Raw genomic sequence first — 72,089 nt, 5'->3', positions numbered from 1 at the left:
ACAAATAAATTGTACCTAAAGAAGCAGTTATACTCCACACATGGGTGAAGTTACGAATTTTTTGTCGCATTTAAATGTGTTTAACGGACTAATCACACAGCTTGCCAACCTCGGAGTGAAAATCGAGGACGAAGATAAAGCCATCTTGTTGTTGAACTTGTTGTCATCTTTGTACAATAATTTGGCAACAACCATCCTGCACGGTAAGACTACCATTGAGTTGAAAGACGTCACATCGGCTCTTCTACTCAATGAGAAGATGAGAAAGAAACCTAAAAATCAAGGACAGACTCTCATTATAGAAGGTAGAGGCAGGATTTATCAAAGGAGTTCAAGCAATTATGGTAAATCTGGAGCTCGTGGGAAGTCCAGGAACTGATCCAAGTCAAAAGCTAGAAATTGTTACAATTGTGATCAACCAGGTCACTTCAAAAGAGACTGCCCAAATCTAAGGGAGGGCAAAGGTGAAAGCAGTGGCCAGAAGAATGAAGACAACACAACCGCCATGGTGTAAAATAATAATAATGTTGTTCTTTTCATAAATGATGAAGAGGAATGCATGCACTTAGCAGGTCCAGAGTCGGAATGGATGGTTGACACAGCGGCATCTTACCATGCCACACCGGTAAGAGATCTTTTTGTAGATATGTAGCAGGTGATTTTGGCATTGTGAGAATGACTAACACAAGTTACTCAAAGATTGCGGGGATTTGTGACATTTGTATCAAGACAAATGTCGGATGTACATTGGTTCTAAAGGACGTACGGCATGTACCTGATTTGCGGATGAACTTGATCTCAGGAATTACTTTGGACCGAGATGGGTACGAGAACTATTTTGAAAATCAAAAGTGGAGACTCACCAAGGGATCATTGGTGATTGCAAAGGGAGTTGCTCATGGCACGTTGTACAAGACAAATGCAAAAATATGCCGAGGTGAATTGAACGCGGCACAAGATGAGATTTTTGCAGATTTGTGGCACAAAAGAATGGGTCATATGAGCGAGAAGGGATTACAGATTCTTGCCATAAAATCACTCATCTCTTTTGCCAAAGGTACAACAGTAAAACCTTGTGACTATTGTTTATTTGGTAAGCATCATAGAGTCTTATTTTAGACATCGTCTGAAAGAAAATTGAATATGCTTGATTTAGTATATTCTGATATTTGTGATCCAATGGAAATTGAATCGATGGGTGGTAATAAATATTTTATTACTTTTATTTATGATACTTCACGTAAATTGTGGGTTTATATCTTGAAAAACAAAGATCAAGCGTTTCAAGTTTTTCAGAAGTTTTGTGCTCTGTGGAAAGGGAGACGGGTCGAAAGCTAAAACGTCTCCGAAGTGACAATGGAGGTGAGTATACTTCAAGGGAATTTGAAGAGTATTGTTCAAGTCATGGGATCAGACATGAAAAGACAGTACCTAGAACCCCATAGTGGTGTCGCCGAGAGGATGAATCGCACCATTGTTGAGAAGGTGAGAAGCATGCTCAGAATGGCTAAGCTGCCTAAGACATTCTGGGGTGAAGCAGTTCAGATAGCCTGTTACCTGTAGGGTTGTGCACGGATCGGATTGGATCGGATTTAGCCTATTTCGGATTCGGATTTCGGATTTCGGATTCTGAAAACGGCAATCCGAATCCGAATCCTATCCGAATTAACATTGGATTGGATCGGATTTTAAACTTTGGATCAGATAATTTTTCGGATTGTCGGATCGGATTGTCACAAAATTTTTCAATAATTTAAAGTTCATTCGATGTCTCTATCTCATCTTCCATCAACCAAAACAAACAAAAAAATCAAAATAAAATCAAAAGTTGAAGAATAGAACATGAAATAGACATAAAAGACAGAAGAGAAAAGAAGAGAGGCGGAAGAAAGAGACATAAAATCAAAGTAAAATCGGAAGTTTGAGTCATTGAGACTCTTTTAGTCTTCACTGAAGAGAAGAGAGGTGCAAGAAAGGCGGAAAAATCTAAGTGAGTGAGAGGGTGTGTGAAAAATGAATAAGCATAACCCTAAAATTTTAGTGTGTATTTATATAGGTACATATAATTTTGGATATCGGATCGGATCGGATTAAAATCATACCAATCCGAATCCAATCCGAAAATCCAAAATTTCATAAAACACAATCTGTATCCAATCCGAAAATCCAAAATTTGAAATCCGAAAATCCGAAATAGAGTGGATCGGATCGGATTTCGGATATCATATCCAAATGCACAGCCCTAGTTACCTGATCAATAGGAGTCCATCAGTTCCACTGGAGTTTGACATCCTAGAGAGAGTTTGGACTAACAAGGAAGTATCCTACTCACATCTAAAGGTGTTCGGTTGCAGAGCTTTTGCACATGTACCAAAGGAGCAGAGAACAAAGCTAGATGATAGATCTATTCCATGAATATTCATTAGATGCGGAGATGAAGAGTTCGGGTACAGATTGTGGGATCTTGTAAAGAAGAAGGTCATTAGAAGCAGAGATGTAATCTTCCGAGAAAATGAAGTTGGAGTTGTAGATTATCAGTTAGAGAAGACAAAGAATGGTATAATCCCTAACCTTGTTACCATTCCTTATTCTTCTAACTATCCCACAAGGGCAGAAAGTACGACCGACGAGGTTACCGAGCAGAGAGAGCAACCTGGTGAGGTTACTGAGCAGGGGGAGCAACTTGATGATGATGTCGAGCAAGTAGAGTATCCCACACAGGAAGAAGAACAACCTCAACCTCTGAGGAGATCAGAGAGGCCAAGGGTAGAGTCATGCAGGTACCCTTCCACGGAGTATGTCCTTATCAGTGATGAGGGGGAGCCAGAAAGTCTTAAGAAGGTGTTGTCCCATCCAGAAAAGAACCAGTGGATGAAAGCTATGCAAGAAGAGATGGAATCTCTATAGAAAAATGGCATGTACAAGCTGGTTGAACTTCCAAAGGGTAAAAGACCACTCAAATGTAAATGGGTCTTTAAACTCAAGAAAGATGGAAATGGCAAGCTGATTAGATACAAAACTCGATTGGTGGTTAAAGGCTTCGAAAAAAAAGAAAGGTATTGATTTTGATGAAATTTTCTCACCTGTTGTCAAAATGACTTCTATTCGTACAATATTGAGATTAGCAGCTAGCCTAGATCTTGAAGTGGAGTAGTTGGATGTGAAAACTACATTTCTTCACGGAGATTTGGAAGAGAAGATCTATATGGAGCAACCAGAAGGATTTGAAGTAGCTGAAAGGAAACACATGGTGTACAAACTGAATAAGGGTCTTTATAGGTTGAAACAGGCACCAAGGCAGTGGTACAAGAAGTTTGACTCATTCATGAAAAGTCAAACTTACATAAAGACATATTCTGATCTATGTGTATACTTCAAAAGATTTTTTTATAACAACTTTATTATATTATTGTTGTATGTGGATGACATATTGATTGTAGGACAAGACAAGGAGCTGATTGCAAAGTTAAAGAAAGATTTATCCCAGTCATTTGACATAAAGGACTTGGGCCCAACATAACAAATTTTGGGGATGAAGATAGTTCTAGAGCGAACAAGCAAAAAGTTGTGGCTATCTCAGGAGAAGTACATTGAATGTGTATTGGAACGCTTCAACATGAAAAATGCTAAACCAGTCAGCACACCTCTTGCTGGTCATCTGAAGTTGAACAAGAAGATGTGTCATACAACAGTGGAGGAGAAAGGGAACATGGCTAGAGTTCTTTATGCTTCAGCAGTCGGAAGCTTGATGTATGCAATGGTATGCACCAGACTTGATATTGCTCATGCCATTGGTATTGTTAGCAGGTTCCTTGAAAATCTTGGAAAAGAACATTGGGAAGCAGTCAAGTGGATACTCAGGTGCCTAAGAGTTACGGCAGGAGATTGTTTGTGCTTTGGAGGATATGATCCAATCTTGAAGGGCTACATGGATGCTAATATGGCAGGTGATCTTGATAATCGTAAATCTACTACTGGATACATGTTCACTTTTTCAGGGGGAGCTATATCCTGGCAGTCGAAATTGCAGAAGTGTGTCGCACTCTCTACAACTGAAGCAGAGTATATTGCCGCTACTGAAGCTGGCAAGGAGATGGTATGGATAAAACAGTTTCTTCAAGAACTTGGATTGCACCAGAAGGTATATACAGTCTATTGCGACAGTCAAAGTGCAATAGACTTGAGCAAAAACACCATGTATCATGCAAGGACGAAGCATATCGACGTGAGATATCACTGGATTCGAGAAAAGATAGAGGATGGATCTATGCAGGTCAAGAAGATCCATACAAGTGAGAATCCTTCGGATATGCTGACCAAGGTGGTACCAAGAATGGGTCTGGAGGGGGAGATTGTGGGGTCCAACCCATTGTTAAAATAAATAAAGAACAAGTGAAATAGGCATGTGCCTATAGATAGGTTGGCAGAGAGACTTGGAGCCAAAGGCTAAATTTGTGGAGGAGAATTAACAATTCTCCTGTAGCCTTCTTGGAGGCTACGTATTTTCTCTATAAAAGGAGAGCTCTTTCACTACTTTCAACACACCAATAAAGAGAGAAAGAAAGAGTGAGGCATCACAGACAAGGTATAAGAAAATAGTCTGTGAAGAAAATAGAGAGTGTGAGGTGGAATATCAAAAGAGGGTTATTTCTTGAGTGTTGTAGTCGTCTTTATAGTATTTTACTCGGGCCTACAAAGTGTAAAATTCCTTACTATAGTGATATCAGTTGCTCCTTTTGGGGTCGTGGTTTTTTCCCTTATTCAGAAGGGTTTTCCACGTAAAAATCTTGGTGTCATTGTCACTCTTTTTTATTCTTGTTGATTACCGTATCTCACTGCTACATTATTATTCCGCTTTTATTATCGTGAATATTATTACTGCGGGGATTTATTCCCAGCATTTTCTCTAGCTAATACTTTCTGATTGTGAGGCTGGTTTATCTCTTCCTCTCCCGTCCATGGACATGTATTATGTATAGTTCCTATTTTTATTTTGTTTTTCTGTTTAGGCAAGAAAGAAATGCCGTTGAAGCATGTTCTATGTCCTTTGTCTCTTTGCTTCTGAAATTTTGTGTACTTCATCTATCCATTTCTTAAATGAGTTACTTTTTTCAAGCTTTTTTTAACTCTTTCTTTTCAAGCTTTTCTCAATTTATATTATGGGTGATTGATGGAATTTTTAAATTGCAGGAAGCTGACTTTTTAGAAATTTACCAGATAATTGGGAGAAGAAAATTAAAGGGCATATGTAGGCATGAAAATGAAAGTAAAATTTATAATTTTATGGAGTAATTGTAGGAGGGAGAGCATAAAGGGGATGAAATAATAGCTGAAGTAAGAGGGGGGAGGAACAACAAGAGGGAAAAGAAAAATACGTAGGAAATTGATGTGAAGTAAAAGATTGTTCGTAATAGGAGATTATTTGGATATCAGACTGATGTACATGGATCGGGTTGGTTCGATTTTTATATCAGTTTCGATTGGTTCGGTTTTATCGGGTTTTTTGGGTTTCTCGGATTTTTTTATTATATGAGTATTACTTCAATCTTACTTTGTTAAATTTTTTATAAGTAAATATATTTAGTAAAAATTGAAAAAATTGACAAACATATGATCTATTAAAATATTTTTTGGGAGAATTTTCTTAGTAACACATAATAGTTATTTTTTTAGTTGTTTGATAATAATAATCCGTCAATGTACACTTTCAAGGTTAACCGGATTTAATAATTAAACATAAAAATCAATATACTACATATATAATGATATATTCTATTTAATTTTAAATTATCGAAATACCATTTCAAATTCAAAAAAAAACTATATAAGAATTTAATATATCTTGACATATGAATACGAAAGAACAAAGGGATTGACGCATTTTACTAACACTTGATAAGAAAGTGATCATACAACCCATTATTTAAAGTTAATCAAAATAGAGCACTTTATATTTAACTAAATATTATATCTCGTAAGAGGATCGCAAAATTTCTAGATATTTTTTAAAGAAAATTCTAAAAAAAATCTTAAAAGTATATATAAAAATTATATATTTATATGTCGGTTTGGTTCGGTTTTTTTAGTCAATACCAAACCAAATCAAACCAAACCTAGTCGGGTTTTTTAATCGGTTTGGTTTGACTTTTCGAATTGGTGCGATTTTTCGATTCGATTTGTACACCCCTATATCAGAGGATGGGAAACTGACGGAGGGATTAAGGGAAAAAAGAATTAAGAGAAGTAAAGAAAGAAAAAACTGGAAAAAAAAATGATATCTTATGGGCAGAACAGAGATCTGTGTTGCCACTTTTTTCCCTTTGCATTTTGTTCCTTTGACTTTTATTATTTTTAAATTTGAAACATAAAAATTTTAGAAAAATAATATTCTTATACTATCTAATGAAATAAATAAATCAAATACTTCTATTAAACATATACTCAACTACAAGATTTATGTATTAAAATCACATATGCACATTATATCAAATAATAAAAATCTTCAAACATTTTTTTCATTTTCAAATGTAAGATATTTGTATCAATATTTAACATTGAGATTTCGCATGCACACTAATAGTAATGTTAGTTTACAGTTGCAACTTCATAAATATTTAAATTAATATTTTTATGCATATACAAGGAATTCTTTTATCTCACATGAGATGACAAAATCTATACAAAAGAATTTCTAAATTGAGTAATACATCGCACGAAGCGCGGATAAATTAACTAGTAAGATATAATTTTATGTTACCTTGACAATGTTAGTTTTGAAAGAAAATGCACGCCTTATGCTTCTTAGAAATTTAGACGCTTCAAATGGGTTATGAAATGGTACAAGAATAATTTGTAGAGTATTTGAGAATAATATCATATAGAAATTACAACACAACTGTGTTGATCCCAAGAATTCAACTTTATCCCTCTTAAAATGAAGGATTTCCTCTCAAATTCGTTGAATATAATTTCCAATACATTTATATTTAAGAAAAAAGTGTACTGTATGACTCGACATTTCCAAAAAACTGTTACTCCTAAAAGTTATCTTCTTTCTACACTAAATAGACATTCAGGTTTCATTTTTATACTCATCATTTATCCTTTCATTTTTCGACTTAAAGAGCGAAGTGCATATTTGATTCTTCGATTTCAAAGTTTGATATTAGCTAAGAAACCAATCGAATTGTTCCTACTTGGGTAATGCTACCTGGGCTGCCGATTCAATATTGGGCAACTGTGAATTTGGGCAGAATTGTGAGTTACCTAGGAAAACCAATATGCACTGATAAATTGACAGCACAAGGGGATAGAATCTCATATGCTAGAGTACTGGTGGACATAGACATCTCTCAGCCACTCCCTAAGCATATACTGATTGAGAATGAGAAAGGGGGATTCAAAGAGCAGAAACTGGAACATGAATGGAAGCCCTCCTATTGTCAGGACTGTCTACAAATAGGACATACTGCTGGAAATTGCAACAAGGAACAAGAGAATGAATTTATACATGAGAAGGGTGAAGAGCAGAATCGGAGAAAAAGAAGACAAAGACAGAAAAAACAGCAAATGACCCAATGGAAAGTGAAAGATAATAAGACTCAACCACCAAAACAAGAACAACAGAAAGAAGAAGTCCTTATGCAGGTTGAGAACAATATGAACAATGATGATCAGGGCAGAATAGTGAAAGGGAAGATGAGAATGGTGGCTCAAGGAGATGAATTGAAGGAAGGTGTCATGACTGATAAAGAAGTAGAGAGGCTGCTAAGCAAAAACAGATTCAGCTCGTTGAGAATTCAACCAAAAGAGATTACCAAAAGTTTGGAAAGGGACACTAGAACCTCTGATAAGTTTCCCCCATGATAGTTTGTTCATGGAACATCAGAGGGCTAAATAAGCTCTTTAAGCAGAAGGAACTCAATGCCTTCCTGCTTAAGAATAAAGTGTCCATAATGGGGTGCCTTGAGACAAAAGTGAAAGATAAAAAAGTAGCTAAAGTGAAAAGGAAATTTGAAGGAGAATGGACAATTTATGACAATTATACTGTAGCTCCTAAAGGGAGAATTTGGGTACTGTGAAAAGATCATTTAGTGGAAGTCCAAGTGGTTATGGCAAGTTACCAGATGGTCCATTGTATAGTAAAAGATAGAGGTTCGGATTTCTCTTGTGAATTGACCTTTGTCTATAGCTACAATACAAATGCAGAGAGGAAAGAAATGTTGAACCAGTTGAGAAGCCTTCATAATAACATAAATGATCCATGGTTAGTGATGGGAGATTTTAACACAATTCTATCAGTCAATGATAGAATGAATGGAAATCTTGTAAACCAAACAGAAGTTCAGGACTTTCAAAACTGTATAACTGATTTGGGTTTGGGACAGCTGAACAAGAAGGGTTGGCAATGGTCATGGTGCAATAAACGAGATGAAATAGATAGAATCTATAGTAACATTGATTGGCTGTTTGGGAATCCTCAATGGTTTATGCTTTACAGTGAGATTGAAGCTATCTATGATTGACTTGGAGTATCAGACCACTCACCAATTATCATTAGCACTGACAGAACCAAGCAGAGGCTGCCCAGGCCATTTAGATTATTCAATGCTATCCTGCAACAGGAAGAATTCAAGGAAGTGGTACAACAGGTATGGGGACAGAAGATAGAGGGGTATGCCATGTACTCAGTATGGAGAAAGTTGAAGATGATTGAGCAGAATGCAAGACACATGAATAGAGAATTATCATCTTTGGATAGGAAACTGAATCTTATGAGAGTTGAACTGGAAGAGATACAGATGTAGATGAGCACTGACTTATTCTATGGTCAGTTGATCACCAAGGAAAAAGATTTGCTACAACAGATAGAAAAATGGGAAGGTATTCATGAGCAAATCTTAAGACAAAAGTCTAGGGCCACTTGGATCCAAGCTGGGGATTCAAATTCAAAGTTCCTTCATGCTCAGATAAAAGCAAGCCAAGCTAGAAACAGAATAGGGTCTATATGCAATGAACAAGGTATTAGGTTGACTGAACCAAAGCTGGTGGAAAAGGAATTTGTTCAATTTTTTCAGAAGCTATTGGGAACCTGTGCAGATGAACTGCCTTGTCTTGATATCAATATTGTTAAGCTTGGCCCTTGCTTAACTAAAGAACAACAACTGATGATGCTAGAATAGATTACAAGGGAAGATATAACTCAGGTAATTAAAGAACTACCAAATGATAAAGCCCCGGGTATTGATGGCTATTCAGCTGAATTGTTTAAGCACTATTGGGAGGAAATTGGTACAGAGATTATAGAGGCAGTACTGGAATTCTTTGCAAGTGGGAAACTATTAAGGAGTATCAACTGTACAACTGTTACTTTGGTGCCTAAAGTAGCAAGTCCTACTTATGTAAAAGAGTACAGACCAATTGCATGTTGCACTACTTTGTACAAGGTGATAGCTAAAATTCTAACAGAGAAGCTGAAAATAGTGGTAGATTATGTGGTAGGACCTGCACAGTCTGCATTTATTGAAGGGAGGAACATATTGGATAATGTAATACTGGCACATGAATTAGTCAAAGGTTACACACAAAAAGGTGTATCCCCCAGATGCTTAATCAAGATAGACATAAGGAAGACATATGATTCAGTAGAATGGCCATTCCTAAGAATGATTCTGTTAGAATATGGTATGCCAGTAAAGATAGTAGAATTGATAATGGAATGTGTCACGGCTGTGAATTATTCCTTGCTTCTTAATGGGAGTTTGACAGCTAAATTCCAAGCAAGAAAGGGATTGAGACAGGGGGATCCTATGTTCCCTTAATTGTTTGTATTGGTTATGGAATACCTTAATAGAAGCTTGAAGACTCTTGATCAGATTCCAGACTTTAACTACCATCCAAGATGTGCCAAACTTAAAATAACACATATTTGTTTTGCAGATGACTTGATTATGTGTTGCAGAGCTGATAGAGTATCAATACAGTTACTGCTTAAGGCATTTCATCACTTCTCTGGAGTATCTAGACTACATGCTAATATGGAAAAAAGTTCTTTTTATGTTGCAGGAGTAACTGATGAGTTCAAGAACTTGATTCTTTCTGAAATGCAATTTACATTAGGAGAATTCCCATTCAAGTATTTGGGAGTGACACTGTCAACAAAAAAGTTATCAATAGCTCAATGCATGCCACTGGTAGAAAGAATCACAACAAGAATCAAGTGCTGGACCACCAAGTTTCTATCATATAGTGGCAGGCTACAATTGATCAGAAGTGTCCTATTCGAAATGCAAACATATTGGGCACAGATATTTCTATTGCCAAAGAAGATAATTCACATGGTTACTACTACTTGTAGGACATTCCTTTGGACAAGTAGCACTGATATATCAAAAAGATCCTTAGTGTCATGGGAGAAACTTTGTATGCCAGGTTCAGCTAGAGGGTTAGGGATTCTGGACTTCTACTCATGGAACAAGGCTGCCTTGTGCAAGATACTATGGGCCATCAGTACAAACAAGGACATACTTTGGGTGAAATGGATTCATAATTTTTATGTTAAGAGTAGGAATATCAGCACAATGGCAACACCAAAGTAAGCCTGCTGGATTATCAGGAAAGTGTTTGATACAAAAGAATGGTTTGAGGCTATAAGTGCAACAGGAGACATCAATGAATTCTGCAAGCAAAGAAAGTTTAGCATCAAGACAATGTATATAGCAGCAAGGCCTCAATTTTAGAAAGTCGCATGGAAGAATCTTGTGTTGGGAGATATCACTATATCAAGGCATCGATTTATTCTGTGGCTAGCTCTCAACCAAAGGTTAGCAACAGTGGATAGACTGACAAAATGGAAGATTGATGTGCCGAAGGAATGTGTGTTATGCACTAGCCAGAAGGAAGAGACGATGGGTCATGTTTTCTTTGAATGTGATTATGCTAAATCCATATGGGCAATATTGTTAGGCTGGTTGAAAGAAAAACATAATGTTGGAAGCTGGGAATAGGAATTAAAATGGCTGATCAAGCGGACAAACAACAGCAGACCACGAGCTCAAGTCCTCACATTTTTATTTGCAGCAACAGTTTACTACACACAGATGGAGAGGAACAAAAGAAGATTTTAGAATCAGTGTATTACATATGCAGAAAGAATTCGAGAAATAGCCTTGCAGCTGCATATCAAAGGCCAGAACATGAGCAACTGGAAGTCAATGTTAGAACAGTTGAATAGATATCCTAGCGGAAACAATGTATAAATTAGGAAGAGATTAGGAAAAGTACATAACTATAGTTATGAGAATAGAAAAGACTATAAAGGATCTAGCTCTAGAGTCCCATGGGTTAGCGGATGTAAATATTTCCATTTTTGACCAAAAAAACAAGTCGAATACCTCTAATTTTTTTATTTTATTTTATTTTTGATAAAACTAACATTTCATTTCATCAAAAAAACTGTCTTTACAAAACCATATTAATGCTAACCATCAATCTCCTAATCACTATTACTATTACAAGAATTTACTAGAGAAGAACACAATCATCAAATACAAGCTACTCCTAAGGATAATTGTTTAAACTTTGCAATGCTTGTTGCCATTTGATCTTTGATCTTACTTGTATGTGCATGTGCATAGCAATCTCTTTGCATATCTCCTCCACCATGTATCTACCCTTGTTGAATCTGATAGAGTTTCTTTCGCGCCAAATAAAATACACTACCATTGCAAATGATGTTGTGGTGATACCTGCTTTACCATTCTTCCTTTTAGCTATGCTACTGATCCATACTAGTTCATCTTGCCAGCTTCCAATTTTCCTTGTAACTCCCAGCCATCTCAATATTCTGTCCCATAATATACTAGTGTTTGGACAGCCAAAGTAAAGATGATCAAATTTTCCATAGTGCGTGCACATAACACACAATCTAGTGGCACTTGGATTCCAAACATGATTAGCATGTCCACAGTTGCTATCCTGTGATGAATAGCCAACCATAGATGAAATTTGAATAGTGGATGAATCTGTATGTGTAGATGAACGCTTTTCCAACTAACTTTGGGAAACTGAGGTAGCATAGGGATAAACTCTTTGTATTTGGAACCTGCCTTGTTTCACCAAGTCTGTCAGAGTTGATATGAGACTGCCTTGTACTGAGTTCATCTGCACCAAGTCTCTCTTTGCCTCTATGATTTTCCTGACCACCCATGTTGTTGTCTTAGGTGTGTCCATTAATGTAATGTCTTTGTTCTTTATGTAATAACTGTGTGTCCATTTGATCCATAAAGCATTTTTCTTCATTGTCAAAGCCCATAAGTGTTTCAGAATTTCAGCTTTATTCCATATCCTCATATTGATGATGTTCAATCCCCCAGCAACTTTTGGTTGACAGATCTTATCCTATGCTATCAATGCTTTCCTTGAAATGGCATTTGATCCAGTCCAAATAAATGTCCTGCATATGGTCTTTATCATCTTCATGATCTTCTTAGGCAATAGGAAAATTTGAGCCCAGTATATTTGTATTCCAAACAACACAGATTTAATAAGTTGTATCCTTCCAGAATAGGATAGCATCCTAGCTGACCAGCAGTTTACTCTTTCAGTAATTTTTCCACCAGTGGTAAGCATTGGTGTATGTTCAGCTTCTTAGCAAACAGTGGAACCCCCGGGTACTTAAAAGGAATATACCCCTCTGTGAATCCTGTAAGATCAAGTAATAGCTCCTTGATATGTTGTGGAACACCAGCTATATACATTGAGTTCTTGTCTGTATTAGCCTGCAGTCCAGATGCAGCAGAAAACCTATTAAAGGCTTCCTGCATTATTTGAACTCCTTTAAGGTGGACAATTGGCTCATCTCGCTTTGTAAGTACTCCATTGCAATAACATATAGATACATTGGATCCCCTTGCATAATCCCTCTCTTGGCTTGAAAAGGCTTGGTAAGGCCACCATTGAGTACGAAAGAGTTGGACACTATTGACACACATTCATTACCCAATGGATGAATTTCTGTGGAAAGCCAAGTTCAGTGAGCATGTATCTAAGAAATTGCCAATCCAATGAGTCATAAGCCTTTCTTATATCAACCTTGCGAACACACCTAGGAGATAAGACCCTTCCTATTATAGCCCTTGAATAGCTCATGACTAAATAGGATATTATCAATAATACTCCTTCCTTCTACAAAAGCAGACTGTTACTTCCCAATAATTACCTCAATTACTCTTTTGATTCTTTTAGTCAGGATCTTGGCAATAATTTTATACAGCGTAGTACATCAAGCAATAGGACTATAATTTTTCACTGTTGTAGGTGTTGGGACTTTAGGTATCAGGGTGATGGCTGTATAGTTCCATGCTGGATTCATTGTACCAGTATGAAAGAAGAATGAAACAGCCTCATAGATGTCTTGCCTCACTGTCATCCAATGCTTAGTAAAGAATTCTATAGGATAGCCATCAACTCCAGGAGCTTTGTCATTTGGCATATCTCTCACTGCTTCATCCACCTCTTCATGTGTTATCTCCTTTATTAGTTCATATTGATGTTGTAGTGTTAGACAATTTCCTGCATTAATAAATCTGGTATTTGGACATGGCTTTAACCTAGTGGCTTTCCACATTAGCTGAGTGAAAAAGTTAGTGAACTCTTTTTCCACAGCTTTTGGATCAATGATCTTCACTCCCATATCATTATACACAGTAGTGATAGTATTCTTGTTGGCTCTAATTTTCAACTGTGCATAGAAGTATTTAGAGTTTGAATCACCATAATCAATCCATGTTACTCTAGACTTCTGCCTCAATATCCACTCCTCTATAGTACTACATTTCTCCAATTCATGCACAGTCTGTTTTCCTGTTCTATCAGCATCTGGTTGAAAGGATCAAGAACTAGGTTAGCTTGAGTACACTCCAATCTATGCCTTATTTGTGTCAACCTTTGCTTATAGCTTGCCATCTCCTTGTTCAGACCTTTAGCCTCATCTTTTAGCTTATGTAACTTCTGCCAAATAATTCCTTTTCCATATTTGATCTATGATTGGAGAATGATCACACACTCCAGGTTCTAAAAAATCTGCTTCCACATAGTCCATAGTCTAGTTGAATTGCCAAAAGCCCAGTCAATCTTACTATACACTCTATCATTTGCATTCTGCTTGTTATACCATGTAAAGAAACAACCCTTTGTTCTCAATGGGGTCAGCTGTATATTGTCAATGCATTATTTGAACTCATGCACCTCACTAGCAGTCACTGGTTGTCCTAACCTATCAGTTGTGGTTAGGACATTATTAAAATCTCCACTTATGAGCCAAGGGACTTGAATCTGCCCCCTACCTGCTGCAAGTCATGCCATAATATTGCCCTTTCCTGCACCTTGTTTCTAGCATAGACAACTGTCAACACTATCTGAGAATTGGCCACTGGAGCATCTACTAAGCACTAAATAAACTGCTCATGAATGTGGACTATCTTTACTGTCAAGGTGGTCTTCTATAATACCTATATTCTTCCATTTACAACCTTAGAATAGTTACAACAATATCCCCAATCCTTAGTGTCACACCCCAACTTTGGGAGGTGTGGCTGGCACCTGATGCCCGAAGGCCCGAGTGAACCAACCATGAGATATGATCTGAAATATAATAACATGCAGGCAGAAGAGCCCAACACGACATATATATATATGTATAACCTAGGCCAACAAGGCTGCAACAACAGTATAACAGCTATCCAGGAGGCCGATAGGGTCACACGAAAATATATATATATATATATATATAGATAGGGCGATACGAAAAATATATATATATACAATGACCGCTAGTCTGCAAGCCTCTAAGAGTGTAAGACAATCTCAACAGGGCGGGACAAAGCCCCCGACATGCCCAAAACCACACATATACATCTGTAATAGTACCTATGGACTCAAAGTCAGCAACTCCGAAGAAGTGGAGTGCGAAACCCAACGCTGATCCTGGGGGTCCTACTGAGGAGGCACGCCGCTCTGTCTATCCGAACCTGTGGGCATGAACACAACGCATAAAAATGCATCAGTACGAAATATGTACTGAATATGTAGGGCGACAAGTGTAACATGAAAAATGTAATTAACAAGAGAAGAGATATATAGACAATTTGAATTCTGAAACTAGCCTCGGTAGGAAACTAAAATTCAACATGGATATAAATGTATGCTCGTGAAATCATCGTTCACTATTGCTACTTATAATATATCACATTATATAATAATAAATCCCTCTGTGGGGCTATAATATCCATAACATACCCGGGCATAATAAAGGCTCGGTAGAATCGTACCCGGCCACGTGAAGCTCGGTAATCCCAACTGATCAGTGGTTACATAATATGTGTCATACCCGGCCGTCTATAGTGCAGCTCGGTAATGAAAGTAAATACATACATATACTAAATCATGAATTATATAGGTGCAATGCGAAACCAACCTTAAAAGACGTATTCTAAGAAGAGTCAAAGTGGCCTACCATCATTATTCCTCGACTATCATGGTTGTTGCTAAAATATTTAATTTTTTTTACTACGAGCCAACAAGTACTAAGAACATGAGAGTTATGTATTATGAATACCTTTGAAGTAAGTGTTACTTATTCATGATTTATATGAACGTCGAAGGGAGAACGAGTAAAAAGGCTCTAGTTCTTTTTAAGCAAGGAATAAGGAAATCCGAGAATTCATAGATATCCTCTAGAGTAAGCAATCTATGAGAAAAGATCAGGTCTAAGCATCTTTATAAGTTGAAGGTGAAATAACTCGAATCCGACGAGACAATTCGATAAACGTTTATTCGAATTCTAGTCATGCCGAAAAGTATAGCGAAAGCCCTACATACCTTGTCGATGGAGTTATATACTGTTTCCGAGACCTCGAAAGCCTTAGGAATGATTTCCTACATAATACGAACCATTCAAAATCAAATTCAAGCTCATAGCTTATATAATTCTTCATTTAGACATTTACGCGAACAACTTGTGGCCATGATTTTGTAGACTCTTTTGTAGATTAATTTCCCCCCAACACACCACCAAATTTTACTTTACTACATCTCCTTATCGACAAGATTCCATCCATGTCTTCACAGATCCAAACAACACAATAAAACCATATAGAACAGCCCCAACAATCAAGCCATACTAAGAGAGGTTTCTTAAAAAAATCAAGAACATTTCTATAGAGGTTTCAACTATTTCTTAGGAATTCTTATGCTAGAAGTTTACAAGGATCAAAGAGGAAGTTAAATCATACCTTATGTGACCATAATTACTCAAAATTCGAAATTATTTCAAGGCGGGGTCTTGCTATGAAAAGTGAAACACCGAAGAATTCACGATTCTGAAGTTACCATGGTGTTCTCCATCTTGAGGATGACTAAATTGTTGTTATCATTGGCTAGATGGATGGGAGGAGTTTGAGAGGAAATCCCTAGGTGTTAGGTTCTGTTTTGGAGAGGATAAAACGCAGGGGTTTCAGTTTTAAAGAATGACTTAAATAATTTTTTTTAACTAAACCCGACTAAGCATATTGTTCCCCTGTACGAAAAGGTTAATATCTCTCTACTCCGAAGTCGTATTAACAAACAGTTTGTTGTGTTAGAAACTAGACTCATAGACCTTCGATTCGGTAGGTAGAACACACCATAACTCCCAGTATATTGAGAGAAAAGGTCATCAACATTTTATCCAAATTCCACTGAAATTTAAACCCGTAACTTGCGGCAATCTTTGTCGAATTTTTAATCACAGCTCAAATGACTTCCAATCTTAACGTATAACTATCGCATCATTTAAATATCTCATAGAAATTATCTTCCTATCGAATTAGCCCATTTACAGCATGATAACGCCGAATACACAAGGTGAAACACTTTGCTACCTTATGCAGTATATATTTTGCCTTCTTTTCTTTAACTCTAGTCTCTAGACATCCTAGAATGTCTACTTTATTCTTTTGCATAAAGAGTCTTAACTCTTTCTGTTTATAGGGCTTATTTAGCCCTCTTATATTCCAAGTAAGGGTGTTAAACGGGCTGGGTTGGACTGGTTCCGGATCGGCCCAGACCGGTATAACCCGGAACCGGCCCAGACCGGTAATAGGGGGTTGGGCTGGGCTGGGCTGGGTAGGGGGTTTGCGCGGTTCATCTGGCCAGAACGGGTAACCGGAACGGGTTGAACCCGGTAGAGTGAACTTACCGGGTTAACCGGCACGGTTCAAACGGCTAGTTTTTTTTTTTTTTAATTTTTCTGACTTGTGGGCCCCACAGACCGTTGGCAATGGTCAGACCATGTTTTGGTCCGTTGGCCAACGGAAAAATTGCACAAATAGACTTTTTTTTTTTAATTTTTAACCTTTTTTCAATTTACAAAACTAACCTTCTCTAAAACTATAAATACCCCCCCCCCCCTCTTCTTCATTTTTTCACTCATTACTCATTTCTCAATTTTAATTTCTCTCATTCTCTCATTCTCCAATTTGCAAGAATTCAAGTCTTCAATCTAATTTTATTTGGCTCTCTTTTCCTGAATTTAATTTATCGTGTTTTGTCATTCGGAATTTGAAGTTTGAACTTTGAACAATTGAAGTTCAAAATTGAAATACTTGCTTGACATTTGTTCGTGGTAACCTCGGGAGTGCCTAATCAAGTGCTCAATTTATTGGCGAATTCGGTGCACTCCCTCCAACTCTTTCTCTTATTTACTATTTTAATTGCATATTTAATTTTAGCTTATACTTTAATTTTTACAATATGTTTAATGCTGCTAAAAGAGCGTGTAAAAGAGTTACTGGTAGGGGAAATAAAAAAAGAGATAGTCCTTCAGCATCTGGTAGTAATAGTAATAACCCATTATCATTTACACATGTTTCCGAATCATCGCCTAATGATAATTTAGATATAGATTATGAACAATTACAAGAAGATTTTGGAATAGAAGATAATGAAATAGGAATGGAAGATGAGATACCAGCTACACCTACTAGTGTTGGAGTTGGTAGTATTGGGGTTGCTACAAGGGGTGGTGGCCGTGGCACTAGAAGTAGACCACATGTGGCTCCGATTACTAATCGTAGAAAAAGAAGTAAGGTTTGGAATTTTTTTGAAATAATAGAAGGTACTACTATAGTTAAATGCAAACTTTGTAAAGGTGATTTTAAACATTTGACTGGAGGAAATTTAGGGGGGACTCGGACGCTTAGTAGACATATGAGAACTGAGCGTCCCATAGAATGGGACGCTGATGGTGATGGAAATCAAACAACTCTTAACCCTACTACTGGAGATCTAGTGAAATATGATAAAATGAAGGATCGTGAGGAGTTAGCAAAAATGATTGCTTTGGATTGTCTACCTTTTTCTTTTGCTTGTTCATCATATCTTATTATGTATATTCAAAGGATTTACAATCCTTTATTTAAAGGTATCCCTAGAAGTACTTGTAGAGCTGATATATTTAGACTTCATGGACAATATCAAACATACATACGTTATTTGTTTAGCCACCTTCCTTGTAGAGTTTCTCTAACTTCTGATATTGGTCATGCTGTTAATGAAAATGATTATTTGACAATTACATGTCATTGGATAGATGATACTACTTGTATACAAAAACGTATTATCGCTTTTAGATATGATAAAGATCAGAGTCATACTGCTACGTTTATAAGTAGTACTATTTGTGAAGTTGTTGAATTTTATAATCTCAAGCAAAAAGTATTGTGTATGTCTTTTGATAATGCTTCTAACAATAATGCCGCAATTTCAATATTAAAACTGCATTTGCAACCACCTCTTGAGGAAATTTTTCATGTTAGGTGTGCATGTCATGTTTATAATTTAATTGTTAAAAGTGGCCTTGATTTATTTTCGACTGAGATTACTCATGTTAGAAGAGCAGTTGGTGTTATTCAAGAAAATAATAGACAATCTAGAATAAAGGAATTTAAGAATAAGTGTGTCCAGTATAACCTTAAACCCAGATTCATGCCATACGAAATTGTTACTAGATGGAATTATACATATATATTTTTTAAATGTTGCTACAAATATAGATTTCCAATAACTGAAGTTGCTAATGCGCATTGTACTGATCCAAACCGTATGCTAACAAGTGGTACTTGGGAGGTCATTAATGATGTTGTTAAATTTTTACATAAATTTTATACAGCTACTGTTAAGTTTTTTGGAGCATATTACCCTATTGTTACTATGGCTTTAGTACATATAGCTGAAATTTCTTTTCTACTCTTTGAATTTAAGAAAAAAGAAAAATATAGGGATGTTGTTGAAAAAATGCAAGCAAAATTCAAAAAATATTTCTTTCCAATTCCTCCGATTTACTTAATTGGTGCTGTTTTAAATCCTTCTATTAAGATGTCTGATTGTCACCAATTAATGAATGCTTTATATACTTATATGGAGATTGGACCAACTGAAACCCCAGATTTATATACTTGTATGAACAAGCTAAATGAATATTTACAACAATTATATAATTATTATGCAAATGTAATTGATGATGCTGCTCTTAATGTAGGCAATGTTAATCCAACTATGCATTGTACCACTTCTGCTACTGTGGATGATGAAGAAGGCCTTGATAGTTTTAATATTTTTTCTACATTTTCTAACACTCAAACCAGTAGCAGGAACATTGATGAACTTCAATTCTACTTGCAGAAGCAAAAAGAGCCTCGCACAAAGGAATTTTCACCGTTGGGATGGTGGCATGAGAATAGAAAGCAATTTCCTGTCTTTTCGCAATGGCTCGGGATGTGCTGAATGTGCCAATTTCTACTGTTGCATCGGAGAGTGCATTTAGCCAAGCAAGACAACAACTTGGAGACACCCGCCACTCATTGGGAAGCAATGCTTTGGAAGTTTTAGTATGTTTCAGAGATTGGATTAGATCAGAACGAAGAAATCAAGGACGTGAAGATGTTGATAGCCCAGAAGACGAGGAACTTGGAGATATATTAACACATGGAAACCCATCCGAATTTAACACTCCAGAAGAAGGTCAATCGGTTCATATTGATTATGATGAACTTACTAAGGCAATGCAAAACCTTTGAATTTACTATTTTACTTGTTGAAAAAAATGTAAACCTTTCAATTTGTAAGTTTGAAACTTTGAAATTTGAATTAGGAAATAAAAGTAGCACTTGCAATAAGTGCATTTTTTTCTCATCTTCCTTGTATTCTTTATGTTAATACTTTGTAATGCACGTATTGCACTTATTACAATATTTATACAAAATTCCAAAAAAAAAATTAAAATTACACTAAACCCGGCCCGGCCCGGCCCTCTCAACCTGTAACCCGTACGGTTTAGTTTTTACCCGGTTGAACCCGAACCCGTTAAATCCGGTAAGAACCAACCCGGAACCGGCCTGGACTGTAACCCATACGGGTCCAAAAAAGGGAGGCTCGGACCGGCCCGGTTAGCCCGTTAAACACCCATAATTCCAAGTGCTAATGATCATGGTGGCTTTTGGATAGGATCAGAATTCATTGCATCTCCCTATGCAGTACTTTGCTCATGCTCTTCCAGAATTGTAAATCTATTAGAGGTGCTAGCTTTTACAGTTTTGGCCTGCTGCATAATTGGATTGTTTTGTATCCTGCTTCCTTCATTTATGCTTGTCATCTGCATACTCTGATCAGAGTCATTTTCAGCTTTATCCTGGTTGCCCTTTTCTACTTCAGTTGGAGGTTGTTCTTCAATTACCTCTCCTTGTTCTTGCTGTTCTTTTGGCTTCCACTCTTGAACTACTTTCTTCCTTATGCCCCTATTTTTTCTTTTAGGAGCCTTAAACTAGTATCTTCATGATTCTGTTGGTTAGTCCTCCATCATTCAAAATTATCATGGCCAAAATGTACACATTCACTACAGAACTTTGGCCTCCACTCATACAATATTTCTTGCTGCCTAGTACCAGTAGGAGTTACAATCTCTACCTTCTCCACCAAAGGCTTAGTAATGTCAACTTTCACTAGTATTCTAGCATAAGAAATTCTATTCAACTCCGATATTGGTAATCCTACAGCATAGCCACCTAGCTCAGTGCATTGGCAGTCCAGTATCTAACAGGTAAACTAGGGAAATGAATCCACAAAGGAATTGTAGTAATACACTTAGAGTCAAAATGGAAATCCCTTTCCCAATTCTGCAAAATAAATGGCTTGTTGTGATACGAATAAGGCCCTGCTTGCATGACAAGATCCCTTTCCTCAATTGTTGTAAATCGAAACACATAGTACTCATCCTTGTGATATAGAATTTGAGGTTTGCTGACAAAATCCCACACAGATTCTATATAGCTTTCCAAAGATTTCTCATACGGAGCTTGTTAACACTAATAGGTGCGTCTGATTACAGAATGCGTACTACCTTGGTTACGTATAAGAATCATGCAGTACCGCCAATCACCAGGGCAGTAAGAACTGATCACCCCATAAAATATGCAACTGGGACTTGAGATCCCTCTGAGGAAATGCCTTGCCGTCTACCCAACACCAACTATACGAAAAATGTCAGCTTACAAAATAAAATGCATTGAAAAGTTCACATTAAAATAAAATAACTATTATACATCTACTCGTCCTACAAATTCCTCCACCTCCCCAAAAAAAAAAACATGGTTCTAAATATTGGAGGATACCATAAGACATCAGTTATGAAGAGATTCAAGTGCAGTCAATTCAACCAGAATCAAGCTAAATTGCTAATAAGAAACTTCCTACTGAATCTTGATACCAGATTGTAGACCAGCTTGAACTTTGTTTGAGAAATGTGACTCAAGCCTGTAAGCGAATAAAAATTGATAGCTGAAACTGTGACATGCATAAAATAATAAAAAAAACAAATTGTGAAAAAGACATCTGGAGCACTAAAGAGCAATATACTTGCCTGGTTGCACATTTGTAGTAAATTGTCTCAGGAGAATTGTAGGTGCGAGCATTAGCAAACATCCTTCTGACATCCGCAACAAACATATCAAATGTCACATAATATAACTCCGACTCAACCCGCTTCGACATTGTTTTTAGATCTGCATTGTACATAACCAGAAGAAAATGTTACAACTTAATGATAAATGAAATTAAAAGAGTCGTCCAGAGGGAAAGAGCAGTTGGATTTAATCTTGACGTGCAAATGATATACATCCTAAAAGTTTCGCAAATAGAAGATTGCATGGCACAATCGGACGCCTATTAGACCAAATGAATGGAACGATTCATGAATCTTCATCCATGTTGTATTTCACAAACCCACAACAACAACCACCACAACAATACAAAAAAAAAAAAAAAAGTGGGATGCTCGCAGACCTGTATGGTAGGGAAAGAATTATTAGAACTCTGTCCACCCCTCTTTACCCTCTGAACTTTCACACTTTTCACTTAAAAGGTTCCAAAATCTGATTTGGCCTTACTTCTCACATGGTAAAGTACAAAGAAAGAAAAGAAATAGCTGAAAATGAAAAGTTGCACTTGAAATATCAACCTCATGACATGCAAGTCTGTGATCAAACAATGAAAAGAAATGTGGCCACAATTGCACGTATAACATTTGTCCCCGAGTGTATGCACAATTGTAAGACCTTTTGAAGTCTCTGGCCATGCTTTAGCAACAACAAAAAAGATGAAAAGGAAGGGCATTCTATATTTGGCTAGAAGAAGTCAATCAAGATCAGGCAGGTGCTAGAATAAGTTTCAATCTGTAAATAATATCCAAATTACACAACGCACAACTATAAACTTCTGTCTATGAAATAAGAATTGGGCGGGCCTCACTCTGATACCATGTTAAAGAAATGGACCTTGGGCTAACCCAACCTCCAAAAACTAGCTCATGGGTTGAGGATTGTCCAAGACCATATAAAGAAACCAAAGACCTCACCCATAACCGATGTGGGACACCAACAATGACAATATAAGCTCTATTTAGGCTGCCAAGTGTGTTCATTTTAAAGTGATGTAGCAGAAATCAAGTTGCGGTTCGGCAAGCTGAGTATGCGGTAGCTTACGGGGACAAAGGGAAGGTCTATGCATAATACAATACCCACAGAGACAGTTACATTCTATAGAGAAATAGGGGTGTGCATTCGAATCGGTTTATCGATAAATCGAATCGATTATTTGTTATCGGTTTATCGATTTATCGATTTCGATTTCGATTTTGAAATTTTCCTTATCGAGTTATCGATTTCAATTTTGTCCTCTTCGGTTATCGGTTTATCGATAAACCGATAAGATATACTAAAAAAAAATATTTTTTTTATAATACCCTTTCCTTTACCCTAAGTCCTAACCTATTATTTCCTCTACCACATTTAAGGAATGATCATATTTAAAGATCAAGGGAATGAAGTTCAAATTAATGGAAAACAGAATTAGCCGTGATGATGTATTTTATTTTATTTTTATACCGTTGGATGTTGGTGGCATACATTTGATCCCTTACTTTAGTTTTGTTGCATGTGCTTGTTGACACAATTTTTATGTTATAAACGGTGTTCGTCTTATTTTAGCTTCTTTTTGTCCATATTAGTTAAGCGTGTTTATAGCGATATACTTTCCGTGGAATCCCGCAAATTTTCTTATTGGTGTACTCGATAACCGAATCAATAAGCCCCCAAAATCGATAAATCGAAAAAATCGAAACTTTATTGAAATGATAACGATAAGCATATGTACAAATCGATAAGCAATTATCGATAAGGGTCAAAATCGAATCGATAAATCGAATGCACACCCCTATACAGAAAACAGAAAGAAGAAGTTACTTCAGTAGTAACAGCACTCATCCAGAATCAACCATGCAGCCTCCAGTGTATCAAAATCCATGCCCATGAGTGTTACAGTAATAAGGACATGGTAAGATATTTTGAAGATAAAAGGGAGATGAAATAAAATAAATTACGTGATAACACATACCATCTTTCAAGATATAACTGACGGAATCAAGGGAAAAAGAAACAATAACCAACTTATTACATAGTAAAGTAGGTAAGGATGAATCGAATATACTTTTGGTACTATTTAAAATGAAGCGGACAACAGTCAGGTCCGTGCCTAAGAACTATTGGCCTGGAAGAATTGCAACAAACACGGAGAGAGAGAGAGAGAGAGAGAGAGAGAGAGAGAGAGAGAGAGAGAGAGAGAGAGAAACTGCAACTGACCCACATTGAACATCATATGGCAAAAAGAAGAGGTTCTAAACGGAAGCCAAACTCGACTACAGATTGGAAACATTTGTTCGTAAAAACTATTTGTGGAAAAAACAAGAAGTAATTCAAGTGGATGACCATCTTGAGAGTTCATTAGAGCTTTAGCTTTTAATTCATGTAGCAACTGCTTGGTGCATTGCAATTGTGAAATACAATTCACTTTTACCAATTAAAAAAAGAAAAGAAAGAGGAAATTGAATAAATTTCAAGCAGATGATTAACAACCATCAGAGAAACAAAAAGCAAAAATCAATTACCTATTGGATCTTTGATGATGTCATAATAATCAGGAACATCCCGTGCATCAACAGGTTCTTTGAACGGCCACGAATCAGGATGGTCATGCATTATCTGCTCAGGACAGAAAAACTCACTAAAGAAGTGCCTATCTAATCAAACACAGAAACAGTGCATTAAACCCAGCGCTAGCTGGCCTTTTTGCACCAAAACCTTTAAATAAACCAAACAATCAATCAATCAACCTGCAATGTTAATACCAAACTAGTTGAGGCTCACAATATGAATCTTCTATATGTTCCGCTACATCCAGTCCCATTGCCTTCCGCAATGGTAAGAATTTCGGATTAAATTATGGTTGTGTAAAGCTAGAGGTTCTCTAAATCTCACACTTCTTCCCCTGGGGACCTAATGTAAATGTAACAGCAACTAAACCTTGATCCTAGCGAGCTAATAACAAGCATAATAGTGTACCCACAAACTAGTGCATCTGAACGTTTAGGTAAGACATAGACAAACCATTTCATACGATCTTATATCATTTTTAACTCTATGTGTTAGTTCTCTGTTACATGTAGTCTCAGTTTATGACAATAAGAACACTTGGGTCTAGATCTTCCAAAACGACCTCCTCCTCGTCTATTCTCCATAGTTTGAGATGCCTGATTATCCACTGTATGGGATGCGAGAACAGAGGAGTCAAGTGTCTGTGATGAGATCACTGGGTGACTTGGTGCTATAGCAAGGCGAAGTAATCGAAAGAATAATTCATTAACTGTAGGGACAGTCGGACTAGCCAAATTCTGGTCACGTACTGAACCAAGGTCATTAGGAAGCCCAATGAGTGTAAGATTTTTCCTTTTCTACCCGAGTCATCATTCTATTCTTAGTTGCTTGCTCCAGTAAGGCTAGGTCTTCAAGCAACTTATTCTTCCGTGCTTCCAATTGGCCAAAGGTTTCCCTATTCCAATTTGAAATGTCCTCCTTCAATCTTCTTAATTTTTGCATTAAAATGAAGTCTGGACTACCCCCAATTGTATAACTTTGCCACCATACTTTGATTTTGTCAATGAAACCATCTACTTTTGGCCACATGTTTTCAAATTTGAAATAGGAGGGGTTGGCTCCCCAATCACCACATTCCAATAGCAAAGGTCTATGATCAAAGACAACTCTTGGGAGGCCTAACTGCTTGATTGTTTTGAAATTGTCATTCAATTCGGTGAATATTAAGAACCTCTCAATTCTGGAAGCTTGCAAAGAGTCTTCCCCTCTGAACCAAGTGTATTGAGACCCTTGGAGTGGTGAATTTGTGATTTCCAGATCTTGTATAATATCAATGAAAGACTTCATAGCCCTAGACCTTCTAATACAATTATACCTCACTTTTAAATCTGCAGACATTGGAATCTCCCCCAATGACCTATTGTTCATCCCAAATACCTCGGATAGCTGCTAGTTCATGCCAACGAATCCCTTTCTAGGTTTGTATGTGGCCCATATTCCCCTGTGAAACACCATCTTAAATCTTCTTGTGTACTTTCCAAATGCAAGAAATAGCGTATGACCCTTGTCGGACTCCCCCGTTGATACACAACCTTTTATCCCAGAGTACCAGGAAACTTCCACTTCTCCCAATTGAATTTAACTCCACCCATTCAACCCATCTATTACCCCAAACTTGTCTAATCCAATACGGGGACCATTCTTCAACGTTTGTTTCTTGTTGACAAACTATATCAGCTTTCCATTTGGGAATTAGCGACTTTATTGTACTTCTTTTTTCTGCCTCATTGAGGCCCCGTACATTCCAGCTTAAATTTATGATCTTCATTCGGAAAAGGCTTTAGAGAACCTGTCCCTATCCCCTGCCTTCTTGCCATCAGAATTCATACTCCACTTTAGTCTTTCTAACTCAAAAGTCTTGCTTCTTCCCATTTTTGTTGCCTTTGATTGAGGATTTCTACTTCTGAATTTGTTTCTCTTTTGTTCCATACACAGGATCATGCCAAGAATCCATGTTCAAACCCCACACATTTATCCCAAATGCCTTCCAAGCCCTCATCATTACTGATTTGGTCCATCTCGAGGTCTCAATAACCGATGGTGAGTTGATTGCATGTGAGCCTGATGAACCTGGATCGTACCATGGAAGACTGAGAGTGTCGCATGAGGAAAATTTTGCTTCTGAAATACTTACAGCTTCAATGGGGTTCATTAAAATTGGTCTTGGGATAATCATAGTCATTGGCTCAGCTTCGTCATCATACAAGGCTTTCTTTAGCCTACACATTTTTCCTTGACTTTATTCAGTGTTAAATTTAAGGCCCGTAAAAGTCCGCCAAGGATTTAAGGTTTTATAGTGCCAAGGCCAAGCTAATATGTTGGGAAGATTGTAAATAAGTTTCGTTGTGCAATGCATCGCGAAGTGGGTAGAAGGATTGGCATGATCGAGCGATTTTGCGGTCAGTTATGCGGAATGCGAAGTTCCGTTGACCACAGAATCATCGGGGCTTGGGGCAGAAGCAAACTAGAATTTGAGGGTCATTTCACGGTGGGTTATGCGGATCGCATAGCTGTTTCGCGGACCGCAGATCCATCCCAAAATTGGTCAGGGCACCTGGGGAGTTTTTGAAGGAGATTTTGCGGTCCAATGTGCGTACCACAAAACCGTTATGTGGACAGCATATATGTCGTAGACCCATCCAGTTCCAATTCAAACCTGGAGGACCATTTTGCGGTCTGATTCCCGATCGTAGACCTGACTCGGAGGGGTATTTTTGGGAAATTTCTAGCTCGATTCTATTTTAATAAAAGGCTTAAGTTTGTTGTTTTAGAAGGAGAATCAAATTGTTTTGAGCAAGAGTAACACTCTAGAGAGAGAAGGAAGAGCTCTACCATTCCTACACTACAATTTTTTGCTCAATCCTTGGGGATTCAAGGAAAGAGACATACAAGGCCTTCTACTAACAAGGTAAGACTTCATCCCTTGCTCACATGCAATGTTAAATAATGAGATTATAGTTAGGAATTAATGTTAGAGCTTATGGGATGGTGATAGAATGCATAAGCTCTCAATCTTGAAATTAGATGCTTGTCAAGAACAAGAAAATATGATTGATGGGTTGGGAGTAAATTGTTGGGCATGCATGCGCTAATGGAGATTGTTGGTTGCCTAAGCATGGTTATAGGATGGATTGTTGGTGTAGAAGTTGGTTGTAGAAGGAATTCCTGTATCGGAGGTTGTAGACGAACGTGCATGTTAGATGTTTGACAATATGCCTAAAAGACCTAAAATATGAAAACTATTGCTAATGTTGGTTCTATTGAACTTTTGTAATGTAGATTGAGCAATTAGGGAAACATAGTAGAGATCGTAAGGAAGTTCAAATGAATTTCTTGATCTCTTCCTATTCATGATTTCATAATTTCATGGTTTCTACTCCTTAGCTTGTAGTTGTGAGAGACAAGCGGCTATATGCTACCCATGTAATCCCTTCACATGTTTGGTTCCACATACCATGGTATTCCCATTATGATAACGTTATAGAGGTTCAAGTTTACAATTAAGCATGACATTGATCCTTGTACATTGTTTTGAGTTATAGTCGGGGCGTTGTTACCGGCACTTCCATATTTTTCTCATGTTAGTTTACAGGCTCCGTAAACACAGTATGGGTCATGTATGTATGTGGGGATTAGAGATATTGTACGTCATTTGCTTCCACTTAAAGAATTATGGATGACTGGTAATGTTTTATCAACTATTCATGAAACTAGTATACATACTCGTGCGGTGCGCGGATCGTTTTAATATAAAAAACAGCTGAGAGAAATAAATTTAGATGTATATTGCATACTAAATTTAGCGCCCACATTCAAAAGAATTAAACCAAAAAAATTAAATTTTATGGAGTTGTCTCTATAAAATTATTGCTTGATAAGAAGAACAAAGATAAATTTTTTCATGCAACGAAAAATCAACCGACTCATTTAGCCTTGCTAGTATCTCCAGCGGCTTGCCACTTCTTTCATAGTTTTATATTTTTCTTTTGTTGATTTTATCTATTATGATTATAGTTGTGTATATAATCCATTGTATGAATTTTCTTTTCATAATTCAAAAAATACTTTCTCATCTCAAATTCAAATCAATCTTATCTCTATATTTTATAACAATTTTTTAAGTTTTTTGTTGAGTAAGCTTATTTACTCGTTATTTAAAATTATTTCATTGTTCAATATTTTTTTATTTTAATTTTATTAACATTTCAGTTATGTGGTATTATCTTTTATATGGCTTTTCTCATCATAATTGGAAAGAACTTCCTTATCTCAAATTTAAATAAGTCTCATCCTTCTATATTCTTTTTATTTCTCTTTTTTGTTTATTATTTCTTTGTCATTATTGCATTATTCGTTATTTAGTATTTTTACATTTTCAAGTGACGTTTTATTAGTTTACTATTTGATGAAATATCTTTGCTTAATATAAAAAAGTATAATACAGATTTTTCTACCTGAAAATTTAATTTATTCACTTTAATTTTATTGCTAAAAATATTCAGGTATTATTTAAATTTGTCAATAATATTTTTGAGTATTACTACAATACTCTCACATTACTTATATAATATGGATATTTTATTTAAGATCTTATTTTGCTACTTGTAATTTTTTAAATTTTTAAAGTCATCAAATCTTTAATATGTTAAGTAAATTAATTTACTTTATTTTATATTTTAACTTGTCCCAATATATAAAAATTATTATTTCCTTAAAAAGAATATAGATATTTAAAAATTCGAGTTTAAATTTTAAAAATAATTAAATAACTTATTATTAACTAAGCTAACTAATTTTGTCCTAAAACTACCACATGTCTTTCTCTAATGCTGCCACTTGTCATAATCTTAGGCTAGACTTTCTTTCTTTTAATAATATATAGAATATAGATAGATTTTAACTCATCCCAAGTACAAATAGTCATAACTTATTTCAATGTACGTCTTTCTATAATTTTTAATTTTTTATATTATAATTTTTCAATTAATATGTCACCTTCATATTTCTAATGAATATAGAAGAAAATTTGATGAGTGGATCTATATATAGATGTAGGTACAAATATAGATATATAATTAAATTTATCACCAATATTTTTAGATTTTGCTCTAAAAGTGCCAAGTGACTTTTTCTCAATATTGTTTTAAAGTTTTTCTATAGATTTCTATCATATATACAAGGCAAAATAGCCTCTCAACCACCTAAACTTGTACTGATTTTTCAAGCCGGTAAACAAACTTACAGGTTTCCTATTTTGACACTTATACTTCACAAAATAGTTATTAATAAACACCTCCGATTGAGCTTGTTCTGCAATCGCCATGACGTGGATAACATGTCATATGCTTAGCTTGTTGTTGTTTGACACATGTAATTTGCTGGTCCCAACCTTTTCAATTTATAAAATTCGTTTTTTCTTTATTTCTTTCTCTTTCTTTTTCATAGGTTAAGACGAGTTCCACCATGACTAATACCATTCCACAGGACTAATCACCAAAAAAAGTTCTTCTGATGCCATATTTCCTCTCCAAAATATCAATTTAATTTTCGTTTCATTATTTTTCTTAAAACCATTTCTAAGAGACTTCCAAAATCCTTATCAAAAAAAAAAAAAAAAAAAAAAAAAACAAAAATTCCAAAATCCATCACTTTCATATCAAATCAAACTCCACCCATTTCCCATCTCCCCCAGCTTCACAAAGAAACCATCCCTTTATCGAAGAGGCATTCTTCACTTGGTTGGAGCCTAATTGATTGATTCGAAGAATTAGACCAATAAATAGGAAAATCAAATTCTTTACTACCGGTTTGACCCAATTTCCAATCTCAGAAAGCCGATTCCTTTTTCTTCGACAACTTCTCCGATGTTTTGCTTCACATAAAGTTTGGGTTATCTTCTATATCTTTTTTCCTCCTCTCTAAATTCTTACACACAATAGAAGAAGAAAAAGCCCTAAATTCGTTTTAAATAGGAAACAATAATGAAAAGAAATAAAGAGGGAAATGGAGAGGGAATATGGGGTTTGGGACGTGAAAAATATAAGGATAAGAAACCAAAAGTAATGGGGAGGAAAGGGGGATGGAGGGCCGGGAAGAACTGAAGAAGTGTTTGGGTTTGCTTTTTCTTTTTTATTCTTCTTTTATATTTTTATAAGGAGATTGGTGGTGGAATGCAGTTGTCCAAGGTAAAGTGGAAGCAAAGAAGGCGGCTTACCTGCGGTTAGTAGGGAGCACTGACGAGGAGGAGAAGAGAGAGAACAGTCAAAGGTATAAGGTAGCTAGGAAGGAGGCGAAGATGGCAGTGACGGAGGCTAAGACGACAGCTTTTGCTCGTCTGTATGAGGAACTAAGGAACAAAGGTGGGGAGAAGAAGTTATTCCGACTCGCTAAGGCGAGAGAGAGGACAACTCGGGATCTGGACCAAGTGAGGTGCATAAAAGATGATGACGACAAAGTTTTAATGGGAGATGACCAGATTAAGAGGAGGTGGCAGACCTACTTTCATAAACTTCTAAGTGAAGAAGGGGATCAGGATATTATACTTGAGGAATCAAGGAATGCCGACAGTCACCATGAATTAAGTAATTGTAGGGACATTGAGATCGTTGAAGTCATGGAGGCAATGCGTAAGATGAGAAGGGGCAGAGCTACCGGGCCAAACGAAATTCCGGTTGAACTGTGGAGGTGTGTGGGTAGAGCAGGCTTGGAATGGCTTACTGCATTGTTTAATGTTATATTCAAGACTAATAGGATGCCTGAAGAGTGGAGGTGGAGTACAATGGTCCCGTTGTATAAGAACAAAGGTGATGTCCAAGCTGTAACAACTATAGGGGCATCAAATTACTAAGTCATACCATGAAAGTTTGGGAGAGAGTGGTAGAAATGAGAGTACGAAGGACGGTGTCTATTTCAGACAACCAGTTCGGGTTCATGCCGGGACGATCTACCACAGAAGCTATCCACCTTATTAGGAGGATGGTGGAACAGTACAGAGATAGGAAGAAGGATCTCCACATGGTGTTTATTGATCTGGAGAAAGCGTACGATAAGGTTCCTAGGAAGGTCTTATGGAGCTGCTTAGAGGATAAAGGGGTCCCGAGTAACTATATTAGGGTGATTAAAGACATGTATGATGGAGCTAAGACTCGGGTTAGGACAGTAGGAGGCGACTCTGAACACTTTCCAGTTATTACGGGGTTGCACCAAGGGTCTGCGCTCAGCCCATTCCTATTTGCCCTGGTGATGGATGCACTGACTCATCATATTCAAGGGGAGGTGCCATGGTGCATGCTATTTGCTGATGACATTATTCTAATTGACGAGACACGAGGCGGCGTCAACGAGAGGCTAGAGATTTGGAGACATGCTCTTGAGTCTAAAGGTTTCAAGTTGAGCAGGACGAAGACGGAATACCTCGAGTGCAAATTTGGAGTTGAGCCGACGGAAGCGGGAGTTGAAGTGAGGCTTGACTCTCAAGTCATTCCCAAGAGAGGTAGTTTCAAGTACCTTGGATCGGTTATTCAGGGGATCGGGGAGATTGACGAGGATGTCACACACCGTATAGGGGTGGGGTGGATGAAGTGGAGGTTAGCGTCGGGAGTCTTGTGTGACAAGAAAGTGCCACCGTTACTAAAAGGTAAGTTTTATAGAGCAGTGGTTAGGCCTGCCATGTTATATGGAACTGAATGTTGGCCGGTAAAGAACTCACACATCCAGAAGATGAAAGTAGCAGAGATGAGGATGTTGAGGTGGATGTGCGGGCATACAAGGATGGATAAGATTAGGAATGAAGATATTCGAGAGAAGGTGGGTGTGGCCCCCATGGAGGACAAGATGCGGGAAGTAAGACTCAGATGGTTCGGGCACATTCAGAGGAGGAGCACTGATGCACCGGTGAGGAGGTGTGAGCGACTGGCTGTAGTGGGCACGCGGAGAGGTAGAGGACGACCTAAGAAGTATTGGGGAGAGGTGATCAGACAGGACATGGCGCGACTTAGGATTACTGAGGACATGGCCCTTGACAGGGAATTATAGAGGTCGAGCATTAAGGTTGTAGGTTAGGGGAGAGTTGGGAATATTTCTACAGCACAATAGAGTGAGACTAGCCAGTTAGGAGTTAGACTAAGAATGTCATTGGTCGTCTATTGATGCAGGGCTTTACCTTCTAGTTTTACTATACCAGTCATCTATTTCGTATTTCGTATTCTGTATTTCATATCTCTTATATATTGCTGTTATTTTATTATGCATTTTTATGGTACTAATATATCGGCTGCTGTTGCTTTTTTGAGCCGAGGGTCTCCTGGAAACAGCCTCTACCCTTCGGGGTAGGGGTAAGGTCTGCGTACATATTACCCTCACCACACCCCACTTGTGGGATTATACTGGGTCGTTGTTGTTGTTGTTGTTGTTAATACATACCCACACGCCTTTTAAGCATGAGTTGCACGTACTTTGGCCATGTCAGTTGTATTGCCTCCACATAGACATGGTCAACGGTCAAAGACACTTATTAGTAATTGTTTTGTAAAGTATAAGTGTCAAAATAGGAAACTGGTAAGTTTGTTAAAATCAGTGCAAGTTTAAGGGGCTGGGAGGCCATTTTGCCTATATATAATATTATATCTTACTATTTAAAAGAGTATTATTGACCATAAATTAAATAAAAAATATGAATTAATAATATTTTTTTACTCCCTCCGTTTCAGTTTATGTCAACCCATTTGACTAGGCACGGAGTTTAAGAAAAGAGAGAAGACTTTTGAACTTGTGGTGTAAAATGAGGCACATATTTTGTGTGGCTATAAATCATTGCATAAAGGTAAATTGTTTCCAAATAAGGAAATGGGTCATTCTTTTTGGCACGGACCAAAAAGGAAATAGGTTCACATAAATTAAAACGGAGGGAGTAAAATTTAAGCAAATAGAATCCAACAAATGAATTCTCCTTTTAATAATATTTAAATACTCTACGTTCATATAATATATATTATAACTCTTTAACAAATGACATATGGCCAAATAATTATATCTTAGGTTTGATATTCTTTACGGCAAACACACGCATGAATGGAGTTATATTACGCGTTGATAACTTCCAATTTAAAACAGAATAGGTTTCAGAATAAGTAATTTCCAATATATAGAAATTACTACTTCTTTAAAAAAATATATATAAAAAGTATAATATATATTTTTCCTACTCCTAGAAAATGTATCTATTCACTTTGATTTTAGTGCTAAAAAATTCAGGTATTATTTAAATTTACAATAATATTTTTGAGTATTACTAAAATCAAAGTGAGTAGACAAATTATCTGGGAGTAGGAAAAATATATATTATACTTAATACAATAATATTTTTGAGTATTACTAAAATACTCTCAATTACTTCTATAATATAAATATTTTATTTAAGATCTTATTTTGTTGCTTGTAATTTTTAAAATTTTTGAAGTCATCAAATCTTTAATATGTTAAGTAAATTAGTTTACTTTATTTTATATTTTAACTTATCCCAATATATAAAAAATATTATTTCCTTAAAAAGAATAAGATATTTAAAATTTTGAATTTGAATTTAAAAATAATTATATAACCTATATTAACTAACCTAACTAAGTTTTTCCTAAAACTACCACATGTCTTTGTCCTACACTGCCACTTGTCATAATCATAGGCTAGACTTTCTTCCTTTTAATAATATATTGATTGATTGCTCAAGTAATGGAAGATCAACATTGGATACTTCTCTATATATTCTTGGCTAACCTCCATGCATTATTTCTTCATAAATCATTCATGGATAAGAGTAAGTAGTAAGCACCAAGAAGGCTTGCTTGACCGGAAGACCTCGGTTGAGCTCCGGTCCCGCTCCCCGAGGTTGGGGCGTGACACAAATCCAAAAGGAATCTTATACAGAAGTATTACAGCTATTTTAGGAAAGAAAATAAAAGACAATAATAAGAATATTTACAATACTATCTTCCTACAATCAAGCTATTAATTAAAAACTGATTCTTCTCCTACAATTAAGCTGGTCAACACTTATGAAAAGAAAGAAAAACTTTAGCCTAGGCCACATGTAAATGGAAGAAATTACTTTATGTATGTACCAAGAACATAGAGACTTTGATACCATAGGAGAAAGAGAAAGGTAGACACTTGTTGAAATTGGCAGGTTAGTAACATACAAGAGGACTCATTATATAGAAGTTTTTAATTGCAGAAATTAGTAAAGTGGCTTAACTCTTAGGATTCTTTATTATGCTTATTCAATAAGAATATTCTACATAATATTCAAAATTTTCTTCTTGACTAACAAAATCATTAAAGGACGTTGCACACATAGACAGCTCTTAAATTTGTTCGGTTTTTTTATCTAGACACCCAAACCAAGTCCATCGTATTGAGCACCCAATCTCTACTCAAAATGTGCCTACAAGACATGGCGCTGAAACAGTCAAGATGATAAAATGAACTACACGCAGGTGACATTGTGAAGAAGCCAATAAAATAAAAGAAATGTGTCATTTGATTCCAAATAAACCAAAAAAAGAACTTGACTCGCAAAAAATTCTATTTTTGAAACCCTCTCCTCATCCATTTGACCTCTCCCAAAAGATAACCCCTCCTCATCTCTATCCACCAATTAAACCAGACGCCAACATTCAAAAGCAAGCAGCCACATCTTGATAATAAAGTTAAACAAAACAGAACTTCACAACAACTCCTTAACATCTCATTCGCAGCTTCAGAATGACCACTATCAAAAACCTTCAGAAGTGCAACTAAAGACAGTATACTATACGCACAAGTAAAGAACCCAGGCATTGAAAAAGCTAAAAAGCTTCAAACTAACTGGCTTTCCCGTAATGTTGTATCAACCAAATAAAAAGCATTTCCCCACGTCGAATATAATGGGTTTGGATATACCCAAAAAGGTTTTCAACAGCATAAAAGTGTCGGCACACCGTGAGCTTATATATTAGACAAGAATAAGTAGGATAATCATGTTTGAACCCTATTTGCTGAAATCATGGAAGATGAGCTTCATCAGGATCTTGGACTTGTTTAAGACAGGAGTGGCATGGCTTGCGAAGAAGTTTTCTAGTGGGCTTATAAGGTCTTCCAGGGCAGGATTTTGAGGTGGGCTCGTGAGAACGATTAGAATGGAATAATTATGCAGGATTCTGAATTTTGAGTGTTGAGGGCATTATTCTAGATTTTTAATTAAAAAGAATGTTGGGATGATCATATAATGAGAGAATGAACTGGGATAGAATACTTAAAAGGAAATAGGCACCACATGTCTAATAGGCACGTTTTGCACAGATGTCAGGTGCTCAAACGTCATGGGCTTAGTTAAGTGTCTAGATAAAAAATACTGAGAGGAGATTGTCTATGCATCCAGCCATAAAAATATCTTGAAAAATATTTTTGATGATTCTTTTGACTTTCGAGAAAAACTGCAACAAAGGCTAAATTTTTCTAATAGCCTACAGATAATGAGGTTAACTAATTGCAAGTCAGGGTAGCATATCAATTAATTTACATCAATGCATTGTGGATTCATCAGACAATAATTGCATTATTGCCAATAACGATAAAGCATTCGTTCTCGTCAGGAATAGAGGTCGTTAAGAGTTTAGTTGCTTGAAGTTCTCTTTTTTAAATCAAGATTGGGACATTGGGTTGATATTCAGTGTACTTATTTATAAATACACTGTTTTGTTTAACCTCTTTCTAATGATTTGAAAACAATAGCATCAAAATGTTCATCAAACCCAGAAAAGTTGTTCAGGTAGTTATTCAACCAAGCTATATGAAGGCAACAGAAAAAGGAAACCAAGAGATTTACTTTCAGGAGAGAGCGCATGAATGCAGTCAAGGACTTCTGATCTGACAAGGAGTTCACTGTTTTGAACCGAGAATGACCATATTGATCAGGAGTCCATCCAGCCTCCTCTATTATGATGTCAACAGAAAATTCACATAAAAAATTTAAGATTTTTAGGAGCACAAAAATAATAGGCCTAATGCAGGTTATAGCAACACAGATCACGCTAATAGACAGCGGAGTTTAGAAATTCTACACCTCCACCAGAAAAGCTAAGAAAAAGGAGGGACGGAGAGAAAGAACTTACTCAAGCCGGGGATATCTTCAACCTTGATGGCTTTTTTGGGAATACCAGCTTCTTTCTAAATAAATTAGTCAAAGATTAGTCAACTTCAAAATCCACATTAGTTTCTTCACAAGATCAGCATAACATAATTGCAATAGCAGATCAATCCAATTACGAAGAAAACAATGTTTATATTTTCAATCGACAGGAATTCTAAAGCACCTCTCAAGTTAAAGAAGACATCTTATGAGATAAAACATTCTTATGTCCAGAATACATTCTCACAATTTCTCTTGACACGTTAATCAGTCCCAAAAGAAGCATTTTCCATTAAAACATATCATTTCACAAACCAAAAGTCATTTCTAGAATGAAATTTACATCTTGATGACCAACACTAGAAAATGACAGCAAAAATATTATGATTCAAGACATCATGCATGAAGGTCATTCTTCTGGTTAAATGATTAGGACTAGTCAGAATTAGCGAGAATAATTCTTTCCTGTAATTAGGTAGTCAGAATATTTTCTTTCCTGTTTTAACACTTGTAAATTCACTATTTAAACTCAGTAGCTAGAGGGAACAATCAAGCAAAGCTTCTATCAATTCTCCCGTCTTATTTGCTCAGATGGTATCAAAGCAAATGCGAGAAATTTTTTCTTGTGCACATATCAGCAAAGTCCTGTATAGAAAATTTTTTGTTTGTCGTGTACTGTTTTCTCAGCGATCTTGAAGTTGCCTACATTTATTGGTCTTCCACTCGTGCTGCGCATGAACCAGCACTGTCACTAGGACCAGATCGTGGTGCAACACTGCCTAAAAGGTCACTCCACCACCAGACTGCTCATGCGATCTTACGTGCCACCAGACAGAATGATCTCTGGCGTCAAGCACCACCATGCGCCAGCACGTGGGAAGTTTTCGGACCACCTCCATTTCAGATTTTTGTTTCTCAGCATTCTCCTCTTTTTTCCGACCTCACGCATCTGCAAGTTTAAAGATTCTGACCAGCAAAATAAAGATTCTAGCGAAGTTCAAAATCTTCTGAAAGAAGACTTGTTTTTTGTGAAAATCTTTGTAAGTCGATATGCTATTCCAAGGCTACCCATACCCGTTCCAGTCTCTTCTGAGTCTCCGACCACTGAAGTCCTAATTTCATAGGTTCACTTCAGTTTCCTGGCTACCAGCACTGTTCTTGCCATATTACAGACTTGTGTCCTCCTCATCCTCCAATTACTTACAGCTCCAACTTCTTGACTTATAATTACCATCAGGTTGAAGTAGTTATTGTGGGTGTGGAAATTTGGTAACCCATTTGAAGAGAATTTCGTTCCCGTCACTATGGCATTTGAACCAGTTGTCAAAAGTTTAGAAGATCGGAAAACCTTTTAAGATTGAAAACCAGTTGTTGAAGTTTAGTGAAGGTCATCCTGATTTGGAGGTTATATTATGAAGAGGAGATCCTAAAATACCATTGAAGAAGTGTACTTGAGCTTGAAAATTCTCGGATCTGAAAATTTCATCCAAGTTTTGGAGTTCAAAATCTAATGGGTGTTATTTTATACTGGTAGTGTTACTGGGTTGTAGCTAAATCTAGGATTTTTGGTTCATTGGCAGCCGTTATGTATCGGATGTATCGGAAAACGAATCCGCCGCTGTTAAAGCTCAAAGGAACGAACTATTGGACTGCTCGTAGTTGCAGCTGAAGGTTCGAGATCTGAGTTTTAAAAAAATGATTTTCTGTGAGTTTGAGCTTAACTTGTCTTTCTGAAATTGGTGGTTAAATGTGAAGAAAATTGCGCTACATGGACTTGTTGGAGTTCGTATCGGATGGTTTTGTATTTTCAAAGATATAAACCATGTGCTGTTGATCTCCTGGGGGCTGGGATTTAATAGTGGAGCTTAAAAACTTGCTGCAAATTTGATGAAGATATCCTAAAACTCCATTAAATTTTCTGCTCAATGTGATATTTTCTGTTTCTTTTTCATTTCCTTTTGATTCCTTTAGCTAGTTAACATTAGTATAAGTTCATACTGGTGTTATCTAGTTAACTTTGTGTCCATACTTGTGTTCGTGCTAATTCTTTCGTGGTTTTCTCTTTTGTTTCATTGTGCGTTTCTTTAATTCCTAGCTCGTCAGTTTTGTTGGTCCTTATTTATTTGGCCATAAACTCCATTCCGAACCGATACTTGGAACATACTTGGTGATCTCTTTGTTGTTGGTTCTACGAGATTAAAGGGAATCCCTTGAGTGGTAAAAGGCAAGAGTTGGAAAGATCATTTGAGCGTGTGCCTAAAACCAAGTGCACACAAGGGAAACATGAGTGAAACTTGAGTGCTAGGGAATAGGGATACACATAGGGAGTGCACTGGAGAGGCCTATTTTTTCCATTAACATCTTTTCTTCGTTTGTAGGTATGTCTCAGCGACTTCTTTTATATTTCTGTAAGAATTTATATCCTATGAGCATGAAAATTTATACAAAGCTCATATTGCTAATTAAGGAAATAGAATAAATCAATACAATCAGTACATTATCAAATAAAATCAAGCTACTAAATAAAATCAAATCTTCTTAAAATCAACCTAGCTGGTCAACAAGAGTGAAGCGTTTTTCATCCTGGATGGCAACAGGCTATGATCAAAGAGATGTCTGCTCTACACGATGATGGTACTTGGGAGCTCAATCGTATACCTCCGATAAAATCAATTGTTGGTTATCGGTGGGTTTATGCAGTCAAAATTAGTCTGAACGGTCAAATTCATCGGCTTAAGACCCCCTCCCCCCTTCTCACCAAAGGTTACACTCAGATATTTAGGCTTGACCATGGGGATACCTTCTCTCCCGCGGCTAAAAATTAAAATATCATCTATTTTCTGTGGTAAGTTGTCTCATATTGGCTGAGGGGTGGTTGTTTGTATCCTTATATGCTTTTAGGCAATCCTTGCCTCATTATATAGCTTTTGTGGTTGAGTTAAGACCAAAGTCCATTTCTTTTTCTTTTTTTGATAAAGTAATAAATTTTATTAATGAATGGCAAAAAAACTCATGTAATAGTATACCAAAAGTAGAGAACCTACAAACAGAGACGGTTTTCTACAAACGACACCCAATCTTCAGTACACAAAAGGATCTCATAAGTGCACCAAATAGATTCAAGGGATAAGAGTACACTACTCTTGAACTGCAAAAAAATTATTTCTACTCCCTCAAAAGCTCTCTTACTTCTCTCCCTCCAAACGACCCACATAAGTGCAAAGAGGAACCATGCTCCATGCCCTACGCCTTCTCCTCCGTCTTCATCGTTCCAGCTGAACACCAACTCCTTTACAACGCTTGGCATCATCGATTCAATACCAAACCACCTTAGGGTTTCCCACAATAGCCTAGTAGCTACTGACAATGTAGAAGGAGATGTCCCACGTCTTCATCGAAACCCTTGCACATGTAACACCAACTGACATGTGTTACCTTTATGTTTCTCAAATTCTAAGCCGTCAAAATTACCCCTCTTGTTGCTAACCGCATTAGAAAACACACCTTCCTTGGTACCTTAGGGATCCAAATCGAGTTATGTGAAAGGTCAATCTCTTCCCAACCAGAAGCCTCTCATATTATAACTTAACGTCTTAACCGAAAGCATTCCATTGTTCCTCGTCCCCCATTTCCACAGATTGTGGATATCTAATAGAATGCTTTGTTTATATAGCAAGTCAATCAAGTTTTGGAACTCTGTCACCTCCCAATCTTGTAGCTTTCTTCTAAAGCTCAGATCCCATTATCCACTTTGAGCCTTCGAATTTGATGGACTGTTATGTTCTTTTGGCTCAAAATTCCTGATAAATGGACTTTGGACCTAACTCAATCCAAAAGTGAGCTCAAGAGGTAAGGATTGTCCAAGATCATAGAAGGAGCCTAGGAAATCCACATCCCACCAATATGGGACTCAACACCCCCCACGCCCAAGCCTACAACTGGAGCGTGGATAACATAAATGGGGTCCAACATCGTTAACAATAAATTGGGATGGGTCTGGCTCTGATACCATGATAAATGGACCTTGAGTCTAACTCAATCTCAAAAGCTAGCTCATGAGGTTAGGATTGCCCAAGACCATATAAGGAACCCAGGAATTCCACATCCCATTAATGTGGGACTCAACAATTCCATATAAGTTTGGGAATGTAATTCTCAAAGTATTGTCCCCGCACCACTGTCCCAAAAAGCTTACCATTCTCCCATCTCCTACCCTAAAAGACATATTGCCACTAAAATCTTTCTGTCCCTTCAATATGTTTCTCCATAATCCACACCCGTAAGGCATAGTGATAACTCTAGTCCTCCAACCCCCTTCCAAAACCTAGTATTTTTCCACTATCACCTCTCTCCAAAATGCGTGTTCTTCGGCCACGAATCCCCATAACCACTTTCTTAATAAAGCCTTATTAAAGAGGCTCAAATCTTTAACCCCAAGACCACCGCAACACTTGGGGGTCGTAACCGTCTCCTGCTGCATCAAGTGAAACTTCCTTGCCCCCTCTGCCAAATCCCACAAAACGTTTCTCCGGAGTCTTTCTAACTTTTCCATGACACAGGCAAGAGCAAGAAGCAGAGGCAAGGAATAAGCAGGTGTGCCCGAAAGAGTACTCTTTATTAGCACTTTCTTTCTCCCTTTGTACAAATATCTTTTTTGTCATCCTACCAGCCTCTTTTCAACCCTAGTACTATTCCACGCATTGTGATCCTTATGAGAAGCTACTAGTGGCAAGTCAAGGTAAATATGGGAAGAGCTCACACCTTGTAGTTCAGAACCTGAGCCAACTACTCAATATCGTACACCTCCAAAACAAGTATGGTTTGGTACTTTCTGAAGTTTATCTTGAGGCCAGCACAACCTAGAACCAAGTCAAATCCTGACCCAGATATACCAATTGAGATCTTTAAGTATCAACAAAATAACATAGCATTATCTAAAAATAATAAGTGTGAGACTCTCACAGTTCCATGTCCACCAACTATTGCAGTGAAACCCCTCAAAAACACACCCATCACAACTCTATCCATCATCCTACTCAACACCTTCATAACTAAGATGAGGAGCATGGAGATAATGGATCCCCATGCTCAACCCTTTCGAACTACCAAAGAAGGCACACGAGTTGCCATTTACAAGAACCAAATACCTAATTGTGGCGATTTGAAGTTTGATCCACATTTTCCATAGATGTCTGAACCTCATCCTCAGCATAATGAAATCCAAAATCTCTCGGTTCATGTGAATATACACAAAATGCCGGGCTATCCTTGCTTTTTCCTAGAATCTACCACCTCATTTGCCACCAGTGTTGCATCAAGAATTTGTCTTCCTTCCACAAAACAATTTTTGAAGTAGACAATCTCGTCAAGGACCTTCTTTAGGCTATTAGAAAGCAATTTATATAATTATCTTATAGATATTCTCACTAGACTAAGGGTCTATAATCCTTGATACTTGTTGCTCCCTCCATTTTTTAGGATGAACCAAACCGTGAAAATGTAGTGTTTGATCCACATGCTCAATCTATCTCTGAAACCCATCCTAAGCATGATAAAACCCAAAAGCTCTCAATTCACGTGGTCAATCTTCTCAAGGTCCAATTTACACAAAATGCCTGGCTCTCCTTGCTTCTATCTAGAATTTACTACTCTTTCCGCTTCAATTTATATGACACACTTTCCTTATTAATCCGTTTAAAAAAATATCTCAGTTCTATATTTGGAAATAATTTAACTTAAAACTTTTTATTTTATATAGGTTATCATTAATGAGAAATTTTTACAGCCACACAAATGTCATTGCCACACAAAGCTTTTACCCTTAAGCTTCTATGACTACAAGCTTCAAAAGTCTTTTTTTTTTCTTAAACTTTGTAACGAATCAGTTGACAGGCCTAGACGCCACGGGGGGTTGTTAAGTTATCCCACATTAGTTTGGGATGGATTGATTGTCTCCTTGCATGATCTTTGACAATTCTCACCTCATGAGCTAGCTTTTCATGTTGAGTTAGGCTCAACGTCCATTTCTTATATTCTATCCATGGTTGTCGTTCGGCATGGCCTCTTTATCAATTGGACGTTAAGAATGCTTTTGTCCATGCAATCTCAACGATAAGGTCTATATGGAACAACCACTTGGCTTTGATACTGAGAGGAGTCTAGTGGTCTTGTTTCTTGATTGCGTTAGTCACTCTATGGACTTAAACAATCTCCTCAAACCTAGATAGGTAAGCCCAACACAATTATTCAAGTAGCATGACATGTCATGAAGCTGACCATTTTCTACCAACATTTTGCTCCAAATTTGTGCATTTACTTGGTGGTTTATGCTAACGATATAGTCAACACATGCAACAATTCAAGATGGCATCATTAAATTGAATCAAAATCTCTTTCAGCACTTCAAGATCAAGGATCTAAGTAGATTGAAGTATCTTCTGGATAGTGAGGTAGTTTAGTCTATAGGGATTGTCATTTCACGACGGAAGTATGCTCTCAACATTTTTCAGGAGACATGAATGACAAACTAGAGTCTTTGACACTACTATGGACCCAAATGTTCAGCTTCTACCAAGACAAAAGGAGCCTCCTAGTGATCCTACAAAATACAGGTGACTGGTTGGTAAGTTAAACAACCTCACAGTGACTCGACTTGACATTGCCTTTCCTGTGAGTGTCGTAAGTCAGTTTATGGACTCTCTTGTGATAGTCAGTGGAATTCAGTTTTCCAAACATTCTTTGATATATAAAATCAACTCCAAGAAATAGATTATTTTTCGAGGATCAAGGTCATGAGTAGATCGTTAGATACATAGGCGCTTATGGGGCAATATCAACTTGTGATAGACGGACAATTTTTAGATATTGTGTTCTAGAAGGAGGCATTTAGTGTCTTGGAAGAGCAAAATATTGAATATGGTTGCTTGATCTAGTGTAAAAACAGAAGATCAAGTAATAACTGTGGCAACTAGACAACTAATTTGAATCAAAGAATTGCTTAGAGAATTGACGTTTGGGGGAATCAATCAGAAGGAACTTTGTGTGTGATAATCAACTTGAACTTCATACTATATCAATCGTTAGGCCACATCCTTAGTGCATTACTGCACAACCTTTAGATGTCATGAATACATCCAAATATAATGTATTCTCCCTTACTTTCAATTTATGTGACATACTTACCTTATTAGTCCGTTTCAAAAATAATGATGTATTTCTATTTTGAAAACAATTTACTTTAAACTTTTCCTTTTACCTATTTTACACTTAATGAGAAGCCTTTATAGCCACACAAATTGAAAGCCCCACAAAAGCTTTTACCCTTTAAGCATTTAATAATACAAGTTTCAAAAATCATCCCTTTTTTCTTAAACTCCATGTTAAGTCAAACTACGTCACATAAATTGAGACAGAGGGAATACTTGTTTGCCTTCTTTTGAAAAGATGGGCTATCGGGAACCGCTATGGTAAGAGCTTCACTAAGAAGTTCATCACCAAAAGATGATTTGGCATTAGTCAAATATTCACGGTCCACTAACCAATATAGAAGCAAGTGCAAATTTTGTTCTATCAAACTTAAGCCTTCAGAGACAAATTCATTAGCTAAGCCGGGTTCGTCACTTCATCATGTTTTTCTTTTCTTTTTTCGATAAGGGACTTCATCATGTTTTTCTTTAGACAGTCCTTGTCCTTTGAGGACTATAACCCTTTATCAAGATATTTAATTAATAAATACAAAGACATGAACCACGTTCGACCTATGCAGTAATGATAAATCAATATAAAGGATGGATCTTTTGTAAAAGATGCAAAGTGCATACCTTCTGAAAATCAATTCCTTGGTAGACAATATGACAATTTGATAGCTCCCTTATCTTTTCATCAATTGCCTAACAATAAATAAATACATAAATATTAATGCAAGTCAATAGTCTCTCATTTTTGGCTGGAATGATGCCTTACTCTACATTACTGAAACGTAAAAGGCCCAGATAAGCCCTCCATGTACCTAGTCAATTAATTGGTTGCATAAAAAGGGTAAATAAACTCGAAGCAATATAATTTATCAGCCATATGGTTACAATAACCAGAGCCCAACAAAATTCTACATTATAGCTAGGTGCTTTTTTTAAAATTATACACTATTTTGCCACGAGTTGGGGGAGAAGTTGGTGGCTATGGGAGCCCGGAGGAGTAGCTGGAACGCAAGTAATATGTGGTCCACAACAGCGAATTGTATAAGGGAAGCTGCTAGAGAGGTGTTAGGGGTCACGAATGGATATGCGGGAGGCCACAAAGAGGACTGGTGGTGGAATAAAGAAGTCCAATAAAAAGTGGAAGCCAAGAAAACAGCATATCTGAAGCTAGTGGAGAGCATAGTCGAGGAGGAGAGGAGGACGATTGGACGAATAGGGAGTGCTATAAGAAGGCTAAGAAAAAGAGGCAAAATTAGCGGTCATGATGGCTAAGAATGCAGTGTTTGGGCGCCTGTACGAGGAGCTGGGGAGTAAAGGTGGTGACAAGAGACGGTACAAGTTAGCTAAGGTTAGGGAGAGGAAGACTCGGGACCTGGATGAAGTGAGGTGTATTAAAGACAAGGATGGTAAGGTATTGGTGGATGAGGCGTCTATTAGGCTTAGGTGGCAGACATTTTCATAAACTATTGAACGAGGATGGGGACAGGAACATCGAACTTGGTGAGTTGGAGAACTCAGAGAGCGAACGAGATTATGGTTTTTGTAGGCGCTTTAAGGTGGAGGAGGTTGAGGGGGTGATGCAGAAGATGAGTAGGGGTAAAACGACTGGGTCGCACGATATTCCGGTAGAATTTTGGAAGGATGCGGGCCGGGCAGGCTTGGAGTGGCTTACTGAATTGTTTAATGTCATTTTTAGGATGCAGAAAATGCCCGATAAAAGATGAATGGAGGTGGAGCTTGATGGTCCCGGTGTACAAGAATAAAGGGGATGTCCAGAATTGCAACAACTATAGAGGTATCAAGCCACTGAGTCACACTATGAAAGTTTGGGAGCGGGTGGTGGAGAGGAGGGTGAAGAGAAGTAGGGTTGTGCATGGATCGGATCGGATTTATTCGGATTTCGGATTCTAGAAAGTGCAATCTGAATCCAATCTGAATTATATTGGATCAGATCGGATTTCGGTTCGTATTATTATGCCTCAAAGTTGCAAACTAATATGTATATTTTCTTTGTAAAAGAGGCAATACATTAAGAAAAATTCATATTTATGCAACTATGAGAGTACTATGGTGCCAATATAGCTAAATCTAGCAATTGTAAAGATAATAACTTGGAGGAAGATGTAAAGGAAGTATTGACTATCCGAAATTAAAGCGTAGTATTTATACATGCCTTAATAATTTCGGATTTCGGATCGGATTAAATATACCAATCAGAATCCGATCCGAAATCCAAATTTTAATAAACACAATCCGAAATCCGATCCAATCCGAAATCCGAAATTGAATGGATCGATTCGGATTTCGGATATCCGATCCGAATGAACAGCGATAAAGAGAAGTGCATCTATTTCTGAGAACCAGTTCGAATTTATGCCGGGACGGTCGACCGCAGAAGCCATTCATCTTGTGAGGAGACTGGTGGAGCAGTATAGGGAGAGGAAGAAATACTTGCATATGGTGTTCATTGACCTAGAGAAAGCCTACGACAAAGTCCCGAGGGGAGGTCCTACGGAGATGTTTGGAGTTTAGTGGCATCCTAGTAGCGTACACTAGGGTGATTAGAGATATGTACGATAAAACTCAAGTGAGGACTGTGAGAGGAGACTCGGAACACTTCCCAGTGTTGATGGGGTTACATCAGGGATTGGCTCTTAGCCTATTTTTATTTGCTCTGGCGATGGATGTATTGACGCGACAAATCAAAGGGGAGGTGCCATGGTGTATGTTATTTGCACATGATATAGTGCTAATTGACGAGACGCGTTGCAGGGTTAATGCTAGGTTGGAGGTTTGGAGACAGACCCTGGAGTCTAAAGGTTTCAAGTTGAGTACGACCAAAAAAAATACTTGGGGTGCAAGTTCAGGACGTATGAAGCAGAAGCGGACGTGAAGCTTGATACACAAGTCATGCCCAAGAGAGATAGTTTCAAGTACATTGGGTCTGTTATCCAAGACAACATGGAGATTGACGAGAATGTTACACATTGTATTGGAGCAGGGTGGATGAAATGAAGGCTCGCATCTGTGTTTTGTGTGCTGAGAATGTGCCACCAAGACTTAAGGGCAAGTTCTACAAAGTGGTAGTTAGACCAACTATGTTGTATGGTGCTAAGTATTGGCCAGTCAAGAAATCCCATGTCCAGAAGATGAGAGTAGCCGAAATGAGCATGTTGACATGGATGTGTGGGCATACCAGGAAAGATAAGATTAGGAATAAAGTTATTAGGGACTAGGTGAGAGTGGCCCCTATGGAAGACAAATTGCAAGAATCGAGGCTGAGATGGTTCGGGCACGTGAGGAGGAGAGACATCGATGATCCGGTTAAGAGGTGTGAGAGGTTGACCATGGCGAATCTGAGAAAGGGTAGAGGTAGGCCAAAGAAGTCTTGGGGAGAGGTGTAGGGCAAGGCATTGCTTCAGCTTACCGAGGACATGACCCTCGATAGCAAGGAGGCCGAAAATTAGGATTGTAGGTTGATAGGTAGCCAAGAATTTCTCCTAATCGTACTAGTAGTATTAGTATTATTCTTATATTTTCGTGTTCCTAGACCTTTGTTATTCCATATTGTGTCATTCTTACCAGTGTTGTTAGTAGTATTCTTGTATTTCTTATTTTTAAATCTTTGTTACACATAAGTGTCTTTGTTTTTTTCTCGTGTTGTTATTATTAGTCGTTTCTTGTTTAGTGTTTAAGCCCAGGGTCTATCGGAAATAGCCTCTCTACCTTCACAAGGTAGGGGTAAGGTCTGCGTACACACTATTCTCCCGGGACCCTACTTGCGGGATTACACTAGGTTTGTTGTTGTATACACTGTTTTGCCACCGTGCAAGTTCAGAGGCGAATGTGGAAGTGAGGTTGAATACTCAAGTCATCCCTAAGAAAGGAACTTTCAAGTACCCTAGGTCAATAATCCAAGGTAATGGAGATATCGATGATGATGTCACACATTCGTATTGGAACGGGATGAATGAAATGGATGCTCACGTCTAGTACCTTGTATGATAAGAACGTATCACCAAGACTTAAAGGTAAGTTCTACAGAGTGGTGGTTAGACTGACAATGTTGCATGGGGAGAAGTGTTGGCCAGTCAAGAGCTCTCATGTCCAGAAGATGAAAGTAGCGAAAATAAGGATGCTCAGATGGATGTATGGGTATACTAGGAAAGATATGGTCAAGAATGAAGATATTCGAGATAAGGTAAGAGTGGCTTTATGATAGACAAGATGTGGGAAGCAAGATTGAGATGGTTCTTGCATGTGAAGAGAAGATACACAGATGCTCCAGGGTGAGAGGTTGTTAATGGCGAGGCTTAAGAGAGATAGAGGTAGGCCGAAGAAGTATTGGGGAGATGTGATTAGGCAGGACATGGCACATCTACAACTTACAAAGGACATGGCCCTTGATATGAGGGTATGTGTAACAACTCGATCGGTCATTTTGAGCTTTAGTGTTCCGTTTGGTGGTTTGAGACTTTGATTATCTTCATATGATGTATTATGACTTGCGTGTATGGTCGGTTTTAATTCTCGAGTTATTCGGGATTGATTTGGAAGAATGACTCTCTATTTGGAAGCTTTAAGTTGGAAGAGTTGACCAAGGTTTGACTTTTGGGTAAACAGACTCGGAATCGAGTTTTATGGTTCTGATAGGTTCGTATGATGATTTTGGACTTGTGCGTATGTTCGGATTCGATTTTGGAGGTTCCTAGAAGGACTCGACACTATTTGTCGAGGCAATTTAAAAAACTTAAGAGTTCATAAGTTTGACCAAAAATTGACTTTAATGTTATTGGACTCAAATTGGTGTTCCGAGATTTTGGATAGATCTATATAGTTGAATTAAACTTTTGTGCAAAATTTGGAAGTAATCCGAAGTGTTTAAGTGTGATTCAGACACTCTTTTGAAAGAATGAAGATTTAATAAATTAAGAGAAATTATATTCCGTTTGAGCCTCGATTCTTTGTTGTGATGTTCCTGTGGATATTTTGAGGCTTTGGATAAGTTTGGATAATGTATTTGTACCTGTTGGTATGATTAGATGGGGTCTCGAGGGGCTCGGGTGTGTTTTGCATTATTAGTTGAGAAACTAGTTAAGGATTTTGAGTTTGACCATTGTCAATATCGGGTCAAGATGACCTCTTTTCGGTGTTTTGAGTGCACGAGCAAGTTCGTAGCGTGTGATATGACTGAAATGCATATATGGTTAGTATCCGGGAGGTTCAGAATGAGTTTTGGGAGCTAAAACGAAGATTCTTTTGTTGCTGATTTTCTGGTGTAAAATAATTACGAAAATGTCATTTTTGCCCCTTAAATTTTAGACTTTCTTTAAAACTTCAAAACATCATATTTCCCTCATTTTAAGGTTAAATTGTGTGATTCAAAAGTCTATCTTGGGTGTAATCTCGCAAGGATTATGTTGGGCTTATCAAATGTGAGTTTCGGGGTCATCTAGGATCTAATTTGAGCTATAACAACAGCTGCGTTATTTTACTTGTTGCAGAATTTAGTCATTTTTTCTCACATGCTTTTGGAGCTCGGATTGGGCAGGAGAATTTTCCAATTTAGACTGGGGTAATTTTTTTTTACTCAGTTTTGATTATATTTCATGAATCCATATCCAATTTTGGCATTTGGATTACGAATTTTAAAAGAAATTAGGGTTTTTGTCTAAACTTTCATAAAGTGAAATTTTGAGTTTTGAACATTGATTCGAAGTCAAATTTGAGTGAAATTAGTATGGTTGGACTCGTAATTGAATGGGTTGTCAGATTTTATGGGTTTTGTCGGGTTCCAAGGTGCGGGCCCGAGTTTGACTTTTTGGTTGACTTAGAGTTTTTGATTAAAGATTCGACCTTTATCGATTGGGTTTATCTCTTATGGCATTATTTGATGTTTTTGTGTTGCTTTTGGCTAGTTTCGAGTCGTCCAGAGGTTGACATGTCCGGGATGGCATTTTTCTAGAGTATTGTTTGGCTTGATCGGTATTTGATTTGGCTTGTTCGAGATAAGTAATATTTTCTAAACTTAGAATTGAGGGTAATTATCCCTAGGAACCATGTTATTTGTGATGTGTTGGGTGGCGCACATGCTAGGTTATGGGCGTTAGGGCGTGCACCGGGGAAATCATAATCCGGGTTGACTTTTGGACTATGTTGTTATCATGTCTTGTTGTATCCGTGTTTTTCCTACTTGTTAGATTAACTGAGCTAGGACCCATGCTAGAAATCATATTTAGACTATGTGGCTACTTGATTGAGACTTGATGAGACCATTTTTGTTATTGTGGGTTATCTGATTTAACTGTAATTATACACTCAGTTGTGATTAATTATTTGCATATCATATCTCAATCTTTATTCATCATTCATCATTACATCGCATGTTATCATTGCTTTACCATATGTGGAATTGTTGGGCTGAGTAGTATGAGATTGTGAGCCCTTGAGACTTGAGAGATTGATGACTGAGGTGGGCCTTAGAGCCGTGTTGAAAGTGTTATTGTGGATCGGGTTGCACGCCACAGCAGGCTATATTGGCTTTATTACTATTATTATTGTGGATCGGGTTGCATGCCGCAACATGCCTTATAGGCTTTTGATTAGTTCTTGGGCAGGATCCATCCCTCCGGAATCTGACATACTAGCATTGAGCGCAGACATATATACACGTGCTTTGGCGAGGGGTTTATGAGCTAGGCACTTGTACAGTGCTGAGTGATTGATTGTGTGTGTGATGAAGTGGGCATTTGAGACAGATAGTCGGAGTAATGTTTGAGGGTGAGAGTACCTGGGAATATCACCGGTGAAATCATTTATTTGACATGCATACTTGGCATGTAGGCATAGAGATGCATTTTTGCTCATACTAGACGGTATTGTGACATCCATGATTTGACATGTACATTTGACATATAGGCATAGAGATGCATATTTCTAATGCTAGACGGTATATGATAATTGATGACTTGACATGTATATTGACATGTAGGCATAGAGATGTACTTTCCTCATGCTATCTGGTAATGAAATGTCGTCGCTGAAAGTTTGGGAAAAATCATAGTTTTCTGATATAATCATATTTTGGTGATTCCGGTGAAAGATTTGGACTTTATTGTTATACCTAGAAAGCATGTCTACTTTTCCGTAACTATGAACAAGCTGAGCAAAATATCTTTTGAGTTATTACTTTTACTGCCTTCATTATATTATTACGAGTTGTTATTGGCTATTGGTGTGGGACTCTGACCGTTTTCCGAGCTCGTCACTGCTTTCAACCTGAGGTTAGGTTTGTTACTTATTAAGTACATGGGGTCGGTTTTACTCATACTACATTTCTGCACCTTGCATGCAGATCTTGGAGCTAATATTGCTGTGAATGGGGGGAGTTGGCATTGGAGATGTACCTGTGTTCCAGTTACAGCTACCACTTGTTCTTTGTAGTTCTAGATTTGAGATTCTGTTTATGTACATTTCAAACAGATGTAGTACCATTTTTCTATCAATTTTGTAAGTTTTAGAAGCTCATGATTTGTACTACCAATCCTTGGGTTATTGTATAAGATTCAGTTATTTCATCATTTATTTCCTGTTAATCTCATTTGGATTGTGTTTATGGATACTTGGCTTACCTAGCGGGTTGGTTAGGTGTCATAACGACTAGTTGAATTTTGGGTCGTGATAGCATGAATGTCGAGAATTAGCATAGAAGGGTAGTAGGTAGTCGAGCGTATTTCCTTCCCGTACCCGTAGTTTTTATTACTATTCTCGTGTTTTCTTTTCCTAGATTTCTGTTACTACCTAATGTTGCTTCTGCTTCGGTTTTTACTATTATCTTGTAGTTGTTACTAGTTCCTTTTCTTCTTTATTATTGTATTCCTTTTTCTAAACTTTTGTGACTATGATTGCTTGAGTCGAGGGTCTATAGGAAACAGTCTCTCTACCTGCACAAGATAGGGATAAGGTTTACGTAAACACTATCCTCCCATACTCCACTTGTGGGATTACACTGGTTATGTTGTTGTTAATGTTTACACCGTTTTGCTACCAGTAATACAGCATGTTGGGGGACAAAATTTGAGAAACTGCCAAAAGTAAATGTTATTAATTGTGTAACTGTGCATATCACCTTTTTACTTCTCTAATATCATCCATCTAGAAGCCAACTGTGCTATGATTAGCAATATAAGTATGTCCTAACCACTAACTAAACGACCCAAAGTTTGAGAGAAAATTATTTCTCTCAAACAGATAATGAAATGGTATACTTATTTATCTGAAGGCCTCTAAGCAACCCCTCCCCCCTCCTCCAACATTTCATCAGCAAAAGCGGGGATGTAGGTGAGGCTCAACAACAATAATAAACCCAATGTATTCCCACAAGTGGGGATGTAGGTGAGGCTCAAAAGCAAAAAAGAATTGAAGTATAAAGGTGAAACAACATAGACAACTGAAATTCAGATGACACCCTTCAACAATTTTCATCAAAAAAATATCACAAAGGAAGCCTAGCCAGTGTCAGCAAACATCATGAAGCAAAGATATCAGTCTACCTGCCTTTGACGACGTATCATGGTAGATAGATCAGTATATGGAAGCTTTGGATCTATTTTGCATTCCATAAGAATTCCACCGTCATAATCTTTAATATACCTGGACAAGAAATTAGCATATATAGCAGAAAACGACAGTAATTCAAAACATCAAACAGAACTTTGAGCTTCTCTCTTCTTTTCTTTTTTCTTTATTTACAAAATTTGTTTGGGGCGGGTTGAGGAGTTGGGGTGGAAGAAAAGTCGATAGAAGCATATTGAATTAAGCCACGAAAATATCTTCAGGAAAGGTATTTGTTCCATGAAAGATTACTGCTAACTTACCCTTGCCAACGCTCTTTCTCTAAATAAATCTCTTTCGTGAATCCCTGCAAGCCATTGTAATACGTTAAATCTTGCGAAAGACAACTAAAGAACAATAGAGCTTCCAAACAATCAAGAAAGCAGCTAACAAGTAATGCCCCAGATGTTGTCCAAGATTAGGTAACTGATTAAAAGATCCTTCAAAAGTTAAACTGCAGATTTCCCCATATGTATTAAAAGACTTCGAATTTATCAGAAAAGAAGCATAATACGAGATTCAATTAACTGAATCTATTACCAACAAAAGAATCCAAGCGCAAATAGGACTATGCTTGCAGAAAAGGTGGTATGCATCAGGTGTAAGTAAATTTATTTTTGGCTAAGCGGAGATGCTCTGATAACCAAAACCTTGAAGCATTTTTTACCATATTGTGGCTAACCTCACTACCACCTTCTGTACAACATTTATACTGGTTGACTAATTATGTCTACCACGTTGCTGATTAAAGGTGTGGCCAATAAGTCCATCATATAACTATCAAACAGCTCCTATCCAAAAGTCAACTACATAAAACTTTTATCACAATTTTCTTAAGCATAATGCAACACCTTGAAGATCATTTTTTATGAGCCCGTTCTAATCGTCATCTGCTTCTTTTATCCTAAATTTTGATTTCTGAATAATGAGTAAAATATAGCAGGCAATAGTGGTAATTGTCACCTCTTGAATAGAGGAAATATAACATAAATGGTGAAAGGGAAACTCTGAGTTAGGTAATGTTGTAGATTTTTTAGAAAAAGAAAAAGCTTCTTATATTTCTGTGTATTTCTTACATCCCTAAGCAAAGGTATTTATATACCAAGTCCTATGACTATTTTAGGAAGAAAAAAATTACAATCAATCAAAATAAAATCAAATCTCAATCAGAATCAAATCTTTCCTAATAATTAAGTCAATCAATATTCCCCTTCAAGTTGGTGCAAAGATGTCACAAATGCCCAACTTGCAAACCAATGTATGAAAGTCCGTTTGTTGATACCCTTGGTAAACACATCAGCTACCTGTTTTTCCGATGGCACATGAAACAAATTCAAGACACCCGTTGTAATTTTTTCTTTGATGAAGTGTCGATCAATTTCCACATGCTTTGTTCGGTCATACTGGACTGGATTATGAGCTATACTGATGGCAGCCTTATTGTCACAGTGAAAGTTTTCCTTTTTCAGACAGTCTTAATTCCTCTAGTAGCTTTTGTAGCCAAAGCAGTTCACAAACACCCTGGGCATAGCTCTATATTCTGCCTCCGCACTTGATCTAGCAACTACACTTTGCTTCTTGCTTCTCCAAGTAACTAAGTTTCCTCCTACGAGCATACAGTAACCGGATGTAGATCTTCTGTCATCCGGAGATCCACCCCAATCCGCGTTTGTAAAGGCTTCTATTTGGAGGTGATCATGTTTGGAGAACAATAGACCTTTCTTTGGAGCAGACTTCAGATACCGCAAAATGTAAAAGACAGCTACATATGAGGATCTCGGGGGATCATGCATGAACTGACTCGCCGGGCTAAATGAATAGGCTATGTATGGTCTAGAGTGGGAGAGATAAATGAGTCTTCCCACCAACCTCTGATATCTCTCATTATCAACTGACTCTCCAACTCCACTTTGTAACTTGTGATTGCTTTCAACAGGCGATTTCGCGGGTCAACAACTTGTCATACCGGTTTTCTTCAAGAGTCCAGCATATACCTCCTCCGAGAAATAAAGATTCCTCTTTTTGATCTAGCAACCTCAATTCCCAAGAAGTACTACAATTTTCCTAGATCTTTGATCTCAAATTCATGTGCCAACAACTTATTCAATTGGGTCATCTTCTCTTGGCATCTCCTGTCATTACTTTGTCATCAACATAAACTATGAGAAGTGTGAGTTTACCCGTATGATGTCTTATGAAGAGGGTGTAATCAGCATTACTTTGTTGGTAACCAAAGGAGATCATTACTTTGCAGAATCTGTCAAACCAAGCTCTGGGGGATTGCTTCAGTTCGTACAAGGCTTTCTTCAATTTGCATAGCTTAATTCCTTGACTTTGTGCAGTATCAAATCCAAGAGGAATCTCCATATATACCTCTTCTTCTAAGTCACCAGGAAGAAATGCATTCTTCACATCAAACTGTTGCAAGTCTTAATCAAGATAAGTTGCACAAGACAAAAGAATTCTAATAGTGTCCATCTTAGCAACAAGGGCAAATGTTTCTTGATAATCCACTCCATAAGTCTAAGTGAATCCCTTAACCATCAATCTTGCTTTGAATCTTTCAATCGAGCCATCAGCTTTGTGCTTCACAGTGAAGACCCATTTGCAGCCAACCAACTTCTTGTCTGGTGGTGAAGTGACAAGTACCCAAGTAGGGGTGGGCATAAAATTTGAAAAACTGAATTCCGAACCGGACCAAATTAATTTAGTATTTCGATATCGGTTTATTCGGTATCTCGGTATTATTCGGTATAGTTTTTTCGGCATTTCGATATTTCGGTACGATACTCGATATTGAGTTTACGATATTTCGGTAATACCGAAATATTTAAGTGCTACACTAACCAGCCGTGGAAGCCCACCTCTAATTCTATTTTCCGGCCCAATAAAATTAAGCTCAACATTTACACCCCGACTGCCCAAAGCCTTAAGCCCCAACCTAGTATCACTTCCTTTTTCCTAATTCCGTTAGTCCATGGACAGAATTGAACTTTTCTTCTGTTGTTGACATGATTTGTTTTTTTAAAATAAAATGTTGCATTTGAGAAAAAAGAAAATATCATGTTGTTTTTGTGTTTTGAAATCGACATTTGTTATGCATGATATAACTAAAAAGTAGTTACAAATTACAACCTTAATTCTTTGTTTGTATGTTAGCATATATTCTTATTCTCTTGTTGTTGGCTTTGGCATCTTAGTTAGTGTTTTTTTTTTCCTTTTCCCAATCCGATAAAAAATAATTTGAGTACGACAAAGGTCACTGTTGCTTCATAGGTGTGCCAAGCATAGGGTCCTCCTACACTAGACTTGGTATGATACTAAAACCTAGGGGCGTATTTATGTGGAGGGTGGTGTGGTACATGCACCCATGCTTCCCTCCCTAACTATGTATAAACAGTACTAATTTTTCAGATTATATACTTAAATTTATTTGTGGCCATCCATGCTTAAGTGACTGCTATGGTGTATTGGTGATTAAGTGCCTCTTTTGTCCCTCAGGTCAAGTGTTCCATCCCCATATAATTCTTTTTAATTAATTTTTTTATAACTAATAAATAAATAAATCTCTAATTCCCCATGCCCTTTTATTAATATAATGGTGCACCCATCTTCTTAAAATCCTAGATACGCCTCTGTTGAAATATCGAAACCATACCGAACCAAATATGAAAATACCGAACCATACTGAACTACTTTGGTACGGTATTTGGTATGCATAATTGATATACAAAATAACGAAGTACCAGACTATAGAATCGAATGCCCACCCTTATTCCCAAGTCTCATTTTTTGACAAGGTCTTCATTTCTTCAATCATAGCTTGCTTCCATTTAGGATCTGCAAAAGCTTCCCTCCAATTCTGGGGAATAGACACAAAAGAAATAGACAAGGCAAAGGCTCTATAGGAGGGAAACAAAGAATTATAGGAGACAAAATTAGATAAAGGGTGTTCGGTGGTGCAAGATCTGACTCCTTTTCCGTGAGCAATAGGTTCATCCAACTCATTAGGAAATGTAAATAACTCACCAGTGGAAGAAGGTTCAGCTTCGTTAGATTGCATGATGACTTCTTCTGCTCTAATTTTCTTTGCGTAAGTTTTCAAATCAGGCCTATCCAAATGCCCAATAGTCTCCCCCTGAATTCTTTCACCAATTTCGCTTTCCCCGGTGACAATGTCATCAAGAGGTTCAGTAATGGAACTAGGTAGAATCACCTCCCTCTGAATTCTTTCTCCAATTTCACTTTCCCCTGTGACAATGTCATCAAGAGGTCCAGTAATGGAACTAGGTAGAATAACCTCTTCCTCCTTACTGCTCTCCCCTGAAGAGGTAATAAGGTAATGCAGAAATAGTGAAAAGATTCTCGAAAAGTAACATTCATGCTAACAAAAGATCTCCTAGAGGGAGGATGATAACATTTGTAACCTTTCTGTGTCGCAGAATAGCTAATGAAAACATACTTTATAGCTCTAGGATCAAGTTTTCCACAATTTCTAGCGTGGACAAAGCAAACACACCCAAACACCTTTGGAGGAACAGTATATTCATTCCTACCATATAAAGCTTCCAGAGGACTATGAAAATTAAGGGTTTTAAGTGGCGTTCTGTTGATAAGATAGGCAGCCACTAGAATAGCATCCCCCAATAAGGTTTTGGTAAATGCATAGTGAACATAAGAGATCGTGCTACTTCTAACAAATGCCTATTTTTTCTTTCAGCGACCTCATTTTGTGCACTAGTGTAAGGACAACTAGCCTGATGGACTATCCCATTGGACTCCAAATAAACATCAAATCTTTTATCCATGTATTCGCCGCCATTGTCAGTTCTCAAGATTTTTGTTTTGGCATCAAATTGAGAACAAATCATCTTATGAAATGACGGAAAACAAGAGAAAACTTCAATTTTGGCTTTTAACAAATATACCCAAGTCATCTTGGTGCAACAATCAATGAAAGTAATAAACCGACTACCAGATAAAAAAACAGTTTGTGTAAGACCCCATAAATCAGAATGAATAGTCATAAACGGAGTTGTGCTTCTATTATCACTCACAGGATAAGAATTTCTAGTATGATTGGCATATTCACACGCATCACAGAACAAAGATTCAAATTGAGTCCTCGAAAACAAATCGGGATATAACCTCTTCAAGACAAAGAATGATGGGTGTTCTAACTGTCTATGACGTTGTATTATTTCTTGGTTGACATTCTTACTTTCCCCAAAAAAAGCTTGACGAGTTTTGAACTCCATCTAATATGTACAAGTCATCATGGAATCTACCACTACCAATCATTTTTCCTGTTTGAAGATCCTGAAAAATACAATGCTCGAGAAAGAACTCGATTTTATAGTTTAGAGCTTTAGTGATGGCACTAATATATAAAAGATCGACAAGGAAATCAGGGACATGGAGCATCGATGATAGTTTAATATTAGGAGTACAAACGACAGAACCTGTTCCAGAGATAAGTGTTAAAGAACCATTGGTTATTTTAACATGATCTCCTTTGAGACACAGAGAATAGTTTTGAATGCCTATAGAAGAGCATGGCATGTGTTTATTTGCACCGGAATCAACAATCCAAGAATTAAGGTGAGTAGCAAAGGGAGTACTTGATTGCACATAATTGGATGTGACAACATTAGCGGAGTCAAGTTTGGCTAGGAGGCGACGAAGAAGCTCAATTTCATCCGAAGATAAGATTTCTCAAGAAACCATCTCCTTGAATGTCTCCATATTTTCTGCCCAATCAGAAGGATATCTGAAGAAAATTGCTCAAAAATAATATGCCTCGCCGGAAACCAAATCTGTCTCGGCGGAACCAGAAGAGATTTGTGTAGCGGACAGCCACCAAGAGAGAGAATAATTTATAAGACCCATAAGCAGAGTACATTCATGTAAACATGAATTTGCTGAATTGACTGGTCAAGTTTGTTGCAAATAATAATACCACCTAAAAATAAGAGCCAATCTAGCACCTGTTTGACAAAGTAACCAACAGCATTGTTGTCAGCATATGTTAGAAAATGAGTCAGCCCATCCACATCACGAGCATGTTGCTTTAAGTGATTCATCAGTCTGGTGCCATAACCCTTAACTTGTTCATCGGCTGTAATTGCACAAAAAGCTATCTCCCCAAACTTCTGGCTACAACATCAATGAAAAGAATTGCGTCAACAATTTATAGATAAACAAGATATGACAATTGAACATATTACACACTTAGGACTAACCCAACCTCAAAAGTTAGCTCAAGGGGTTAGAAATTTCCCAAGGTCCATAATTTATCATAGTATCAGAGCATGCATAGGTCTTAAGTTCGAGCAGGCATAGGTCTTCAATTCGAGTCTCACTGTTACTCTATTATCAAAGAGTTTTTACGTCGTTGGCCTATGAAAAAAATTAAGTTGTATGTGAAGAGGCGTGTTGAAAACATAATTAAATAAATAAATAAATAAAAAGGTGTTCAGAACTGTCATCTCATAGCGTAAGTACGGTATAGACATTCTTGAAGAGACATGAACCATTGATACTTTGGTGGATCCGACTAAGTTATTTCCAGGTTAGGAGAAGCCCTTTAATGATCTTGGAAAGTATAAGCAGTTAGTTGGTAAGTTGAATTACCTCACAATACCTTGACCTAAGGCTAGCACTACCTTTCGGTGAGTGTTGTAAGTTAGTTTATGGACTCCCCTTGTGGCAGCCAATTTGGATGTTGGTGTCCATATTCTTTGATAAATAAAATCAGCTCCATGAAAAGAATTTTAGGATCAAGGCCATGAGCAGATTGTTGGCTATATAAATGCAAATTGTGCAGGATTACCTTCTGGTAGACAAACAATAGATTGGATGTTGTTGTTCCTATTCTTCGATATATATAATGAGCTCTAAGAAAAGGATTCGAGGATCAGATCATGAGTAGATTGCTGGATACACAATGCAGATTGGATAGGATCACCTTACAATAGACACTCTACTTTTGGACATTGCACCCTCCTTGGAGGTAACTTTGTATCTTGGAAAAGTAAGAAACTGATATTGTTGCTTGGTCTAGTATAGAAGGAGAAATCCAGCAACTCATGAACTAGTTTGGTCAAACAACTGCTCAAAGAAATAAAGTTTGGAAATTAACCAGATGGAAACTTGTGTATGATAATCAAGATGCTCGAATGAAAAGAAGCTAAGCATTTTTTGATGAAGTTAAGCATTTAATTACTATTCACTTTACGCAGTTGAGTGGAAAACTATTATTAGACTCTACAAAAGCAAAATCTATTTGACATAGAATAACACAATGACTCCAACCTCTTGCTCTACGAGTAGAATAATAAAAAGAACAAGACAATTACCTGGCATATGGACGATATGTTATACCACCAACCACCAGATTACGTCTGATGACCATTACAGACTTATGGCTCCTGCAACAAGTAGAAATTAAAAAGAGACTAAAGTACTTTTTAAACACTTCAAACTCACAAGTTATTAGGTACCAAGAAAAGCTATATAAGGTCATCATGAGCATTTTCTTTTTCTTTTTCTTTTTCTTTTTTCTTTTTGTGATAAATCAAAAACCTTATGAATGAAGGTCATGACCCCGTTGTAGAAATGGTATACAGAACAGAGGTATATAAAAATATTATTCTCTACAAAGAGCATCAATCATCTACTCTGACCAGGATCCCGTTGGTACTCTAAAATTTTACAAAAAGAAAAGGAAGGGAAAAAAGTACCCCTCTGATATGAATAGAGGAGTTCTCCATATACTTAACTTACTCCCAATTCTGGCAGAACATCCTCTTGAATTCTTAATTTGAGAAGCTTATTTGTCGAAACTCCCTGGTTCCTTTCTCTCCACATTGTTCATACAATTGTCAAAGGATAGACTCCAAATCCCCTCCTCTTCCTTCCAATTGGCCAACTTTAAATTAAAAAAAAGATCATTGCCCAGTATCTAGCACTACCCATTTAATAGCAAATGGGTTCCAAACTCTACCCCAATGTGATTGTTTTAAAAAAGATAAATAATATCAAAAACCATGAATAGTGCATCAAACCATTGTTGGATTACTTCTCAAACAGTAAAAGTGGAAGCACGATATCTCCTAGAGTTTAGGTGGGCGGTCAGTACAATCTAATTTGAACTTATTCATAACTACATGTTAAAGGTTATAGATGGTAGCAAAATCGGATATTAAATTATAGAAACTTAACTAATACTGAAATACTTTGTCACAGAATAAATCCTCAAGTTAATATATTGTTGCAACTTAATTAATGTTCTAGCATGTTGGAATAAAGAGGGCAATCTTTCTAGCTATAAAGAGAGATGGAGCATTGTCCCAGCCTACATTTGGTGGACAATCTGGGAAGAGAGAATTCGGAGATGTTTTGAAGACAAGTCCAGTAACATCCAGAAGACAAAGCTGAAGTGTCTAGCTCTTTTCTATTTTTGGTGTAAAGGAAAGTCTTTAGAGGATCATGAATCCATTTTTGATGTTCTAGATTCCTTATGAGAAGACCAAGGATCATAGGTGCTTTACTTTCTTTTTTTAGGCTCTGCTATGTAATTATGGGCGTCTTCACAAATTTAGTGAAGACTATATATCAATATACAAATATGTTACCTTCTCAACAAAAAAAATATTATTGCAACAGGCGAGAAACTTTTCTTTTTCAAAATAAAAGTGAACTATAACTACAGCAAAAAAAAAAAGTGAACTATAACTAACTTATACACTTTCAACTTGGAACTATGAAGAACATGAACCACTCCCTCTTTGTCCAACTCTCTAATACATCCCACATCTCCTCTTCCCTAATAGCCCGCATCAACCACTCCCACTTTCTTCTCCTCTTTGGCTGAACACTACCTCTCACAGCTCAGGTCTCCAACTCACCTCCTCACTATACAAATGTTAGTAAATACCAAACGCTCCTTTTACCTCCTCCTTGACCTTAAGGAGCCACCAGATTCACTTCCATAGACTCTATGAAGCTCTTGCTCTTATTCACTACAGCTACCTAAAAGAATTTAGTATTTGAGTCCCCTCCAACAACAATGCCATCAATATTTTTCTCCAACTAGCCTTTGGAGCTATTGCTTATATCTCTAACTCTCTCCTCAACCCCTCCCTCTTTTTTTCCCCTTTCCTTTTAACTCCCTCACTCCTCCCGCTCTCTCCAACCCCACCCCCCACCCACAACCACCCACCCACCCAACAATTGCATTAGGCTAATATAAATAAATTCATTATGATGTAAAGAAAATTTACAATGAGTATTCAAATATATGTTTGTATACAAAACAATCTTCGCCACGTCAAGAAAAATCAAAAATCTAAATACTAAAAGAACATTTCAAAATTCGCACCTGTCCATTACAAGACGAACAATATATTCCTTAGGCATGTTTGGGAGTTGCCTTGCAAATATATTCTTCAATCCTATTAACCTGGAAAGAACATTTAGCAATTATTGGTAGCCTAGATAGTTCGCCTGCATAAGATTATATCTAACAGCATAAGATAAATATTAATACCAAATCATGTGCTCATCAATACCATCGTTTGAAACACATGCAAACTTGAGTCTTCCAGACTCCTCCTGCAAATTTTAAAGTTTACGTTGATATTAAATAAAATGAAAAAGTCTACAAATAAAGCTGAGAATTTGCTGAGAACCCATACCCAAAATTAAAAGTTGCAGAAGCCAAAACTACATCCATAACACCCTTTTATATAATAGGACTCAGATATTCAGTTGCAACGATTTGGAACCTCAATCCTAACAACCTCAACTTCCTCAAACAACATGAAGTTCCTAAAAGAAAAGACAAATATCTCTCCCAGTCCAACTCTTACCACCAGGATAGCACAATTTGCTTTAGTGAGAGGTCTAATCACTTTATTCCATGCTAGAAATTGACAAGTCTTTTTAATCACACCTCTCTTTCTCAATATCACTCTCTCCCTGATAGTCAAATATCACCTCCTGTAGTTTGTAATGACTAATTAGTTATCTTATTTTATTCAGCTTTTCTTGTCTCGGGAATTGGACATATTGCATTGTCAAGTTTGGTATAACTCACTTGATCTTTTGTTTTCTCGTTGCTAAAAGAGTGTTTGAATTCACTTATGTACATTACCTTGTGCAAAAGTTATTCTTTTTTCCTTCTTCCATCAATCTCCAGTTTCCATTTCTTTTCTTTTTCCTTCTCAACAATTTTCTCCAGTTCTATAACAAACCAAGAATACTAGATACTTCCACATCTTAATGTAGTCCAACCAAAAAATTTAAGAAGAGCTAGTATCTATCTCGACTTGCAACGTCAATTTCCTAGCAGGACCACATAGCCAAGAAGGAAGAGATACATGTAATGGAACGAAAAATTCAGAAATCATAAGATAGCAAATAGTAACGTTGAACCAAAGTACAAGTGCACAATTTTAGAAACAACCACTGGCAGTAGTAGCCACCTTACATAAAGTTAGAGCGAGAGAGGAACAAAAATTCATGACCGATTGCAGTATGTTACTTAACCTACCCCTCTCCACTGAACTCAAAGAACAATAAAGGGAAACGCATGCAAAACACTTTCAAAAAGTTCAATGCCCAAGTTTAATTTTTTTTATTTGTTATTCATCACACACCGGCTTCAACCATTCGCATTATCTCAAACAAAATGCATCAATTGTATACCATCTGCTCAATGTGTCCTACAGAAAAAGGCAGGCATCACTTCACAATCAAAAAACAGGACATAGAAGCAGGAAACATACTTGTATACTTCAATTTTCCATGGAAAAATTTCCTGTCGAAGATTATTTTCTAGAAAATATTTTACTTAAGTAACATGTTTAAATGAAGCAATGAGGTCAGCAAGGATTCATATAGCCAACCCCCAACTTCTTTTGGAGTGAGGCGTAGTTGTAATAATATTTTCAGGATATATTTTCATCATAATAAACACACTGTTACTGGATATATTTTCCCTCATAACTCAAAAATAGTTACCTCTCTCTTTAAGCTCTCTTCCCTTGCAGTGTAGGCACCACTGGTCTGTAAATTGTCAGTAAAAATGTTCTTCATACTCTCATCCTTAACCACCGCCCCTGAAACAGAACCAGCAGCAGCTGTAGGTGGCGTTACACTACCCTCTTTCACTACCTCCGACGACTCAATTTTCACCGAATTATCATTCTTAAGCTTATTATTCCTCCCTGACCCTGAGGGTGCACTACTCTCCAACCGCGACGCTGTGAAATTGCGCATGGAAGAGCCATCGTAATCTTCCTCGTCATCATCACCCACCTCTTCGGAGTCATCTTCGGAGTCGGAATCAGCACCGCCTCCGCGGGCGCTGATACTCTCTAGGTCATCGTTGGAGGTGAGAGCACCGTCGCGCGTGTCGGAGAAGGAGGACGGAAAAGGCGGCGCGTGGTCGTCAGATGCCATCTTGCGTTTGTGGATCGACGAGGTTGCTGAGGCGGACGCCGAATGCGAGGGCGATGGAGATTGTGAACTCCGCGACCGGCCCGGCGCCGTCAGGTGGGATGAATGAGCGTCCATTGGTTCCAAAAATTTTGAAAATCAGGGATTTTATGGAAAAGAAAAGAGTTAATGGCATGCCACATGGATAATTAAACTAATTGATCATAAAATCGAATTAATTAGGTAAAACAACTTTATTACACTCAGTCAAAAAATTAGGTTCTTTTTACTCGTTCCTTCAGTAAAGATTTCTCAGTCAAAATAGGTTCCTTTTACTTCCATCAGAGAAAACTCTCATCGGACCGTCAAAGTCTCTTCTCCGATCATCTTCCTCCAATTTCTCTTCACAACCAGTCGTTGCTACCATCGATTCCTCTTCAAAACTAGTCGTTGATATTTTGAATTTGGATTAAAGGTGAAGTTTTGCTGGTGAATCAAAACAAAATTAGGGCTTAGAGTTTTGCGGGTAAAATATCTTCCTCCGATTCTTCGAAGAATTTGAAGATTATTAAAGAAGATTGTTTCAATATAGGTTTTATTCTTTTTTTTCCTATTAATTTTGTTGAGAAATTATGATATGTAGTACTGTGATTTAGTTAGTAGTACCAAAATTTGGTTTTTTTTTAGTTGTTACATCTTCCTGCTTGTCGATGTTTGTTTGTCGAATATATAGTTGCATGCATGCTGCTTGTTGTTAGTTTTGGATTTCGGGTCTTTTTATATTAGATTAATAAAATGTTCTGTGTTTTTAGCCTTATTCTTTGTTGTTTTTTATTGTTATTTTAGGGTAATGGCAGACAAATATTTGAATTTGATATTTCATATTGATGGTATGCTTGTGAGTGAGGTAGGGCCGGTTTATGTTTAGGGGAACATTGAATATGTCTTTAATGTGGATACGGACAAACTTTTTATTTAGACCAGATAGTTGGTTCCTTTTGGTATTTGCTTTCTTGTACTGCGGCAATCAAGGAATGACCGGGTATAATGCTTGAAGTAGTATAACTGAGTTAGTTTTAAATGAAGCGAAAAAAGCAACAATACACATTGAAACATATACTAATAATATTTCTAGCATTTCATACAAAAGCAACAACCAAGTTTCACATTACACTTCCTAGCATTTGAAACAAAAGCAACAACCAAGTTTTAGATTACACTTCCGAGCATTTGAAACAAAAGCAACAACCAAGTTTCAGATTACAAAACTGTCACGACCCTAAACTCGGACCCGGTCGTGATGGCGCCTCTCGTGAAGACAAGGCCAGCCAACACTTTTCATTTCAATTTTTAGTAGTTAAACCATAAGAAATAAGTCTAAAGCATAATAAATAGAATATCAAAGTAGCAGATAATAGCATAATTTGCGGAATACAATCCCACACAGCCCGATACCTGGGTGCCACTAGCCATGAGCATCTATCAATCCTAATACAAGTCTGAAAAGTCTATAAGCTATTACAAAATGTCTGATAAAGAAATAGAAATGATAAAGGGGGAGAAACACGGGACTGTGGACACCAAACAGCTACCTCGTGGTCTCCGAAATCTGCCAGGAGCTCTCAACTCGCACTGGCAGGATCAGCAATGCCTGAATCTGCACACGGGATACAAGAAATAAAGTGAGTACTCCAACTCAGTGAGTAATAATTATAAATAAAGACTGAAAGCAGGAAATCATGTATGGCACATTACAGGTTATAATGAAGCAGTAAAAACAGTAACTCAGTAAAAGATATGTAAAAGTCATTTTAGTTCAAATTAAACTTCAAGAAAGCCTTTTTCAACAATTAAGCAGATAAATGACCGGCAATTAAGGAAAGATAAATACATAAAGGTTCGCCCCTCGGGCACAGTATCAACAAATCCGCCCCTCAGGCAATATCTCACAACAACACCAGCCCCTCGGGCTATATCTCACATCACAATGGGTACCCACGCTCACTGGGGGTGTGCAGACTCCTAGAGGGGCCCCTTACGGCCCAATCGCAATATTAAGCCATCTCGTGGCGTCATCACTAGGCTCTCGGCCTCATATCAACAAGCCATCTCGTGGCGTACATATCTCAGGCTCTCGGCCTTACTCAGTCAAAAATCCTCACAAGCCACTTGGCAAAAGTATCACATGATTCTCAACCCAATTATCATTTAAAAGATCATTTAAGTATTAAAACATAATAATCATGGCTGAGTATGAAAACAGTAAAATATAATATGATTGGGTTCAAGTATAAAGTCAAAATAGTGAGGAAATATCAATAAAAATCCCCGAATGGTTCAAATAGTTGGCACAAGGCCCAAATATAGCATTCAACCCAAATCATGGTGATATCAAATAGATTTCAGTCAAATACGCGGTAAAATAGTCATTCGGGACGAACTAAGTCACAATCCCCAACGGTGCACGACCCCACGCTCGTTATCAAGCGTGTGTGTCACCTCAATATAGCACAACGACGTGCAATTCAGGGTTTCATACCCTCAGAACATCATTTACAATCATTACTCACCTCAATCCGGTCAAATCTCTAGCCCGCGATGCCTTTGCCCCTCGAATCGGCCTCCACTCACATTGAATCTATCTAAAATCGGAATCATGACGTCAAAATATGCTAAGGGAACGAAGCCCAAGCGAAAATAATCAATATAAGACACAAATCCCAAAATTACCAAAACCCGACCTGTAACGACCCGACCGGTCATTTTGAACTTTTGCACTTTGATCACCAGTTCTTGGACATGACTTACCCCGTGTAATGTATTATGATTGATTTAGATCGTTGGTTTTGGTTTTCAGGAAAAATCAGAATGAATTTGAAGGAACAGTCCCAGTTGAAAGCTTTGAATTTGAAATGTTGACTAAGAGTTGACTTATTTGTATATGAGCTCGGATTAGAAATTTTATGATTTGGATAGTTTCATTGGATGATTTATGACTTAGGAGAGCGATCGGAATGCATTTTGGAAGTCCGTGGAAGGATTTGGCTTGAATTGGCAAAGTTAATATTTTGGCGAATTCCGGTTGATAGGTGAGATTTTGATCCGATGGTTGGAATGGAATTTCGAGAGTTACTATAGCTTTGTTATGTCATTTGTGCTGTGTGTGCAAAATTTCAGGTCATTTGGACGTCGTTTGGTCGACTTTTTGATCGAATTCGGATTTCGGAAGTTTTGGAATTCTTAGGCTTGAATCCGAGGATGATTTGATGTTTTGATGTTGTTTTGAGCGTTCTGAAGGTTGGAACAAGTTTGAATTATATTATGGGGTATGTTTGCATGTTTGGTCAGGGTCCCATGAGGCTCGGATATGTTTTGGAAGAGATTTTGGAAGATTTTGGCATTTTGATTATAAGCATGTAATGATCCAAAGGTCCATTTTTAGTTCTAGAGATCGAAATTTGATTTTGAGACTTCCGGTATTTTGATAATGAATTATAGGACTGATCTGGAAAGTTTGGTCTAATTTCATCAAGTCGCGATTAGGTTTTTGACACGAAACATGAGTTAATTGTTTAACGAGCGAAATGGGTATTTAACTGAGAAAATGAGCTCCAAATTGAGTTTCGACTGAAGGGCTATGTTCGTATTATTATTTGTGACTCATAGGAACAAGAATCATCAAATTCCGAGTTCGTATGATGGAGTTAGAGCCTTTTTAGTGAAAAGAAAAGCTGCTACAATTTTCTGGGCAGTTTCTGCATTTTTCGCACGTGTGAACAGTAACCGCACCTGCGTGAATAGTATCCGTGTACAGTACCCATGAACAGTACCGTGAATAGTATACACGAACAGTATCGTGAACAGTACTCATGAATAGTAAAATACGTGAACAGTACCCGCGAAAATTTCTGGACAGTGTATGATTCGGGCAGTCCGAGAGTTTTCTCATTTTTGGAGCTATGGAGCTCGGATTGAAGCGATTTTCACCATATGGATTGGGGTAAGTGTTCTATATCCAAAAGTGATTATATTTAATGATTCCATGGTTATTTTCATCAAGAATTAGTGAATCAAATGGAAGAAATTGGGAAAAACTTGTAAACTTTTCAAAAACAAAAATTCTAGATTTGGAGGCCGAATTGTTGTTGGATTTTAGTAAAATTTGTATGGTTAAACTCGTGGAAGGATAAGGGACTCATTGATGTAAAAATTTCTGAGTTTCGAGAAGTGGGCCCGGGGCTCGAGTTTTGCTAATTGCGGGATTTTTGATACTTTTCGATTGTTTTCGCTTAGGCTTTGCTCCCATAGCATATTGTGATGTATTCGTTCTGATTTTGGATATATTCGACGTGCGTGGAGGCCAATTTGAGGGGCAAAGGCATCGCGAGATAGAGATTTCGCCGGTTCGAGATGAGTAATGATTGTAATTACTGTCCTGAGGGTTTGAAACTCCGGATTATACGCCGTTGTGTTACTTTGAGGTGACTTGCACGCTAGATGACGAGCGTGGGGTAGAGCACCGCTAGGGATTGTGACCTAGTCCATCCCGAACGAATATTTTAATGCATATTTGATAGTTAATTGTGTGACATTATTATATTTTTGGGTTGTATGCCATGTTTGGGGCCTTGTGCCGACTTGTTGAGACCCTTAGAGGCATTTTTACTATCTTTCTTCACTCTATTTGTTTGAAAGCATATTCTCAGTCATGTTTTACATATTTATTGCTCAAATCTGGCTTTATCACTATATTCTTAACATGTGAAAATTGTTTTGGGCTGAGTTCCCTATTTTACTGAGATAGACCGAGGGTCTGATTGTGAGATTGATGACTGAGATAGACTGAGAGTGTGATGGTGAGGACTGAGAGAGGCCGAGGGCCTAGTTGTGAGGATTATATATCTATGGATCGGGTTGCACGTCGCAGCAATATATATATATATATGGATCGGGCTGCACGCCACAGCGATACTTATACGGATCGGGCTGCGCGCTGCAGCAATATAGCGTTTGGGCTGTAGGAGCCCTTTCGGAGTCTGCACACCCCCAGTGAGCGCAGTCAACTATTTATATGGAGCGGGTTGTGCGCCACAGCGATGCATGGATCGGGCTGCACGCCGCAGCGATTACTTTGATTTTAGTTATTGTGAGAGATATACGGATTGGGCTGCATGCTGCAACGGTTACTATATGGTACTAATTGAGCGTGAATGCTGAGTGCGAGTACTAATTGGTAAGAGTTGAGTCACGAGTGACAGAGAGGCTAGCCCGAGGGGCGATAGATATATGCATGCATATGAATGATGTTTTTGCCTGAGAGGCCTGTTTATGGACTTATTGATTTCACTTCTCTTTAAAGTGAATTTCTATCGAATATGTTGATTTATCAATTGTTTTCACTCATCTTTATATTGAGCCTCTGTCGGAAAGTTGAACAAATATTTTAAAACAACTTTTATTTAAACTGGGGTTTATGAGATGTTCAGAAATTAAATTGGTTATTTCCACTGGGATTAAGTTATGAAGTGTTTATGATTACTGTTTTGCCCGAGGGGCTGTTTTACAAACTATGTTTTGCCCGAGGGGGCGATTATGGCTTTAATCTCTATTATTATGTTAAATGGTATTGAACCCCTACCGAAATTGCTGGAAAGTATTTCAAAATGATTTTTACTAAAAGCTGGATTTTAAAAGGGAAGATTGACTCGTATTATGATTTGAAGGCCTATTGTGTTTATTGAGCCTAACTGGGTTGGAGTACTCACATTACTCCCTGCACCTCGTGTGCAGATTCAGGTATATCGGAATCCGGTAGCGGGTGTTGATAGCTCAGCCGCGGAGTCATCAGAGTTAGCAAGGTGGCTGCATGACGTTCGCATCACCACTTCCTTCCCCTTATTGTTGTTACTGTATTTAGTACATTTTTAGACTTTTGTTGTATTCAGACCTTGATAGTTGCTCATGACTAGTGACACCTCGATGACGGGCTGATATTTTATTCCGCACTGTTATTCCAGGATTTTATTATGAAATATTATTTAATTTAAAGACTTAAAAATGACTCTTAATGCTTAAAGGGTTAAGGTGAGTGTTATGTCGGCTGACCTTGTCTTCACGAGAGGCGCCATCACGACCGGGCCGGTTTGGGGTCGTGACACGACCCCCGGGCCCACATCTCGGAATTCGATAAAATTCACATTAATAGGTTCCTGCGAGTTCATACATATCAAAAGTACCAAAATCCGACCACAATAGGTCCCTCAAATCTTCAAGTCTATGTCTCCAATACCAATCCCTAGTTTCCCCAAATTTTAACCCTTAAATTCCATTAATTATGGCTCTAATCCGTGAAATAGTATCATAGGAACGAGTTTTTAGGTCCAAAATCCTTACCTCAATGAAGTTCCCTTGAAATCCCTCTCCAAAATCGAAACCACCATGTACATCATCATAGCCCCCAGGCGTCGCTCCAATGTGGCCATTGAAAGCTCCTCCACTAAAAAGCTTCTCAATGTGCGGTATACCACGCACCATATCATCCAAATCCTCCCAAAACTGCCTCTTGACTTCCTCATCCAAGCCTGCTTGGGGTGTGTACGCACTGATTAAATTCAAACTAAATCTACCAACAACTAGCTTAATACTCATTAGCTTGTCGCTCACTCTCCTAAACTCTACCACTAAATTCCGGAGGTCCTTATCAACCTAAATACCAACCCTTTTCCTACCCCTTGCTCCCAGAAAACCATAGTTTAAACCCGTCTGCATCCCGCACCCTATCTCCTACCCATCTAGTCTCTTATACACAAGCTATATTAATCTTCTTCTTCTAGAGAATCTTTGCTAACTCTATAGACTTCCCAGTCAAAGTTTCTATGTTCCAAAACCCAACTCTCAACCTGGTGGCTCCCTTAGCGCTCTTACCCTATTACCCAATCCCCCCAATGACCCCTTCCCCACCCTGAGGACAAACCTTATCCTATCAGTGTTCACCAAAGCCACTATAATCTAAGGGACACCCCAAAATAAACGACGAATTTACAAATAAAATAAATCACCAAAATATAATCTTCAACTAAAAGGCAGAAACATGCAACAGATTAAACTACACTAACTAATAAATTCTACAACTAGCAGTCATAAACAAGCAAGCAAAGATTCAAGACAAAATAATAAATAGTAATCGAAGTTCTTGCTAATGTAATTAGGAAGAGTGAATATCGACAAGATCAAATAAGTAGGCAACAGATATTGTTAATGCTAAAATAGCAATATCGAGATAAAAGAGGAACAGTAAAACCTGGATCGTAGCGCCTAAAGTTTTGTTTGTCGGAAGAAATGGAAATCTGTTGGTCGTTCTTGGGCCTCGATTCCTTGAGGGAGAAGCACGCGCTGGAAAACAGGATGGATGGCGGCACACGCACCGACGCGTGGTTAGATCTGTGCCGGAAGGTTGGCTGATTTTGATGGGGTATGCTGCTTGTCCCCACACATATGTAGGATGCGAGGGGGATGGGAATAGAGAGAGAAAGCAGTGCCACCCCGACCAATCGCCAGAGATAGAAGAGAAGAAGAAGACGGGAAAAAGAGAAAGGGAGAAAGAAAGAGAGAAGGTCGGAGATGAAGGGATGAGAGATGAAGTTTAGAGGTCGTACGTGTGTTGCGGGCGGTGATGGTGGAAGACGACAACAATAACGATGGCTGAAGATGTTAGTCTTTTATGAAGAGAGAGAGAGAGTATTTCTTGAAATAAATGCAAAAAAATATGACAACTCATTTAGGAAACATCGTCTTCTACTAATTCATCCTTATTGCTATAAATTTGTATCCTTGTTGCTACAAGTTGCATATAGAATACATTTGTCTTCTATTAATTCATCCTTATTGCTATAAGTTTTGCATATTTACCAACTTAACTCTTAATACCCCACCCCCAAAAAATATATATGATGAATTCTTACATAGTTTAAATGAACAAATATTTAATAACCTAATGTCACGACTCAGACTTCCCACCCTCGGGAGTCGTGATGGCGCATACTCGTGAAAGCTAGGCAAGCCGAGCGTTATATATTTTTCTTAACCTTTTAATAATTT

The 72,089-nt window shown here is 37.5% G+C and overlaps 2 protein-coding genes and 1 long non-coding RNA gene across 4 annotated transcripts; 1 reads left to right on the top strand and 2 right to left on the bottom strand.

Moving 5' to 3' along the window:
- The first annotated feature begins 7,203 nt into the window (after window positions 1–7,203).
- Window positions 7,204–7,866, top strand: LOC138879806 (uncharacterized). The gene has a single exon (XM_070159440.1). The coding sequence runs from the start codon at window positions 7,204–7,206 to the stop codon at window positions 7,864–7,866; it is 663 nt and encodes a 220-aa protein (XP_070015541.1).
- Window positions 7,867–21,594: 13,728 nt separating this feature from the next.
- Window positions 21,595–64,164, bottom strand: LOC104234642 (histone acetyltransferase GCN5). 2 transcript variants are annotated; one of them, XM_009788240.2, is made up of 13 exons: window positions 63,576–64,164; window positions 62,101–62,165; window positions 61,933–62,013; window positions 59,909–59,980; window positions 58,538–58,706; window positions 52,814–52,857; window positions 52,490–52,589; window positions 44,562–44,630; window positions 36,725–36,779; window positions 36,439–36,545; window positions 24,533–24,626; window positions 21,953–22,094; window positions 21,595–21,846 (listed from the first exon to the last, which is right to left on the bottom strand). In XM_009788240.2, the coding sequence occupies exons 1-13, from the start codon at window positions 64,128–64,130 to the stop codon at window positions 21,783–21,785; spliced, it is 1,617 nt and encodes a 538-aa protein (XP_009786542.1). In that variant the 5' UTR covers window positions 64,131–64,164; the 3' UTR covers window positions 21,595–21,782. The 2 variants fall into 2 exon arrangements, with proteins under 2 accessions (XP_009786542.1, XP_070016299.1); XM_070160198.1 differs by lacking the exons at window positions 21,595–21,846; window positions 24,533–24,626 and having other exon boundaries at window positions 22,006–22,094.
- On the bottom strand, window positions 59,184–59,560 carry LOC138880306 (uncharacterized). Its single transcript, XR_011402840.1, has 3 exons — window positions 59,523–59,560; window positions 59,383–59,446; window positions 59,184–59,288 (listed from the first exon to the last, which is right to left on the bottom strand). It is a non-coding gene; the product is annotated as an uncharacterized lncRNA (long non-coding RNA).
- Window positions 64,165–72,089: the final 7,925 nt, after the last annotated feature.

Source organism: Nicotiana sylvestris, chromosome 10 (assembly GCF_000393655.2).
Source record: "Nicotiana sylvestris chromosome 10, ASM39365v2, whole genome shotgun sequence".
Taxonomy (NCBI): Eukaryota; Viridiplantae; Streptophyta; class Magnoliopsida; order Solanales; family Solanaceae; genus Nicotiana; species Nicotiana sylvestris.
This window is presented reverse-complemented; position numbering and strand designations above follow the sequence as displayed.

Coding starts and splice junctions, on each gene's coding strand:
- LOC138879806 (XM_070159440.1), top strand. CDS start 7,204: ATGCTACCTGGGCTGCCGATTCAATATTGGGCAACTGTGAATTTGGGC.
- LOC104234642 (XM_009788240.2), bottom strand. CDS start 64,130: ATGGACGCTCATTCATCCCACCTGACGGCGCCGGGCCGGTCGCGGAGT. Junction 44,631..52,489: donor TGATACGTCGTCAAAGGCAG/GTAGACTGATAT, acceptor ATTTATTGTTAG/GCAATTGATGAAAAGATAAG. Junction 21,847..21,952: donor TACTACAAATGTGCAACCAG/GCAAGTATATTG, acceptor ATTCGCTTACAG/GCTTGAGTCACATTTCTCAA.